Raw genomic sequence first — 72,089 nt, forward strand, 5'->3', positions numbered from 1 at the left:
TACAAGGTTATTCATCATTTTTCCAAACTTAATAACTAAGGAATCCTATAATTGGTGGGTTATAAGGAGAGTTTGGGGATTTAGACATCAAATATTTAAAGATAAATATCTAAAGAAAAATATCTAAAGATGTCGGTCGCACATATCGGGAAGCTTCAGGAGAACACTGCGGCACTGTGCAAAATTGCTGCGAAATCCTCCGGGTGAATGCTATCGGCGGATCCTGATATGTTTGTCCGGAGAAGTTGAAACGCCCTCCTCTCCCATCCGGCTCTTGAATTCTGGATGTAAGACATCCGGATGGAATGATGACAGTAGCAGATTTCCGGATGTGATACATCCGGGTGTAAAGTGGCGGTAGCCGGATGGAATGGCGCGGCAGTCGGATGGAATGTGCAGGATCCCATACTCCTTGTATTCTGGATTTGCTTAAGGATTCCAAAGAACTTTTCTTAATCTCAGATTGTTTTGGTGATCAATAAGCTATCAAAACACCAAAACTTAACACAATTTGATTAGAATCGATTGCAAGGGTCCTTAATATGTTAATTGGGTTAAAAGGTGATAACTACTACTCAAAAGTGTTTAAAAGAGTTAATTACAAGTTATGAAATAGTACTTTGTGAGTAGTAATCAGCAGTTGGACGAGTGGACTGTCAAGAAGATTCCCCAAGCAGGTAACATGCAAGCCGACGCCTTAGCAGGCATAGCCGCCTCACTTCCCATAAGTGAATCTATATTGTTGCCAATATGTATCCATACCGCTCCATCCATCATAGAGTCGCCCGTCTGCCGCACTATCAAGGAAAACTAGGAATGGACAAACTCCATAAAAACATATCTCCGGACAAGTGCTCTGCCTGAAGACTCCAAGCATGCACATAAGACCCGGGTGCAAGTTGCTCATTTCACTTTGATTAGAGATTACCTCTATAGACGGTCTTTCGGAGACCCATACCTCAGGTGCTTAGACCAGTCGGAAGCCCAATATGTGCTGACAAAACTGCACAAAGGTGTTTGTGGCAACTACTCGGAAGGCTGATATCTAGTGCATCACGCACACTCACAAGGATATTATTGACCAACTATGAAGCAAGATGCAGAAGCGTATGTCAAGAAGTGTGACAAGTGCCAAAGGTATGAGCCTATACCGCATATGCCCTTTGAAACACTCAACTCGGTAATAAGCCCCTAGCCGTTCGTACAGTGGGGGATGGATATTGTGGGACCCTTACCTACTGCAGCTGCACAAAAGAAATTCCTACTTGTTGCCACTGATTACTTCAACAAATGGGTAAAGGCCGAAGCTTATGCTAACATCAAGAATAAAGACGTCACAAAGTTCGTTTGAAAGAACATCGTGTGCCGATTTGGAATCCCCCAAATGATCATAGCTGACAACGACCATCAGTTTGACAGTGTTGCCTTCAGAACTATCAGTTCGGAGCTTAAAATCAAGAATTTATACTCCACACCTCGGTACCCCCAAAGCAACAGACAAACAGAAGCAACCAACAAAACTCTGCTATCCGCATTGAAGAAAAGGCTGGAACAAGCCAAGGGAAGATGGGTGGAAGAATTGCCCGACGTCTTGTGGGCCTATCGGACAACACCTGGGCGACTAACAGGAAGCACCCTTTTCGCTCTTGCATACGAAATGGACGTAGTCATCCCCACAGAAGTAGGCATGCCCACGGCCCGGACCACCGTACAGGGGTAGATAAATGAAGATATGGAACTTGCAAAGCACTAGTCCCATCTATCCAAATGATTGCTTATCAGCAAAGGGTAGTTGCATACTACAACCGAAAGGTACGACCCCGCACCTTCAAAGTTGAGACACTTGTCCTCAGGAAAGTCTTTGAAAACACGGCTGAAAAATGAGCTGGAAACTCTGAGAAAATTGGGAAGGTCCTTACATTGTGTCAAAGGCAAGTGAGAATGGAGCCTACCATCTGCAGAAACTAGACGAAACCCCTTTACTCCACCCATGGAATGTAGTTCACTTAAAGCAATATTATCAATGAAAGCAAAAAGGAAAAGTAAAGCAACGTTATATTCATAGCTTAAACATATTAAAAATTGTCTTTACAAATACTCAGTCGAACCACTTCACGACAAAAATTACATCAAGAAGAAAAATTACATAAAGAGGGCACTATCTCATTGAGGAGGACCGCGCGAGTATCTCATCCTCGTCATTAGAAGAAAGAGAGGGAATATCATGCATGATACCATTTTCCTTCATACAACAGCGATAGCCGAAGAAATACATTTTGTCCACCTGCTTTTGGTACTTCACTTCCAGTTCCTTCTTTTGAGCACAAATCTGGCTTCTAGTTCCATTTTCTGAGCGACGAAACCTGCTTGTAATTCCTCTATGTCTTTTTTTTTTAGTCGCGAGCCTATCTCGAAGCTATTCTGTATCCTTCTTCGATGAGAAGTCTCCTGCTCCGCCTTCTTAAGCTTGGCCTTCGCGACCTCTCCCTCATTCTTCAGCTTGTTTGCCTCAACCTGGAACACCTCCTTCTTTTCCCCAGCCTTTTTCAAAGCCTCGACTCCTTCCGTAGCAGCTTTCTGAGTAGCAGCGAGATCGGTCTCTGATCGCTCCAGCCTTGAGCGAAATCCTCGCTGCCACCCAGGCGGTAGGAAATGAAAGACTGCATGGCTTTAACAACCTTTAGTCGCACAAAAAGGAGGGTGCGCTGTCGCACCATGTTGCGGATACTAGCCACCAACTGCAACAGAAACAAAATTAGCATTAATTAAGTGGAGTGTGCATCAATCCGGAAAAGGAAGCAAAGTATGAGAAAGTACCACTTATGCAATTTTCGACATAGTACAATCCTGAAGTTGCTAAATATGGGCGATTGTGGACTTAAGCGTGCTGAAGGAAAGTTTGGCTGAGACAAAGGAAGGGGGGTCACCACCAAGGTTCACAAATATCCGCTTGGTGAGAGGGAAGAAGTCGGACATCTTAGTAGAGGGCGACTCAGCATCTGTAAAGCATGGGATATGCTTTAACATCTCCATCATTTCATCCCAACTATGAAGAGAAGCGGGTGCAAGAGAGTCCTTCTAATCCAAGACTTCTTCATCAGGAGCAGTGCCATCAGAGGGCCCCTGGGGCCGGGCCAACCTCTTCCTCAGCAGCGGGCACACTGCTTGGCCCCATAACATCCAGTTGGGGCACTGGTGTTGTAGGAGCCTCTCTCTCGGTTTCCTCCCGAACTTTTTCTGGACAAGCCTTCTTAGTAGGAGGAGGAACCATGTCAATGGCTTCATAGAGGTGTTTGTGATGCCTCTCTTTGAAGCCAGCTCTCAAGTCAGCTGACATGTCTACTTCTTCTTCTTCTGGCTCATTTATTACTCCAAGTGCTATAGGCTCTGGCTCAAGCTCGGAAGGGCAGGTTCCTGGATTGCTAGGATCAAGCCTCAAGGAGCTAAAGACACCTTCAGAGGCGTGGGCAGAGTTGTCCGACGCAGAAGGAGAAGAAGTAGATGGAGAGGTAAGAGCCGGAGTGGGGGGCTTTGGTCACTTTTACAAGGGTCATCTTCTTTTTCTTTTCTGCTAAAGGACGAGCCGTAGATGATTGCACGCGACCCTTCTCACCAGGCGCCCTCCGTAGGGTCCCCTCTTGCCTTCTCTCTTCTCGTTGCTCGAGATGCTCTTGATGAGCCTTTGCGTCCGCCTTGCATGCCTCTTCGTAAAGGGGGAGGTCTCACAAAACAAAATGCTCCCTGGGCACCACAACCTTAGGCAACTGTCTAGGGAGGATATTAAGGACGTATGGTCGAGTTTCCCGGACAACCGCTAGAAGATTCCGGGCAGAAATGAGCGTCTGATAATTCATTTCGCTTGTAGTGATCTTGAACAGCTTGTTCAAACGGACGAACGAAGCTTTCTCTACCCACTCAACCAAATGACACATCTTATTTGTACCTACACCAACCAAAACGAAGAGTGTTAGCAACCTAGTGGAACTAACCCAGTGCTAAAATATTAACAGGGAGGAGGTGTTCAGAGTCATCCCTACCCGGAATCTTCAACAAATGGTTAGGATAAAAGTCCCTTTGTAGGTGCTCTATCAAACCTGCCCATGCTCCCCTGACTAGCGCATGCCCCTTGGCTTCCCCTTTGTTCGAATTAGGGAGGCCTATCACTAGCTTGAAGGATGGGATATGGGCAAGCATGTTGAAGATGTCCTTCTTGCCCTTCTTGATGGTACAGATGAAAAGGACCTCCAATAGGGAAAGGTCTAGGTGGAAGAGCATATTCAGGATACTGCACCCCATCAGCACCCGAACAATATTGGGATCAATAAAGGTTGGGGGGATTTGGGTGTAGTGAAGGAATTGCTTGAAAAGGGACAGATGGGGAAAGCGAAGCTCCGCGTTGAATTGCTCCTTGGTGGAGTACATAGCGTTGTGTCCGGTTTTTTCCATATGCATTGGATCCCCCTCTACCAGTTGAATGGAGATACGATTCGTAAAACAGAAGTGGTCGCGAAACTCCCGCTCATTGAGAAGCTTAGTGGGCTTCTCCAGATAAGGGAGTACAGAACTCGGGGCTGTCCAGCCACTTTTCCCACTTTGCCCAGCTGCGTTGGACGAGGTAGTACCCCTCTTTGCAAGCATCTTGAAGCGTCGGGCCGAGTCAAACGTGCATGGCACAATGCCGACAGTTAAGAAGTAGTCACCCGACCCTACTGCCTCAAGAACAACACCCCCAAGAAATCTTATTGGGTAATACGCCCGACTTAGCGACATCCCAAATCAGGAACTCCAGTTCCATTGGCCAGTTCCTAACCCTAGCAAGGGATTGACCCTCTACGACTTACAAGCACACCAAAGGAAAACGCACATCTAGTAGACTTGGTAGAGCCTCAAAACGCGAAAACTAAAATATACCCTAATAAGGCCCATTAGGACGCGACCTTGGCGGGATATATTACCCCAGAATCACCCTATGCCCTTCTCTGCAAAATCTAGAAAAGTCATCCCCTGACTCACCGAATCTCTTAAGCGTCGCCACAAACCCCCAACCATAGACAAACATCTCAATCAATGGAAAATAAGAAGTAGAAGACGTGGAAGAGAAAGAAGAAGCGAACCTGGTGAATGCTTACAAGATGGGGATGAACCGAGCTACAATCGCCTGAGTTAACAAGTTAAGGAATCTTTGGGGAAGGCGTTGCCAATTGAATGCCAAAACTGCTGTTTCTGGATGGTCGGAATGATTTAGGGAGAAGCAAAAGGCGAAATGAAGAAAAAGTACCGTCAATGGGGATTGGATTCTTATTTATAGGATAGAATCCCTAAGAACCCCAAACGATAAGGCACCCAACTGCACTACTTTTGAAACGACATGCCGCCTGGTGGTAATTTCAAGGTCGGTGTCTCATCATAAATATCCCGCTCAGGCGCCACATGTCGCACAATCCCCAAAAATTTTTTGAATGAATCATTTTAACACACATTTTCTGATCAGACAGATCAAACGGGTTAAAAAAAGGTATTGTAGGACCCTCCTCCTGAGCTGACACATGGCGGCCTGCCTTACCCTCACTAGCAAACCTTCTGTAGACATATGGCAACCTTCGCCTTTATCCGGACAGGATCCATTGGCCAGTAACATACATGTTGGATCCATTCTATCCGGATCCAATGATCAATGGCCAGATGCCCATGCTTTTATGAAGCCACAGGACATGCTTCAAACAACGTCTCTAACCATACTCCACATTCCATCATTCGCCTTCCATTAAAGGCGTGCTAGCTGGGACATCTTCATGTCTTTTCAGGCCACTTGACACATTTTGCACTGTGCCGTCTGCGGAATGAAGTGACAGATGCGCCGCTCGATCGCCCCATTAGCAATCACCATCCATCACCCAAAAGAGTAATGATTGCGTTGCCACCCTATGAGTAGCCATGATGACTGTGGAAGTAAATGGACCCCACTAGCTTAGATGTGACAACAAAAACTCCAGACAATATAAAACCCTTGAGGGAACTCAATGAAGAGAGGAGGTAAGACAAACTTCAGATTGACTCCCAAAAGGAAAGATCAAAGAGAATTGTCAAACTAACAAGAGCTTTGGAGAGTGTGTTTGGACAACCTATCCAGACATCTTTTACAGTAACAAGGAAGGAAGCATCATTCTCAGTTGATTGAGCACCAACGTCAAGGAGACACAGATATCCCGGTGGGTCGCGACTTCAACAGCTAGAACAATAATTTGATTTGAGGCATACCTAATAATAATGACTTGTTCGGATTTTTTTAGGGAACTTAGCCAAAGACTATTGAAGACCAGTATTTTTCTTGTCTTCAGTCTCTTCTAGCCACAAATGTTTCTTACCATGGGCCCCAAATTAAACCAAGTTTCACATGCTTAATTTTCAACAACATACAACCACTAACCCATTGAATGACAGTGTTGCCATTGAATGCCTTCGATGTGGTAGTTGAAAGTAGCCTCATAAAAAGAAGAAATCAATCTCCATGTTTCAAAACTATGATGGGGACACTTAACCAATAAGTCCTTAAACCTCTCCCACCATTTTTTTTTCCTTATTAGGAGAAATTAGATATATTTGTCATCAAAAGTAATTTCTCCTAAGAGTCAGTGCTCCTTGTTGTCAAGCTATATACCCATTCTTTACCCATTTCTTTTAAAGAAAAAGAAAATAATCTCTTCTTTAAATTCTCCAAGTTAACATTAGGCTCTCAGAAAGTGGAGAAAACCTCCTCAAGTTCAATCTAATGATCATAAACCCTATAAAGTATGACAACAAAATGAATTGTTTTAAGTTTGCTAGCTGAGCATTGTAACGGAAGACAATCTATGAAAGGGGACTCACACTTGGTGATTGAAAAAATAGTCTCTTATATGTCCTAAATGGCTGGTTATTAGACTGATAGCCATCTTGCATCACACTTCCTTGAATGCTCCTCTATTATTAAGATAGAGGAACATCTTAATTGTTGCCCTTTATATCAAGTTCTGTGGCTATAAGCTAAAATATGTTTAATTAAATAAAAAATTGACACATAATTGGTTATTTTGTGCGACATCTCAAATCAGAGAGAATAAAAATATTCTGATATTATATTTGTATGAGATCATCTTAATCTTATAGACATGTTTTAAAGTTATGAGAACTCTTTAAGTATAGATGGACAATATTTACATGGTTCAAAGTAGGTCATTACATTATATCTGTAATCCCCCTTTTTGATTCCTTAACTCAATCCAGGTGTACCATAGAAAGCTTAAAAGTTATTTAGCAATTTTATAAAATATATTGATGAAAGAAGATCAGTAATCATATTATTTAGGCATCAAATCATATATTAAAATAACGGCTTAACCCTTTTCACCCTCATACATAACTTTGACTCAAATAATTTTGAAATTAAACATAACATGGCCACCTACCTAACTCATAAAATTTCACAAAAATATGATGTAAAGAGTAGTTCACATATTCTCACATTTTCATAATAACATTTTTTTTTCTTTTCAATGTAAAGAAATTGCAGAAATTTGTTTTACTTGGAACTACTACACTATTGCAATCTCATGGTAGCACTTTGAAGTTTAGATAAGATTAAAAAAATTAAATACAATTTGGTATTGATAGGCTTTAACTTATAGGAATTAGACAAATTTTGTAGAAAAGTTGTCCAAATTTTAAAAAATTCGTATGTGGGAAAGTTCGACTTGACATGTGTCTCTTCATACATGTGAATTGCATTGGCAAGGAAGCTGAGAAGCTCAATCACGCCAGCAGGGTCTTTCTGTTAAATACTTAAGGATTGATATTGATAACCCATTGTCATTTCAAAGCCCATTTTCTCGTATTGGTGTTGGTAACTTGGAAACTTCTGTCTTCCAGCGAGCCCTCGGGACCTACAAAACAAACAAGGACTACCCGGAGTAGCTTCCGGGTTGCTCCCTCCGATGCCTAAAAGGGTTATTATTGCACTGCCTTTTATGACCATATTTGTCACTTTTTTTTTTTTCCCTTTTTTGTTATTTCTCAGTATAATTCGATACTAAACAAATTCAAAACAAATTCATTAAATCGACTTCTTTGTTTTGAAAATAGTGAGCTTGCATGTACTTATGTAAAAATAATTATAAAATACTAACTTTCTAAAAATAATTCAAATTTTATATACTTAACAATCAAAGATATTATCTAAGATGATCAAATATTATACATATATCATAAAAATAAGTATCTAATTAAATAATATATATATCATAAAGATGTAGTATCTAAATAATCAAAGATTACTTTTAATCAAAAAGTGTATGATATACTAATTATTTTTAAATAATTACTTGAAATTTGTATTTTATAAACTTGGATTTCGATTTTGTACTTTTTTTCAAATGAATGTTAAAAATCATTTTTTTTTTCCTTTTCCCTTTTGTCGGTATGATGCTGCATAGTGGAAAATGAAACCTTCTAGCTAGATATTGATTAATGACCACATAAATAAATTAAAAAAAAACCTTATCTATTGGCTTAGACATTGATTAATGATCACATAAAAAAACTTATCTATTGGCCTAGATATTGATTAATGACCGCATAAAAAAACTTATTTGCAAGCTAGCCAGTCAATCACCTCAAAATTCAATATATTATTTATTGAGAAAGAGCTATTGAGAATGGAAAAAGGGTATTTTTATTTTCTTGGGAAATATCATATGCTACTTAGAAAAAAAGTGAGAAATTGTAACCCTTTCTACTAAACAAATTCATTAAATCGACTTCTTTTTTTTTTGGAAATAGTGAGCTTGCATGCACTTATGTAAAAATAATTATAAAATATTAACTCTCTAAAAATAATTCAAATTTTATATACTTAACAATCAAAGATATTATCTAAGATGATGAAATATTATACATATATCATAAAAAATAAGTACCTAATTAAATAATACATATATCATAAAAATGTAGTATCTAAATAATCAAAGACTACTTTTAATCAAAAAGTGTATGACATACTAATTATTTTTAAATAATTACTTAAAATTTGTATTTTATAAACTTGGATTTCGATTTTGTGCTTTTTTTCAAATGAATGTTAAAAATCATATATTTTTTTTCCTTTTTCCTTTTGTAACTACGATGCTGCATAGTGGAAAATGAAACCTTCTAGCTAGATATTGATTAATGACCACATAAATAAATTAAAAAAAAACCTTATCTATTGGCTTAGACATTGATTAATGATCACATAAAAAAACTTATCTATTGGCCTAGATATTGATTAATGACCGCATAAAAAAACTTATTTGCAAGCTAGCCAGTCAATCACCTCAAAATTCAATATATTATTTATTGAGAAAGAGCTATTGAGAATGGAAAAATGGTATTTTTATTTTCTTGGGAAATGTCATATATTACTTAGAAAAAAAGTGAGAAATTGTAACCCTTTATACTAAACAAATTCATTAAATCGACTTCTTTTTTTTGGAAATAGTGAGCTTGCATGTACTTATGTAAAAATAATTATAAAATATTAACTCTCTAAAAATAATTCAAATTTTATATACTTAATAATCAAATATATTATCTAAGATGATGAAATATTATACATATATCATAAAAAATAAGTACCTAATTAAATAATACATATATCATAAAAATGTAGTATCTAAATAATCAAAGACTACTTTTAATCAAAAAGTGTATGACATATTAATTATTTTTAAATAATTACTTGAAATTTGTATTTTATAAACTTGGATTTCGATTTTGTACTTTTTTTCAAATGAATGTTAAAAATCATTTTTTTTTTCCTTTTCCCTTTTGTGAGTATGATGCTGCATAGTGGAAAATGAAACCTTCTAGCTAGATATTGATTAATGACCACATAAATAAATTAAAAAAAAAAACCTTATCTATTGGCTTAGACATTGATTGATGATCACATAAAAAACTTATCTATTGGCCTAGATATTGATCAATGACCGCATAAAAAAACTTATCTGCAAGCTAGCCAGTCAATCACCTCAAAATTCAATAAATAAATAAATAAAATCAAATGCTTCATATATTATTTATTGAGAAAGAGCTATTGAGAATGGAAAAAGGGTATTTTTATTTTCTTGGGAAATATCATATATTACTTAGAAAAAAAGTGAGAAATTGTAACCCTTTATTTATAATTTTATATTTTAAGTTTGTTACAAATTTAATTTTTATCACTTCCATTCTTACCATTATTAGCCCCCAAACGGATCCAAATTGCTTTTCAAACAATATACAACCATTGAATGACTTTTTGCATGGTAGAGTAATTTTAAAAAATTTGTTCTATTGAGAATAATTCTACCATAAATTAGGATTTCAAATATCTTCTACCGGAAGTCAAAACATATCTTTGTATCGATTTTCCTCTAGGTAGCAAGTGATTCAAACAACCTAATATTTATTTATTTTTTTTAAATAAATTTAATATGAAAAAGTGAATTGATCTTTTGAATAGACAAATTTAATATAAAAATAAGATAATAGATATAAACATGGTATTATTATATTTATTTTTCAAATAATTATTTTTTAATAATATTCATTCATTCATTCAACTTTTGTAACTATCCTATCTTTTCAATAACATCGGCATTTTTTTTCTTCTTTAAATACCTTCTTTTTTACGGGATCCTTTATCATTTCAAAGCTCATTTTCTCGTAAGGATATGCTTTTTTTTTTCTCTCTCTTGTTCTCATGAATTCAATACTATATAAGAAAACTCAAAATAAATTCATTAAATTTGTTTTTTTAGTAAATATGATGAGCATTGTGCAATTGAATCCTACTAGCTAGACAATGATAACATCACAAACTCACCAGCTAGCCAATCAACTCAAAATTCAAAAAACAATAAATAAATAATAAAATCAAGCTCTTCATATAATATTATTTATTCAAAAAATAGCTATTGAGTTTAGAGAAAGGTATTTTACAATTAGAAACATGACATGAATTGAAAAAATACCTATTCAATAGGTATAATTGATAAAATTGGAGATTATATTTGCTTTTTTGCAAATATAGATCAAAATCATTATTACTATTATTATTTTAAACAAAGCAATTTAAAACTGAGAAATTATAACTTTATACTTATAATTTTATCAACTAAAATTGTTAGGAGTTGAATTTTCGACAGCTAGGACAATAATTTGATTCGAGGCATACCTAATAATAATGACTTGTCCGGATTTTTTGAGGGAACTTAGCCAGAGACTATTGAAGACCAGTGTTTTTCTTGTCTTCAGTCTCTTCTAACCACAAATGTTTCTTACCATGGGCCCCAAATTAAACCAAGTTTCACTTGCTTAATTTTCAACAACATACAACCATTGACCCACTGAATGACAGTGTTGCCAATGAATGCCTTCGATGTGGTAGTTGGCCAGCGCTCAGCTATGGTGCTGGCATGTCCCATGACCTTTAATTCTTAGCCACCATTTCCAAAAGCTCAAATGCTTTCTCAGATTCTTTGTTCTTAAAAATTTCCCAGAAATGTACTCAAATTGAAAGTAGCCTCATAAAAAGAAATCAGTCTCCATGTTTCAAAACTATGATGGGGACACTTAAACCAATAAGTCCTTAAACTTCTCCCACCATTTCTTTTTCCTTATTGGGAGAAATTAGATATTTGTCATCAAAAGAAATTTCTCCGGGAACAAATGCCATTAGTATTTTTGAAGACATAATAATTGTTTAATTAATTTTTTAAAATAATTTTTGGTTTTTATATAAAAGAACTTAGTTTCCTAGTCATATCAAAATTCTTCTATTATTAGGATATTATTGGACAATAAAAGATCAATCGTAAGTTTTATCTTCCCGTGAAAAAGTCTTAATCAATGTTTGGCGGCTGGTCGAATGTTGAGAATTATTAAGGGAATAAGATACACTTTTCGTATTTCTAAGAGAACAGAAAACATATTTTAAATATTTAATTTTTAATAAACTTGGTTTAAATATGATAGGTGATCTTGAATTAATTGTATCCATGCTACTGGGAATCTCGGATTGATATTCAATCATTGTAATGAACCATTTTCCATCCTACAAATACCTAAGGTTGCAAGCCATCTGATTCATATATTGAGTGCTCGAGTGAGTTACACATGGCCTTAATTCTCGCTACCAGCAACAGGTCTTCTCCAGCCCCAGTTGCTAATCCAGAGACTAATCGCCGAACTGCAAATTATCAGCCTAGCATTTGGGGCAATACCTTCATCGTGAGCCACACTCCTGAGGATGAGGTGATTTTCTGATCATGTATGTAGTTTTCATAACAAGACCTAAAGATTTTCTCACTTTTTGTTCTTGCAATTTATTGATACAGATAACTCTGGCCCATAAAGAGCAGCAGTTGGAAGATCTAAAGGAGGAAGTTAGAAGAGAGCTGATGGCTTCAGCTAGTAACCCTTCAAAACAGCTGAAGTTTATCGATGCAGTTCAACGGCTTGGGGTGGCATACCACTTTGAAAAGGAGATAGAAGAAGCATTACAAAATACCTATGATAACTATCATTGCATTGATGACATAAATGATGATCTCTATGATGTTGTGCTTCGATTTCGACTACTAAGACAACAAGGCTTCAATATTTCATGTGGTAAGCCTCAGGAATATCATGTATTATAAGGTGCTTGAATATCATCTAGCAAAGCTCACATATAACATTCTATGTTTTGGTGATGATTACAGATATATTCAACAGGTACACAGATGAAAAGGGAAGGTTCAAGGAGTCTTTGATCAATGATGCATATGGCCTACTAGGCTTGTATGAAGCTGCACATCTCAGGGTGTGGGAAGAAGACATACTAGATGAAGCACTTGCTTTCACCACCACTCACCTCAAGTCTATGGTAGAACATTTAGAATACCCTCTTGCAGCACAAGTAACTCATGCCCTATACAGGCCCTTGAGGAAAGGCTTGGAGAGGCTAGAGGCAAGGCCTTTCATGTCTATCTACCAGGATGAAGCGTCACATAGTAAAGCTTTACTGAAGCTTGCAAAGTTAGACTTCAACCAACTGCAGTCACTGTATAAAAAAGAGCTAAGCAATATCCTGGGGTTAGTTTTCAAATCATGTATGAACTTATGTTAAAGCTGTTTACGGTATGTGAATTAATGTATTTTCTCAGGTGGTGGAAAGACCTAGATTTTTCTTCAAAGCTACCTTTTGTAAGAGATAGATTGGTGGAAGGGTACTTTTGGATAGCAATAGCTTGTTTTGAGCCCCAGTATTCATATGCTAGAAGAATACAGACCAAATTACATGCTCTGATGACAACTACGGATGACATATTTGATGCATATGGAACACTTGAAGAACTGGAGTTCTTTACGGAGGCAATTGGGAGGTTTGATCTATGCAAGATTAAAATTACCCACAACTAATTCATTGATTTCATACTTGAACTTTAAAAGGGAACTTGGTACTTGATTTTTAGGTGGGATATTGACAGCACACATCAGCTTCCTGAATACATGAAGCCATGCTATCAGGCAGTCTTAGATGCCTACAAAGAAATCGAGGACATGGAAAACACAGAAAGATCACACTCTGTGCACCAAGCAAAAGATGCAGTAGGATTCTCTGAACTCCATTGTGTTTATGATATCCTATATAGTATTGTAAATAAAATGCCATATATAACACTTGCATGATATATTTACTTGGCTGAATTTTTATCCTAGATGAAAAACTTGGTCCAAGCTTACTTGGTTGAAGCCAAATGGTTCCATGGAAAATACATACCAACAATAGAAGAGTACATGCGTGTTGCATTGGTTAGTATTGGTGCCCCCGTGTTAACATTCATCTCTTTTATTGGCATGGGAGAGATTGCAACCAAGGAAGTCTTTGATTGGCTGCAACAAAACCCTAAGATTGTTAGAGCTTCCTCCAAAGTCATTAGGCTCATGGATGACATGGCTACGCACAAGGTACAATGAAACAACACTTCCTACTGATACTTGAATATCAATCACATAAAGAGAAAGGGATCTTAAAGAAAATCTATTATATATATATACCAATTTCTTTTTAACATCTTATATTACTATGTATGCAGTTTGAGCAAGAGAGAGGGCATATTGCATCAAGTATCGAATGTTACATGAAGCAACATGGTGTCTCCGAGCAACAAGCATATGAGGAGTTTCACAAGCAACTCGAGAATGCATGGAAGGATATAAATGAAGAGTGCCTCAAACCTACTGCAGTTCCAATGCTTCTCCTTAGTCGTCTTCTCAATTTTGCTCGAGCAGCAGATGTGATGTACAAGGGGCAGAAAGATGAATTTACACATCTTGGAGAAGTGATGAAAAATAATATTTCAATGCTGCTCATAGACCCTGTGCCAATATGAGAGTGGAGATATGTTACACAAATAAAGATGGTATATTCTAGCTTCTGTTTCATTTTCCAAAGTATATGTATGGGGATAAACCCTTCGTGGTTTTTTCAATTGCTGCTTGGTGGCTTTGGTCTATTAAGGTTTGTTTGCCTCGTTTGATATTGCTTTTTATTATGTAACGTGAATTTGTTGTATCGATCTCTGTTGTTTTATTTGATCTTCACATGATGAATGCATAAAATGTCCCATATTTAAATATTATGGTTTGACAGGTTATGATAAGGGCAGTTGGATTGGGGGACCACGACTATGGCTAGGTCAATTCATTGGGAATATGAGAGCTAGGTAATGATGTAATTGTTTTTGTGGTGCATTGCACATTTTTTTTCATTTTCCTGTGACCTAAAACTATAATTTCTAAACCAAGTGATTGAGAAGCTCAATGGTAGGCATCAATCTCTTTTCAGGGACACATCTTGTCCACCAACCCCAAACTCCAAAACTCTTCCTGCTCAAACAGAGTGCCATGCCATCCTAGATCCAATTATCATTCCAAAATTTGCCAAGCTGAATGTCAGAACTTACACATCTGAACTAGATGAATGAAACTTCCAGACTGCCTAATGTGACATCCTAAAACTATGTTGAGCTGAATATTGAAGTTCAAAATCGGCAACGTTGACAACCTTCCAGAATTGAGTACACATAAGTAAGGTTCACAGTTCACCTTCAAGACCTCCTGTATAAATCGAGGCTTTGCCGTTGTATCAAGGTACCTATTAGAACAAAAGTTTTAAGTTAATATAAATCAAGTCAATTGGGCTGATACCTTAACATTAAAATTAATGAGCTAAAACAATAAAATGTGTTTTTTAAAAAAACTGTAAAATCCGTTTTTAAATCAATTGTAAATACAGTTGGAAAATCGATATTTATTTATTTATTTATTTATAACTTTTGAAAATCATTTTTTAAAAATAAAATCTAGAAATCATTTTGTTTTAATAAAACATTAAAAAATTTGTTAAAAAAAAATTGCAAAACCTTTTTTTTAATAAAATCGTAAACTTTAAAAAAAATTGTAAAAATCATGTCTTATTAAAAATAGTAAAAAAAAAATAATGCATTTTAGTAAATAAAATGGAAATGGATTTTCATACTTATGTAAATAAAAATGTAAAAATCTTATTTTCAATAAAAAAAAATAATTTTTTGTGTAATTAAAATTGGATCCCAATATTTATTCTTTTCTAAATAAATTTGTAATTTTTTTTAGAAAAAAATAAAATTTTAAAAATCCTTTTCTTAAAGAATTTGTAAAAGTATTCTCTTGGACATAAGATTAGATTTAGATACTTTAAAAAAAAAATTGAAAAAAAAAATCATATTTTAATAAAAATTATAAAAATAGTTTCTTTCTGCATGAAAATCAAATTGGAATGTTGGTAAATAAAATTTGTGAAAATAATTCTTTTTTTTTTATTTTATGAAAAGTACTTTGAAGCATTTTTTGTAAATAAAAAAAAATCAAAACTTTCTTTGGTATTTAAAATAGATTGGAATCATCAAAATGAATTGTCATTTTGTGCATACCATTTACTAAAATTAGAATAGTTTAGTTGACTAAGACATTTGAATCCACTAAAATTCTTATAGTCAACACTATGTATAATTCCATTTTCAATTCATTTTTCAGATCCTCAATCTGCTCCTCTTTGTAGGCACTTGTAACCTAGACCAACAAATTAAGAAAAATAACTTCCAAATAAGTATATAAACATATTTTCATTGAATTACCATGTCTTCGGGGTGTTTTTGAAGAGACACTTTTTACAATTTTCAAATATTTGATATTCACTTAGAAGAATTGAATTTAAATTAAAGGTGTTTCTTTAAGAAACACCTTCTATAATTCCAAAAAATTGGATTTATACTGAAAATATCTCTTGAAAATACGCTTTCCATAATTCAACAAAATCCAATATATGCTAAAGGTGTCCCTTCAAGACATACCTTACACAATTTCACAAATTTTAATTTATATCATAAATGTCTCTTGAATTTGATTTTATATTAATTTTTTTTTTGGATTTATACTAAAGGTGATAAAATTCAATATATATTAAAGGTGTTTCTTCAAAAAACACTTTTCACAATTTCACAAGTTTTAATTTATAGTACAAATGTCTCTTGGATTTGATTTTATATTAAAAGAGACACATTCTACAATTTTTTTTTAAATGGATTTATAATAAAGGTATCCTTTAAAAAAACATTTTCCACACTTCCACAAATTTTAATATATATTAAAGGTGTCTTGAATTTTAATTTTATTTTTAATTTTCTCCTTCAACAATTTCACAAATTTTAATTTATACTACAAGTGTTTCTTAAATTTGATTTTATATAGAAGACATTTTTTGAAGAAATACCTTTAGTATATATTGAATTTTGCGAAATTGTAGAAGGTGCCTCTTTAAGAGACACCTTTAATAAAAATCCTTTTTTTTTTTTTTCGAATTGTAGAAAGTGTTTACCTTCAATATAAAATCAAAATTAAGAGATACTTGTAGTATAAATTAAAATTTGTGAAACTGTGGAAGGTGTAAAGACACCTTTAGTATATATTGGATTTTTTTTTTAGAATTGTGAAAGATATTTTCTATATAAAATCAAATCCAGAAGACACTTGTAGTATAAAATTTATTGAAGAGACACACCTTTAGTATGTATTGAATTTTGTGAAATTGTATTTTTAAGAGACACTTTTAGTATATATTGGATTTTGTGAAATCGTGAAAATTGTCTTTTTAAAAAACACCTTTTACTATAAATTCAAATTTCAAGACACTTTTATTTTAAATTCAATTCTTTTACATGTATACCTAAGATTTAAGATGTCTCTCGAAAAAACATCTTCAATATAAAATCAAATTCAAGAGGTATAGAAATAGGTTGAGTCAAAAAAGTTAAAATATAATTTTTTTTTCCACCTTTATCCTATGTGTCCAAAAGTGTCATAAAATTGGAATTATTTTCTGATTTACAGTATTTTAGAAAATAATTTTTAAAAATTCCATACATTTATAGAAAATCCTTGGAAAATTGAAGGTTCTTGCTATTGAGTAGTCATTCTTCCCACCTAAGTTCATGAGAGTTTGGGTAAGCCTCTCAAGTGTCATATGACATGTCCAAAGATGTGTGCATATATTTCTAATTATTCATAATTGAAAAATTAAATTCAAACTAAGCTAAGTAAAAGAAGAAAAAAATTATTCTACCTTTTTTGGATAAGTATTGGAAGCTTGGGATGATCGGGGAAGCTTTGAACATCAGATTTCTGAAAAGCCATATTCCTCTTCATTCTCTGATATTGTAGACGAAGGCATCCCCTAATATTCCTTGAGATCTTCTAAGATTCCATCCATGGCTTTTCTCTTAAAGCCAATTTCCAAGCTAGCTGATTATTTAACTTCTCAGAATTAATCCACTGTTGTGTGTTGACTCATCCGCATCATCTCATCCTATTGAGCTGACGTTTCCACAACTCTTGTCGGTTCACGGATTACTTTAGTTGGTCCCTCATATATCACATGACAACTGAATGGAGCTGTCAAACAAATTTATTGCAAAAAATCAAACGTAGTTTTTTAGAAAAAAAAATCAAGAAGTATATCAGTCTAATACAGTGATATTGTAGGTTATTGTATGTTCCTGCAATTCTAAAGTACGTACTTTGTTGTATGTTATATTCACTATTTGTCATAGACCATAGTTGATTTCAACAATGTTTTTAGACAAAGTTTCGACATCGAACCTGAAATTTTCTGAAGCATATAATAAAACAGCACTAAGAAAGAAGAGGGAAAAAAAAAAAAAAATATTCATACCCTCGGTGATATAACATTAAGGATGTCTAACACAAAGGAGTAGTACTAGTAATAATAATAAGAATAATCCATGAAATCATTTTGCCTCAGCAAAGTAAGCTTGACTTGATTCTTCAAGTGAAGAACATTCATCCAAGTTATATCCATGCATCGAAGTGTATTTTAGACTTTTCAAGTATATGGTTCCTAGAACATCGAACCCCAATAAAATTTCTACCCTTAAATTGTTCGACTTATTTTACTTTAAATAATATCAGCAAATAAAATGTTGAAAGAGAAGAAGAGAAAAAACATAAGTAACTAAATCAAATGATATTTATGGTTTAGAAAAATTATTTATTTTCATTTATTATTGTAAATTGCTCGTATTATTTAAAATAAGTAATTAAGTTATATTAAATCATTATATAGATTTATTAAATATCTTTTAAGTCAAACTTATAATAGAAAGAAACTCACTTATTTACTGATTTAATGACTTTAATATTTAAGAGAATTAGAGGATATACCAAATCTTAGTAATAACATGTCTAACTTGATTTGAGGTGATTATTCTAAAAATTTGATTGAAGCTAAATTATTGAAGTTAGATGGTCCATCATGTTCACAATAGCTATATATGGTGAAATAAGGGGTCCAAATTCATAAATTGGCCTAACACTGGCATGAAAGATAATGATATGGACCATGAATACTTTCAAAGGAAAGGACCTTTGATGATGAAAAGAAATTAAAAGCTCACGTACGAAATACATTATTTCTTCTAGCTAATGCGTGTATAATGTGATCATTGACGAAGACTTGCTATTCCATGAAGGTATTAATAGTCCCCCCAAATTCAATATTAGTTATAGGCTCGTAGAAACTTGGTTGAGGTTACCGCAGGGATGAAGTTATTGTTTGGAAAATTGGGGTTTTTTTAACTCATCCTGTAAATTTAAAAAATAATTCTTTAAAAATGATAGTTGAAAAAATATTGATAGATTTACGTAGTATGTAAAAAGTTTTTTTGAAGAGACTTTCTATAATTTTCAAATATTTTATATTCACTTAGAAGAATTGAATTTAAATTAAAAGTGTTTCTTTAAGAGACACCTACAATTCAAAAAAATTGGATTTATAATGAAAGTATCTCTTGAAAAGACTTTTTCACAATTTTACAAAAAAATTGGATTTATAATGAAAGTATCTCTTGAAAAGACTTTTTCATAATTTTACAAAATCTGATATATGCTAAAGGTGTCCCTTCAAGAGATACCTTCCACAAGTTAACAAATTTTAATTTATATTACAAATGTCTCTTGAATTTTATTTTATATTGAAAAAAAAATAGATTTATACTAAAGGTATCTCTTCAAGAAACACTTTTCACAACAAGTTTTAATCTATATTACAAGTGTTTCTTGGATTTGATTTTATATTAAAAAAGACACTTTCTATAATTCTAAAAAAAAATTGGATTTATACTAAATGTATCTCTTAAAAAAAACATTTTCCACAATTCTACAAATTCCAATATATACTAAAGGTGTCTTGAATTTTATTTTTATTTTTAATTTTTACCTTCAACAATTTCAAAAATTTTAATTTATACTATAAGCGTTTCTTAAATTTAATAAATTTAATTTTATATAAAAGATGCATTTTGAAGAAATACCTTTAATATATATTGGATTTTGTGAAATCGTAGAAGGTGCCTCTTTAAGAGACATCTTTAATATAAATCCAATTTTTTTTTTTTTTTTGAATTTTAGAAAGTGTTTGCCTTCAATATAAAATCAAAATTAAGGGACACTTGTAATATAAATTAAAATTTGTAAAATTGTGAAAGGTGTAGAGACACCTTTAGTATATATTGGATTTTTTTTTTTTTTGGAATTGTGAAAGATGTCTTCTATATAAAATCAAATTCAAGAGACACTTGTAGTATAAATTAAAATTTCTGAAATTGTGGAAGGTGTCTCTTCAAGAGACACCGTTAGTATGTATTGATTTTTTTAAAATTGTGAAAATTGTCTTTTCAAGAGACACCTTTAGTATATATTAGATTTTGTGAAATTGTGTAAATAGTGTTTTCAAAAGACACCTTTTACTATAAATCCAATTTTCTAAAATTATAGAGAATGTCTTTTGAAAAAACATTTTTAGTTTAAATTCAATTTTTTAAGTATATATCGCAAATTTAAAATTTGTGAAAAATATTTCTTGAAGAAACACCTTTAACATAAAATCAAATTCAAGATATATAAAAATAGGTTGAGTCAAAAAAGTTAAAATATAATATATATTTTTTCCACATTTCTCCTATGTGTCTAAAGTATCGTAAAATTGGAATTATTTTCTGATTTATAGTATTTTAGAAAATAATTTTTAAAAATTCCATACATTTATAAAAAATCCTTGGAAAATTGAAGGTTCTCACTATTAAGTAGTCATTCTTCCAACCTAAGTTCATGAGAGTTTGGGTAATTCTCTCAAGTGTCATATGACATGTCCAAAGATGTGTGCATATATTTCTAATTATTCATAATTGAAAAATTAAATTCAAACTAAGCTAAGTAAAAGAAGAAAAAAATTATTCTACCTTTTTTTTGAAAAGTATAGGAAGCTTGGGATGATTGGGCAAGCTTTGAACATCAGATTTCTGAAAAGTTCAAGTGAAGAACATTCATCCAAGTTAGATCCATGTATGTATGAGACTCAAAGTGCATCCCAACCATCCACAATTAACCTTCCCAAGTCCAATTCTTTCAACCACCAAAAATACATTAATATGATTAGCACATTGTGAACCTTTCAGGAAAAATCTATATGCTCCAAGATTACTCTCTACATCAATTATAATTTTTCTTATCATAGACAAGGATAATAAATTCATATCCATCGGCCTTAAATTCCATGAAACTTTTGAAAAATTTAACATTTTCCTTTTTTAAATGAAAATAAAAAAAACTATAAAAATGATGTATTGTGTAAGAGATTTTTTTTTTTTGAATTAAAAATAAAAGATTATTTTAAATTATATGTATGAATATTATTGCCAATTTATTTATTTATTTATTTTGTTATCATTCCCGTTTTTACTTTAACATTGAAATAAAAACAAATAATAATTCAAACTTTACAAACCTTACATTGCTTTCTGTATCCAAATACAATAATTGAAATTATCAAATTTATTCTTATTTAAGAAGAAATAGGAATGGAAAAAAAAATTTCATTCCCATTCCTTATTTTCAAATGCCAAACATGTTCTTATTCCAATCTTATTACAATGACGTTAATACATATTATTCCCTTTCTATTGGGGACAATATGGAAGAAGCTGGAATTAACTTTCATTTATTTGCTCATACCGGCACATAGTCAATGAATAAGGATGCAATATCCTTCCATGGATTCGCAATTTGCTTGTTAAACTCATCATAAGCCTGTTGTTCTAAGACACTATATTACTTCACATAGCATTCAATGGATGAGGCAACATGCCCTCTATCTTCTTTAGAATTCTTAGCATACCTTTCCTATCTTCCCAAGGCCGTACTTGTTTTTTTTTCTCACTTAAATTTGGAGCACCTTGCTTTCTTCTCACATAAGCAGTGCACTTTATTTATTTAGGCTTCATAATATTTTTCTTTGATTTGAGAAGTACACAAAAATTAAAAAGGAAATTTAGGATTAGAATTAGGGTGTAGATTTTTTTTTTCTCCTATTTAAGGTTTGCATGATTTAGGAGGAGCATAGAGATTTAAAATTAGATTTTCTTTTTGTCCATTTAAGGTTTCATTTGGGAACTGCATAAAGATTTGAAAGAAATTTTAGTATTTAGAATTTTTTCCATTTAGGATTTGATTTGGAAATTTAGGTTTTAATTTGGGAAATAGATGAAGAAGATTAAAAAAAGAAGAAGATGATATTTTATTTTTTATTTAATATCTTGATTTTAATTATCTAAAATGATTTAATTATTCTAATTAATGATATTTTGAGGTTAATTGTGATTAGTATATTAATTAAAATTAACTAAAATTAATTAGTTTGATGATAATTAGTAGTAGATATTTTGTAGAAAGTTTAATTAGAATTAATTAAATCTTTACATTAAGAAAAAATTAGTTAAAAATAATTAGATAATGAGGAAGATGTACCAGGATAGATTTTATAGATATATAAGAAATACTAGAGAAATATCAGTGAATATTTTTACACAAATATCAGTAAGACGAAAATTATTCAAAATTGATGGGAATGTTTGGAAAACTCCAAAAAATGTAAAATAAGCAAGAATACACATGTTAAAGTTATTTTGTAAGTGTAATTGGCATGAATATGGTTAAGGAGAAAAATATCGATAAACAGAGATATATCAGTAGATTCGATACTTGGATATTAAGAATAGAAAATATGAATTTTGGAATTGTACACTTAGAAAGTTAGAATTGAGTTAAGAAATATGTGATTTTATTAAATGAAAACAATTTATACATAAACATAATACATATGACATTGCAATAATCCTTAATACCAAAATGAATATCAATGTGGTTCCATCATATTGTTAGATGAAGGGTGCCTATCTTGTTGAAGACAATATTCATACTAGGACATGGAGTTTTGATAGTATTGATTGTAAGTACGAACATGCCATGCATAAATTTCTTGAGTCCTACCCACAACCTCTCTATGGATGGGAAATCTAGGGTTTTCCCATGTGTTCGTTTGAAATCCTTATTGTTGCATCTGATATGGAAAGTAGTACGACATTTGTGTGGAAATAGGATAGTTATACCTTTCGTACTCTTTATTAATGGAACTTGAAAGATTTGGAAGAGGCTGACCATAACTCATTACAAAAAGGGCATAAATGTTGGCTTCATTTGACGAGTCACTGAATTGAGTCTCTATACTCATTAACTTAAAATTGGCCGACAATGAGTCCTCATTGTATGGTGTCATCCTTCGTTATCTTCCTCTATATGGCTTTCCAATGGCTCCAACACCCGGACCAACTCTTCTAGAGTTGTGGTCTTCATCTTGAGTATAATGTGTGAAATCATCTTCACAAGTAAATGTCAATGGTTGTCCACTTTGTTGTTGTTGTCTAACATCCCCTCCATCATTTCCAAGGTCGCTACCATCATTGGTCCCCTCTCATCTTGAACCATCATAACTGAAAGCAAAAGTACCAACAACATTAGGTCTGCTACTATGTTCAACACTCGTGGAGTCAAAAGAAGGTCAATAAGTGATTGTCAGCTAAGAAGTTCCTTGTTGAAATGAATCTCTCGTGTCTTGGTTGAAACTATTAGTATGAACTTCTTTAGATAACACTCATTCAACATCAACACCTGTTTCTCGAACATGTGTGACAATTCGTGAGTCTGGATTTCCATCTTCATCATCTAAACGAAGAGGTCTAACTCATTGAAATAATTGGTTATCTTTTTCTTGACCTACCTCGGTTGAAATGTCAAGTAAATCGATGTAATCTTTCTCCACAACTTTGTCATTCTCTACCTCCATATCACGGATCTTTAGTTTCATGTTATAATAACATAAAACTAATTGTTAGAGCCTTGGGTAAGAAAGCCAATTTCTTTGCTTTGTATGAATTAAAGCAAACATGCTTCAACTTCTCTCATAAGCTGAAAATGACACAGTTTGTGATAAAACCTTGATGGCCAACCTTCTTAATGTAGGAGTCTAGTTTCCATACATGAACCATTATTCAACTACAACCAAATAAATGATATCAATATTTATATTGGAAATCTACAATAATATGCTAATGAAATGTATTTTAATTCACAAATAATACTCATTGAAAACCATTTCTGACCTCGAAGGAATCGCTGCTCGATCACCGAATCCTCTCTTTGGATCTCGAAATAGTATAAGCTACATATTAAATAATTGAAAGTAAAAAATTGAGTAAATGAAATTCAATTATTTAATTTATATTATAACTCTAATAATTTATCTCATTTCCAAATTGACTAAGACCTTCTACTGTAGGATCTAATTTCACAAAGATTTCATGAACAATTTGAAGTAGATGAAGATTAGTACCAACTCCACGTTTATATTGAAACCTTGGATTAAGAAATAATGCTACAATAGTAAAGTAAAAATGTAGAATTAGAATGTTACGAAAGAAACATATTAAATACCGATAACTTTTAAAGATGGATAATACTTAGTTACCTATTGCATGAAGAGGATGTTTAAGAGTTCTATCCCAACAATCTGCAATTATTTCTAACACCCATTCTCTAACATTAAACCGAATGAGGTTTTCTTTCATAAATCGAATCAATTTATACATAAATGGCATTGTAGGAACAACTTCTAAATCGACAATGTGAAGAATCGTGTATAGTGCTTTATAAATTGACACTAGCTTTCCCATTCTCTCCCAGTATGCAAGGTCAAACATAAGTTTTTCAACCTCTTTGTCGACTTAACTTGTGTTGTGCTCTTTCATCATTGATAAACACGTTCTTCAAGTCCACATTTTTTTTCAAAAGACTCTCAAGGGCAATATAATTGGTTGAAAATCTTATTGTTCTAGGGCGAACCATGTCTCCATCACACCTTCTACATCTACGCAAACAACCAACTATGGTTATAGATGAAGTTGGTTATCTTTTGAGCCTTTGTAATCACATTTGCAATACTCGACCTTTTATTGATGTCTTCAAACATTAAGTCAATGCAATATGCTGCACATGGAGTCCAATATAAATTATATTTCTTCATTAACAGCTTCCTACTTTCACAAATGCCGAACCATTATTCGTAACTATTTGTACCACATTTTGTTTGCCAACTTCCTTGATCACATCCTTCAACAAACCATATATGTATTTGTTGTCTTTTATATAATTTGATGCATCGACAAATTTGAGAAAGATTGTCCTACCTTTCGAATATACCATGAAATTAATTATGCTTAATTTTGTGGGCCTAGTCCATCCATCACACATAATTGTGCATCCATAAGTCTTCCACTTTTCTCTTTGAATATTAACATAAGCTTCCATATCTTTGTACTCCATATCCAAGTACTTGTGTATTTGGCATCAGCAAAATAAGCTCGAACTTGATTCTTCATCTAAAGAACATTCATCCAAGTTATATCTATGTATATATGAGACCATATAAAATATCACCAATGAAAAAGGTGGGGATCCAGAGTTAAGATGTCCTACTACTTCTTTGGCATGGTGAACCCCATATTGGTTTCCTTCTTTCTCCATCTCTTCCTCGATTTCTTTGTACACATCTAAGAGTGCCGCATAGCAGAGTTTCATGTATTCTGGAAGCTGATCTATGTTGTTAATATCCCACTTGAAAATAAAATAATGACCCTTGATTTACGTATATATAAATACATCTATTATACACAATCAAGGTTGGTAATGTGCAAGGAGCAAACCTCTCAATGGCTTCTATGAAGAGCTTGAGTTCTTCAGGTGTTCCATATGCATCATGGATATCATCTAGAATGGATGTCATGGCAATTACTTTGGTTAGAATTCATCTACCCCGTAAGTATTGAGGCTCACAATACACCCCAAGTATCCAAAAGTAGCATTCAACCAATCTGTCTCATGCAAAAGGTAACTTTGTAGCAAAGTCTAATTCTTTCCACCACCTAAAAGACATTAATATGATCTAAAAACCAACCTTGCAAGATTGCTTAGCTCTTCCTTGTGCAGTGGCTGCACTAGATTGAAATCTAATTTTGCTAGCTCCAGTAAAGTTTTATCATGGAAAGCTTCATCTTGGTAGACAGATATATACCATCTTGCCTCTAGCCTCTCCAAACCTTTTCTAATGGGTTGGTTCAGGGCATGAGCAACTTGTTCTGCAAGATGATATCCTAAACTTTCTACCATGGCCTCGAGATGAGTGGTGGTGAAAGCAAGTGCTTTTTCAAGTATTGATAGACAAACACCCATGTTAGTAGCTAATTCTTCTCCTCCCTAACAGATGCTGTTATGCTGAGTCTTCTCTAACAGATGCTGTTATGCCGAGTTAGAAAGTGGTTAGATTAGTTAGATGGTTAGATTAGTTAGATGCTGTAATATATATATATATATATAGCTATTGATATACTGTACAATCATGTTGTGAATAGAATAAACTCCTTATTCTTGCTAAATCCGTGCCTGAGCACTTTCATGGTATCAGAGCCATAGGCTCCTGAATTTTTTTTTCTGATTTCTCTCCCAGCAAGACAATTAAGAAATCTCCAGCAACATTTTCTGCTGCAACTTTCTTTTGATCTTTGCTTACTCACTTCAAGAACATACTGTACCTACTCCGATGGCTTCATCAACACAGACCACGCTGGAGATTGTCTCTTCTCAGGTAATCCCTACCCTGAACATGAGCATGCTGAATCATCCTCTTCCTATCAAACTAGATAGAGATAATCATATCCTTTGGCATACACAAATGGAAAATGTGATATATGCCAATGGATTTGAGGACCATATTGAAGGTCTGAGACCATGTCCTCCAAAAACAATATCCACCGGTGAAGTGAACCCAGATTTTCTGGTTTGGAGGAGATATGACCGTATGATCCTGAGTTGGATCTACTCCTCTCTCACCCCAGATGTTATGGGTCAAATTGTTGGGCTACAAACATCCCATGAAGCATGGACAGCCCTCCAACGAAGCTTTTCTGCTTCCACCAAAGCAAGAACAATGCAGTTGAGACTTGCTTTTCAAACAAACAAAAAAGGCTCTCTCACCATGATGGAATACATCCAAAAACTCAAACACATCTCTGATAGTCTGGCAGCTATTGGAGAACCAGTGCCAGAAAAGGATCAAATCCTTCAATTACTGAGTGGATTAGGGGCTGAATACAACCCCATCATAGCTTCTCTCACTACTAGAGATGATGACATTCAGCTTCATGCAGTACATAGCATCCTTTTGACTCATGAACAGAGGCTGCCTCTTCAAACCACGCCTACTGAAGAAGACCTCCTCATTGCCAACTTTGCAACTCATAATAGACCACGAAGGTCACAGTCCAAAAAACCCTCTCAAGGGAAACCACCTCAGTCGTTCATGCCAACCATACGACCTGACACTCTTCTGGATTCACGGCAGCAATATCCTCAAGGATATCGCCCTAACCGATTCAACAATAATCGATCCCGGACAAATAACCGACCGCAGTGTCAGTTATGTGGCAAGTTTGGGCACATGGTCCTCTCTTGTTATCACAGATTTGATGTGAATTATCAAGGGCCACGTGCACCAGCCTCATCAACCTCTCAAATTGGTCCCATTCCTCTTGCTCAAGCTATGATGGCAGCACCTTCCCCAACATTAATGGACTCTTGGTTTTTGGATTCAAGCGCCACCCACCATCTCTCCCACACGGCTGCTAATATCCACAATGGTACTCCCTACAATGGTACTGACTCTGTGATGGTTGACAATGGTAAGTCTCTACCCATAACCCAAGTTGGTCATTCCTTTCTCCACACTTCTGCCAAACCCTTTGTCTTACACAATGTGCTCTATGTTCCACAACTCACTTCAAATCTCATCAGTGTGTCAAAATTTTGTACTGACAATAATACCATTATGGAATTTCATCCTTCTTCATTTTTTGTCAAGGATAAGGACACCAAAGTGACTCTCCTCCAAGGCCAACTTGAACGTGGACTCTACAAGTTTCCTACCTCATCTATCAGTTCACCTACTGCCAGTCTTAAACATCAAGTATTTCTCACAAAAACTCAACCCACTACTATGCTGTGGCATCAACAATTTGGCCACCCTTCTGCTGTAATTCTTCAGAAAATTTTTCATACATGTAATATTTCACATAACTCAAATAAAACAGTTGATGTTTACAATGCTTGTTGTTGTGCCAAAAGTCACAAAGTTCCTTTTTCTTTGTCCATTTCCCGGGCCTCCTCTCCTCTTGAACTCATCCATGCAGACTTGTGGGGACCAGCACCTGTTCCTTCTTCCACAGGTGCCCGGTATTTTCTGTTGCTCATGGATGATTACTCTAGGTTTGTATGGTTCTATTTGCTCCTCACTAAGGATCAGGTTTACTCCACTTTTTTCCAATTTAAAACTCTTGTTGAAAACCAATTTCTGACTATTGGATGCCTTTATAAAAAACACAGGTGAAATCTGGGCCATCGAATCGTCAAAAATTCAAATCTGACCGTTGGATGCAGTAGGAAGAAATTTCAAAAAATTGCCCAAAAAATCGTCGATTTATTGTCGATTGTGGACCCGCATTTTTCATGTGCGCCCCCACTCGATCGGTGAGACTTGCTTTTTATTGGTGAAAAATTGATTTTTGGAAAAAAAGTTGGAGTCACCACTTATTTTATTTTTATTTTAAAGGGAAAATAAAACAAGAAATAAAACCCTAAGAAATGACTCCATAAATTTTAGAAAAGCGTATCTTTGAAAAACCCGAGTCTAAATCCGAGGATCAGGTTACCTATTGGGAAGGTACCTTTAAAAGGTAGCACCCCTCTAAGCCCTATAAAGGTCTCTACTGACAAAGTTAAGGGAAGTGTGGCAATTAATCAGCTAATTATAGATACCTAAATAGGCTAGATGATTTTAAAAAGTGGCATGCCAAACACGATCAAATTGCAATAAAGGAGAGTTAGGGTGCGTACCTGAACTGCTCTTCAAGCGCTATCATAAAACATAAAAGTCAGTGTAGAAATGTAGCACACAACATTTGTTTTTAGAGAAGATGCTGAGACTTGAGTAGACATGTTAATTCCTTGGAACAATGATAGAACAGTATTATACCTTGAATGATGAATTGGTAAGTATGAGAGAAATAGCTTGGCAAGCTCCATATTATTTATAGGGCAGCACTGGCATTCATTGGTTGTATTTAGTTGAAAAGTATGTGGAATTTGGTTTAGTTTTGGGGCCCATGATTTGAAAGGGTTGTGCACGGAAGAGACTGATGGCAAGAAAAATATTAGCCTTCTAGAGTCTCTTTGGTTAAATTAACTCAACATATCCAAACAAGTCATTAATATTAGGTGGCAGCTGGGATCTAGTAGATGAAAATTAAGTGATTCTTTTTCATCCAATAGTGTCATGAAGCACATGTTTTGATTTTTATTTTGGTTTTAAAGGAAACTATTATAATGCAATTTATACAACTCGGTTAATAATAAATAAGAGCAAAAAAATTAAAAGGTTACTATTTTTAAAGCTATGAAAATTCTTGTAAGAAAAAAAAAAATACATAGTTATATTATTTATTTATCTTTTTTTTTTTAATATTTCGTATTTAAGAAAAAAGCCAATATCTTTTTATTAATTTTCATTATTTTAATCATAATTTATAGTGTCTTTAATCTTTTATTTTTATTTCAAAAAAAAAAAAAAAAAACTCTTACAGAATACATCATTTAAATTAATTTTTTTATTTTCATTTAAAAAAGAAAATATTTGAGAGGTTTTTTTTTTTTGCTAAATAATAAAAACCTATTTAGGCTTTTCTTTTAAAAATAAAATTGTTTTTAAAAATTAATACCACTGCCAGTTATTGTTCTCGAAATAATTTTTTAAAACAAAGTAGTAAGTATAATAATTTAAAAAAATAGTATAAGTAATTATAAATTTTAAATTATTATTATTTATTTTTAACAAAATAAATCAATTATGCTTTTATAAGATGTTAATATCCATATTTTTATAATATTTATTAAAAATAAAATTTATGATTATATTATGATATTCCTATTCATATTTTATTAAAAAATATTTATTTTTATAATTTATTTATAATTTTAACTTGTAATAATGAAGTAAAATAACTCCTTCTAGAGATGAATTATAATCCCACTTATAAGTAGGATTTCATTTCTTTTGAAATTATTTTTGATTTTATTCTTATCATACTTAAATCATCCAAATATAAAAATGAATGAGAAAATGAATAAAATATCTATTTCCACTCTTCATTTCTATGTACCAAACATGGTCGTGATTTGGCTTCATGCCAAACATGGCCTAATTACTTTGGCTTCGTACCAAACATGGCCTAATTGCTTTAATTTGGCTGCTAGATTTTCAAACTTTTAGAGTGTTCTGTTTTGAATAAAATGCTTCCTTTGTTGAGAATAAGGACAAACAGTTTGAATAAAAGTGGAATGGCAAGCCCCCTTCTTCGTAACTGTCTCATTCAAAGAAAGATAATCATGCAAATCTAAAGCCGTAAGCTTATATAACTCGTAACCAAGCATAACTGCTTCCCAACATATGCCTTGACAACCGAAAGCCACATGCATATTTTAGGAGTAAAATTTCAATCCACAATCAATCATTTATCAACTTATCTCAATTTAAGACTTTTATATATAGTTAATTTAATTATATATTTAATCATAATTAAACTCAAAATATCATTAATTATAATAATTAAATAATTTTAGATAATAAAAATTAAGATATTAAATAAAAATTAAAATATCATCTTCTTTATTTATTTACTTTTTTTTCAATTTTTTTTTGTATTCTTCTTCATTTATTTGCCAAAAAGTTAAAAAGCAAAAAATAGTTTTTTAGTGTTTTTATAAAAATAATATCAATCATAAGTTTTATCTTCACGTGAAAAAGTCTTAATCACTGTTTGGTGGCTGGTTGAATATTGAGAATTATTGAGGGAATAAGATACACTTTTCGTATTTCTAAGAGAACAAAAAACATATTTTAAATATTTAATTTTTAATAAACGTGGTTTAAATATGATAGGTGATCTTGAATTAATTGTATCCATGCTACTGGGAATCTGGGATTGATATTCAATAATTGTAATGAACCATTTCCCATCCTATAAATACCGAACATTGCAAGCTATCTGATTCATATATTGAGTGCTCGAGTGAGTTACACATGGTCTTAATTCTCGCTACCAGCAATGGGTCTTCTTCAGCCCCAGTTGCTAATCCAGGGACTAATCGCCGAACTGCAAATTATCAGCCTAGCATTTGGGGCAATAGCTTCATCGTGAGCAACACACCTGAGGATGAGGTAATTTTCTGATCATGTATGTAGTTTGCATAACAAGACCTAAAGATTTTCTCACTTTTTGTTCTTGCAATTTATTGATACAGATAACTCTGGCCCATAAAGAGCAGCAGTTGGAAGATCTAAAGGAGGTAGTTATAAGAGAGCTGATAGCTGCAGCTAGTCACCCTTTAGAACAGCTGAAGTTTATCGATGCAGTTCAACGGCTTGGGGTGGCATACCACTTTGAAAAGGAGATAGAAGAAGCATTACAAAATACCTATGATAACTATCATTGCATTGATGACATAAATGATGATCTCTATGATGTTGCACTTCGATTTCGACTAAGACAACAAGGCTTCAATATTTCATGTGGTAAGCCTCATGAATTATAAGGTGCTTGAATATCATCTAGCAAAGCTCACATATAACATTGTTTTGGTGATGATTACAGATATATTCCACAGGTACACAGGTTCATCGCTTATCATTTAAGTCTTATTTTCAAGTGGTGATGTTTGTGTAGATATATTCAACAAGTTTACGGATGAACGAGGTAGATTCAAGGAAGCTTTGATCAGCGATGTAAGAGGCATGCTAGGCTTGTATGAAGCTGCACATCTGAGGGTTCATGGAGAGGACATACTTGCAAAAGCACTTGCTTTCACCACCACTCATCTCAAGGCCATGGTAGAAAGTTTAGGATATCATCTTGCAGAACAAGTTGCTCATGCCCTGAACCGGCCCATTAGAAAAGGTTTGGAGAGGCTAGAGGCAAGATGGTATATATCTGTCTACCAAGATGAAGCTTTCCATGATAAAACTTTACTAGAGCTAGGAAAATTAGATTTCAATCTAGTGCAGTCACTGCACAAGGAAGAGCTAAGCAATCTTGCAAGGTTGGTGTTTAGATCACCCCACATGTACTTGGCCATTCTTATCACTTTCCTGTATGCTGATCATATTAATGTCTTTTAGGTGGTGGAAAGAATTAGACTTTGCTACAAAGTTACCTTTTGCACGAGACAGATTGGTTGAAGGCTACTTTTGGATGCATGGGGTGTATTTTGAGCCCCAATACTTACGGGGTAGACGAATTCTAACCAAAGTAATTGCCATGACATCCATTCTAGATGATATCCATGATGCATATGGCACACCTGAAGAACTCAAGCTCTTCATAGAAGCCATTGAGAGGTTTGCTCCTTGCACATTACCAACCTTGATTGTGTATAATAGATGTATTTATATATACGTAAATCAAGGGTCATTATTTTATTTTCAGATGGGATATTAACAGCATAAATCAGCTTCCAGAATACATGAAACTCTGCTATGTGGCACTCTTAGATGTGTACAAAGAAATCGAGGAAGAGATGGAGAAAGAAGGAAACCAATATCGGGTTCACTATGCCAAAGAAGTAGTAGGACATCTTTTACTCTGGATCCCCACCTTTTTCATTGATGATATTTTATATGGTCTCATATATACATAGATATAACTTGGATGAATGTTCTTTAGATGAAGAATCAAGTTCGAGCTTACTTTGCCGAGGCCAAATGGTTACATGAAGAACACGTACCAGCATTTGAAGAGTACATGCGTGTTGCACTAGCAAGCTCTGGATACTGCCTGCTTGCAACCACGTCCTTTGTGGGAATGGGAGAAATAGCAACAAAGGAGGCCTTTGATTGGGTGACCAGCGATCCTAAGATTATGTCATCTTCAAATTTCATTACGAGGCTCATGGATGACATCAAATCACATAAGGTATGAAGAATATATGATTCAAATGGGGAGAATATAACACACTGGTTTTTTCTCAACTTTTGTATTATACATGCAGTTTGAGCAAAAGAGAGGGCATGTGGCCTCAGCTGTTGAATGTTACATGAAGCAATATGGTGTCTCTGAGGAACAAGTATACAGTGAATTTCGAAAGCAAATTGAGAATGCATGGCTGGATATTAACCAGGAATGCCTCAAACCTACTGCTGTTTCAATGCCTCTCCTTGCTCGTCTTCTCAATCTTACACGAACCATGGATGTCATTTACAAAGAGCAAGATTCGTACACACATGTTGGGAAAGTGATGAGGGATAACATTGCGTCTGTCTTCATCAACGCTGTAATATAACCAAATGTAGTAGTTGATTACCATCCCGTGTATTGCCTTGTGGAAGCAGTAATATCTAATAAATCACTATAATAAGGTGAAGGAGTAGAAATATGAAATAAATCATTGTAATACGGCAAGGGGACACATTATATGAAGCACCTAGTTTCTCTGGGTTCATAGTGTTTTACTTTGGAATATTACCTGAATATTTAAATAAGAATATGTATTACTTAAATCACCTAATATATATCTATATATATATATATATATAATAAACTTTATTATATTATATTCTTTAATACATATTTATTATTGTCATTCAATATGAGGAGTATTGATACTGAGTCTTAAAATACATATGTAGAATATATGCCTACAACAAATCTGGATCTCCTTGTTAATGTGTAATGGTGTTTTGGAGTACTACAATACTCACCAAATATTTTCTTTTCACTTTATAATGGACACTAACTAGTGTGTTTAAAGTTAATTAAATATTTAACTCTATAGAGAATTATTAATGTTATTGTTGTTGCTAGCGTTATTATTATTTAATTCATTATTATGAAAATTATTATTATTATTACTATTTAATTATTATTATTAGCTATTAATTTTAGTTTTTTCCTTTTCATCTTTTCTTTCTTGTTTATTATATACTTCATAAAATTATAAGTTATGATCTTTTATTAGGTTGAAATTGGAAGTTCAAGTTCGTTTAAGTATGACACAATTTACTTAGGTCCACTAATTGTGTAAAAAATTAGATGCATTTATAGGATAATTAAATAATTCAACTAACTTATCATTTTACTAATTAAGGGTTTTTCTTTTTTGCCTTTTTACATGTAAGAATAGAGAAATTTCTAGTTCAATGTCGAAACTTTGGAATTGCATGAATATGAAAGTGAAATTGATAACTTTTTTTTTCCCTAAAATCCTATTCATGTTTTATTAAAAATTATTTATTTTTAAAATTTATTTATAATTAACAAAATTATTTTTATTTTTTTATAAGACTTGAATTAAATTTATTTTATATTATATAAATTGAATTTATAATTTCTTTTTTACAAAATCAAAATAAAAAATTATTTTTAAAACAACTTATCCAAAATAAGTTTTTGATTTTTAACTTTTAAATCATAATCCCACTTATAATTGGGATTTTATTTTTTATGAAATTATTCTTGATTTTATTCTTACTACACTTAAATCATTCAAATATGAAAATGAATAAGAAAATGGATAAAATATCTATTCTCACTCTTCATTTTTGCGTACCAAATATAGTCATGTTTTGGCTTCGTGCCAAACATGGCCTAATTGCTTTGGCTTCATACCAAACATGGCCTAATTGCTTTAATTTGGCTGCTAGTTTCTCATGGCTTCGTACCAAAATAATTTTTGGTTTTTATATAAAAGAACTTAGTTTCCTAGTCATATCAAAATTATTTTATTATTAGGATATTATTGGACAATAAAAGATCAATCATAAGTTTGATCTTCGCGTGAGAAAGTCTTAATCACTGTTTGGCGGCTGGTTGAATATTGAGAATTATTAAGGGAATAAGATACACTTCGTATTTCTAAGAGAACAAAAACCATATTTTAAATATTTAATTTTTAAGAATCTTGGTTTAAATATGATAGGTGACCTTGAATTAATAGTATCCATGCTTCTGGGAATCTGGGATTGATATTCAATAATTGTAATGAACCATTTCCCGTCCTATAAATACCGAAGATTGCAAGCCATCTGATTCATATATTGAGTGCTCGAGTGAGTTACACATGGCCTTAATTCTCGCTACCAGCAACGGGTCTTCTCCAGCCCCAGTTGCTAATCCAGAGACTAATCGCCGAACTGCAAATTATCAGCCTAGCATTTGGGGCAATACCTTCATCGTGAGCCACACTCCTGAGGATGAGGTGATTTTCTGATCATGTATGTAGTTTGCATAACAAGACCTAAAGATTTTCTCACTTTTTGTTCTTGCAATTTATTGATACAGATAACTCTGGCCCATAAAGAGCAGCAGTTGGAAGATCTAAAAGGGGAAGTTAGAAGAGAGCTGATGGCTGCAGCTAGTAACCCTTCAAAACAGCTGACATAAATGATGATCTCTATGATGCAGTTCAACGGCTTGGGGTGGCATACCACTTTGAAAAGGAGATAGAAGAAGCATTACAAAATACCTATGATAACTATCATTGCATTGATGACATAAATGATGATCTCTATGATGTTGCACTTCGATTTCGACTACTAAGACAACAAGGCTTCAATGTTTCATGTGGTAAGCCTCATGAATATCATGTATTATAAGGTGCTTGAATATCATCTAGCAAAGCTCACATATAAAATTCTATGTTTTGGTGATGATTACAGATATATTCAACAGGTACACAGATGAAAAGGGAAGGTTCAAGGAGTCTTTGATCAATGATGCATATGGCCTACTAGGCTTGTATGAAGCTGCACATCTCAGGGTGTGGGAAGAAGATATACTAGATGAAGCACTTGCTTTCACCACCACTTACCTCAAGTCTATGGTAGAACATTTAGAATACTCTCTTGCAGCACAAGTAACTCATGCCCTATACCGGCCCATTAGGAAAGGTTTGGAGAGACTAGAGGCAAGGCCTTTCATGTCTATCTACCAGGATGAAGCTTCACATAGTAAAGCTTGACTGAAGCTTGCAAAGTTACACTTCAACCTACTGCAGTCACTGCATAAGAGAGAGCTGAGCAATATCTCGAGGTTAGTTCTCAGATCATTCTTGCACTTAAATTTAAATTAACAGTTTACCAGGCCTTTTATGTGGATTAATGTATTTTCTCAGGTGGTGGAAAGACCTAGATTTCTCTTCAAAGCTACCTTTTTCCAGAGATAAGAGTGGTGGAAACATACTTTTGGACATCAACATGTTCTAAGCCCCAGAATTCATATGCTAGAAGAATATAGACCAAAGTAGTTGCTCTGGTAACAACTATGGGTGATATAATTGATGCATATGGAACATTTGAAGAACTGGAGCTCTTTACAGAGGCAATCGGGAGGTTTGATATATGCTAGATTCAAATTACCCACAACCAATGAATTGATTTCATATTTGTACTTTAAAAGGAAACTTGGTACTTGATTTTCAGGTGGGATATTAACAGCATACATCAGCTTCCTGAATACATGAAGCCATGCTATCAGGCAGTCCTAGATGTCTACAAAGAAATTGAGGAGATGGAAAACACAGAAAGATCATACTGTGTCCACCATACAAAAGATGCAGTAGGATTCGCTGAACTCTATTGTGTTTATGATATCCTATATTGTACTGTAAATAAAATGCTATATATAACACTTGCATGATATATTTACTTGGCTGAATTTTTATCCTAAATTAAAAGCTTGGTCTAAGCTAAATTGGTCCAAGCCAAATGGTATCGCAATGGTAACTATTGCTGGCCCCGTGTTAACAATCCTGTCTTTTATTGGCATGAGAGAGACTGCAACCAAGGAAGTCTTTGATTGGCTGCTACAAAACCCTAAGATTGTTAGAGCTACCTACATAATCATTAGGCTCATGGATGACATGGCTTCCCACAAGGTACAATGAAACAACACTTCCTACTGATACTTGGATATCAATCCCATAAAGATAAAGAAAATCTATTATATATCAATTTCTTTTTAACACCTTATATTACTATTTCTGCAGTTTGAGCAAGAGAGAGAGCATATTGCATCAAACATCGAATATTACATGAAGCAACATGGTGTGTCGGAGCAGCAAGCATATGATGAGTTTCACAAGCAAATCGAGAATGCATGGAAGGATATAAATGAAGAGTGCCTCAGACCTACTGCAGTTCCAATGCTTCTCCTTAGTCGTCTTCTCAATTTTGCTCGATCAGGAGATGTGATGTACAAGAGCCACAAAGATATATTCACACATCCTGGAGAAGTGACGAAAAATAATATTTCAATGCTGCTCATAGACCCTGTGCCAATATGAGAGTGGAGATATATGTGACACAAATAAAGATAGTATACTCTAGCTTCTGTTTCATGTTCTACAGTATACTATGTTTGGAACAAACGCTTTCTGGTTTCTTCAATTCCTGCTTGGTGGCTTTGGTCTATTGATGTCTGTCTGGTCTATTAAAATTTCCCATATTTCAATATTATGACGACAATATTATAAATAAATGGTAGGGTTTGCGTAATATCAGTAAGGTTCACAGTTCACCTTCATGACCTCCTATATTACATCAAGTTACCTATTAGACCAAAAGACTAGGTCAATATAAATCATGTCAATTGGGCTGATACCTTAACATCAAAATTAATGAGCGTATGGAGAGAGAGAGAGAGAGAGAGAGAGAGAGAGAGAGAGAGAGAGAGAGAGAGAGAGATTTGAACTTCTTTTTTTTTTATAAAGTGTTTTTCTAAATAAAACTATAAAATCCATTTTTAAATAAATTTTAAATACAATTGGAAATTCATTATTTTTTGTAAAAAAATAAAACTATAATTTTTTTTAACTTGTGAAAAGCATTTTTTAAAATAAAATCTAAAAAGCAATTTGTTTTAAATAAAACATTGAAACCATTTTTTATTTTTATAAAAAAAAATTGCAAAATATTTTTTAAAATAAAATTGTAAACTTTTTTTCTGTAAATAAAATTGTAAACTTTTTATTTTATTTTATAAATGACATTTTAAAAATCATGTCTTAATAAAAAATAATAATAAATTTTTTCTAGTATTAATAAAATGACATTGGACTTTCATACTAATTAAATAAAATTGTAAAAGTCTTATTTTGAATAAAAACTAAAAAAAAAAAATCATTTTTTTTCTGTAAATAAAATTGGATCTGAATATATTTCTTTTTTGTAATAAATTTGTACAAATCTTTTTTAAAGTAATTTGTAAATATTTTTTAAATAAAATTGTAAATAAATTTTTAAAAATCCTTTTCTTAAATAATTTGTAAAAAGATTCTCTTGCACATAAGATTAGATTTGGACACTTTCTTTTAAAATAAAATTATAAAAATCATGTTGTAGCAAAAATTATAAAAGTATTCTCTTCTGCATAAAAATAAAAAAGGAATGTTAAGGTAAATAGAATTTGTGTAAATTATATTTTTTTAAAGAAAAAGTAAATAAAAACCATTTCTTTATAAATAGAATAATTTGAAGCATTTTTTTCTTAAAAAAAAATGAAATCAAAACTTTCTTTTGTACTTAAAATCGATTGAAATCATCAAATTGGAATAACTTTTTTAATCCTTTGAATTTAGAAATAATTAAACCCATGTTTTTAATTAGTTTCATAAATCAACTTATGCAAATTCTCTTATCATTTGTTTTTTACATTTTTGTAACATAACAAACACCATGACTTGTTTTATAATTGTGTTTTTCTTTTCTTGAGTATCCATAATCAATTATTTAATCGTCATAATTCATTTCATTTGCTTAGTAAAGACTATAGGTACATAAGCTTAGAAAGTTGTTTTGTATGACTTATCGCCGTATTTTCTCAATAGGTAATTTGACTTTTAACTCAATCTTGGTTTATGAACTTGTCTTTTTTCTTCTTTTTTTTTCAAATAAGGAGTTATATAAGGTTTTTCTCTTCTTTTTTTCTTATTTTGTTTTCCTTTTTTTTAAAATATTTTTCATTTAAATTAAAATAATTATCTATATATCTTATTTTTTTTAATAAAAATTAATTTTATTATTTCAAGTAATCATTAGAATCCAACTCAAACTCCATCAACTATTTTGAATACAAATAAAAAATTATTTATGAATAGCAAAAACCAAAATATTTAACTTTTTTTTAATATTAAAAATAATTTTTTTGCACAACCTCAACAAGGCTTTCACCCTATTAATATTTAATACTTAACAAAAATAAAATGACAAAAAACAAATAATTTAATATTTAATTCTATTAAGTTAAATTAATTTTCATTTAGATTTAAATAAAAAAATAAACACCACCTTAATTTAATTTATTATTAAAAATATAAAGCTTTCTTATTATAATTCTTTTGATAGACAACATAAAGTTGTAAATGAAATTATTAATACTTTTAAATAAAAAATAATTCTACCTATATTATTATTTCTTTAATTTACATCTTTGAATACTTCCGAATTACTTGGAATGATATTTTAATATTAAATGTACTTTCAAGATTTATGAATTATTATCAAATATCATTATATATATATATATAGATATATATTATTAATGCATTATTATTTTGTTTCTAAAATATAACCATCTCAATACTTCAATATCTTAATCCTTGCTTGGAAAATAATGAATTGATTGAATTGATTCTCTACAATTTTTTATTTTTAACTTAAAACTTAAGTCTGCATAGTATAATGAACTTGAACTTCAAATTGCAACCTTATATAAGATCATAACTTTTATTTTTATAAGGTATATAATAAAATTTTAACATGTTTGATATAATAATAATAATAATAATAATAATAATAATAATAATAATAATTAGCTTATAATAATATTAAAATCCGTTTGATAATGATTTTAAAAAGTGTTTTTAAACTTTTTAACACTTTAAAATTTGTATAGTTTAAGTGTTAGAAAGGTTAAAAATGTTTTCTAAAATCACTGTCAAACATTCTCTTAAACACCTATTCTTATCAATCATATACTTGTCATAACAAATTCATGTAGAAATTAGTTGGGTGCAATGGAATAAAGTTGAGGTCAGATTGTGGTACCGATCGATGCAAATATTATTTCTAAAATTGTAAGATTTTTTAGTTTGTTGTAAGGTAATTACAAATGGGATGTATTAATACAAAACACCCCTTAATAATGCTGAACAAGTTTAGGATTGTATTGGCTTTTGCAGTGTTCTATTCTCAAGTGCATTGATGGTGTTTTGTAGTGGCATTGAAAGTTTATGACAAGTAGAAAGTTGAATATTGCCATCACTGCCAAAATTATTGACAAAATTGCTTCCGTTGATTATTTTCAACAAGCCAAAATTATTCCCTCTGATTACTTCATGGAAAACCACTGTTGAATTGCTTGAATTTCGTTTCTTTTAATCACCGCCAGCAAGATCATTGTCAGCATTGCTAGAATTCTTTTCTTTTTTATTGACCAATCTTCCCTAGTTGTTCGATCAATGTAATATGTAGAATTCCTTCTTAAGCAGCCTTCCTTAGACAACCAATTGATGTTGACCAACTCCAAGGGCTATTTGATATACTTGTATATATTACCATAACTGAAATAAATCAACCAAGGAATCCTTTCGAGTTTTTCTATTATTCGTGAATCATTCTTCAATTACATTTTTCTACAAATTTTTTCATGGTATCAAAGCAGAAAGATATGAAGCCAAAAATATCAATCCAAGCTTTCCATCAATATCCAAGCCTTGTTTGTATCAAGGTGTCAAACTTTAATTACATCCTTTGGAAATCACAGATTCTATCTCTAATAACGAGTCTAGGTATAGAACACCACGTAGGAGATGCAGAGAAGCCAAATCAACAAATCGAAGAAGAAGATGGTAGGTAAACTATCAGTCCCAAATATACAAGTTGGATAAAAAATGATGGCTTGTTGATGTCTTGGCTCATACAAAAGATGATTAAGGAGGTACTCGGCATGACAGTCAAAGGACACACTACACGATGGGACAGGCACTCAGTTGAAGAACAGCTTCGGCCTGAAACAAAAGAGAAAGAAGGGGTTCTCTAAAGGATAGTCACTATCAATTAAGAAAAGGTTTGTTGTTAAAACATGACGAATACATTCACAAGTTCAAGTTTATTTGTGATAACATTTGTTATAAATTAGTTTGTTCTTGAAATTGATAAACTCTTCCAACTAACTAAAGCCCTTACACCTAGATATTATAATTTGAAAAACTACTATGCTTTCCAAGCTTCCATACCCAACTTTAAACCAATTTATATCATCCTTACAAAACCATGAACAAATGATTGCTACTGCAAAGGAAGAAGAGAAAATTGAACCACACCGTAATCAAGCCTTCCTTAGTCAAAGAGCTCATGGAAGGAATGAACGAGGAGATATCAAAATTCTCAGGTGGATGTTCTTTTATTTTCAGGTGGGATATCAAAAGCATCAATCAACTGCCAGAATACATGGAAGTGACCTATCAGGCACTCTCAGATGTCTACAAAGAAATTGGGGAAGAGATGGATAAAGAAGGAAAAACATATTGCTTCTACTATGTAAAAGAAGTGGTAAGAGCCTTTTTTATTTGATGGTGTTCTGTAGTGGGTCAGACATTCGACTAAATAGGTCAACTCAAACATAAGCCCAAGCATAACCTAAGTATTAAACATGCAATACATCATATGACTTGTTTAACTCATCTAATAATCAAGTGTTAATCTCTCAACCTAATATGCTTAACTCAATTTAACTTATTTATCAAAATCAAAATTGAAATAAGTCAAATATAGGTTAAATAGATTAAAGTGATAATAAGACAAATCAACATAATTATTAAAAACTTCAATTAAGGTCAAATTCATGCAAATTGATAAAAAAAAACAACATATTTATTCAATATATTACATTGGTCAATACAAATTTAACTCAAACAGGCTTATACTCAACCCAATCTCTTGACAAAATGTGTTGGGCTCGAGTTACATAGGCGAATCACATAAAATTAAAAATTAAAGCATATCTACAAGTATGTAACATTGACAAATGTTTGTCGGTTGAAAATTCAGGTTGGCTCTTTGACAAAGTACAATGGTTCCATAGAGGAATTACATACAAGTTGCACGAGTAAGCTCAGCTCTTCCCTTAGCCACAACCCTCTCTTTCATTGAAATAGGAGAAATGATAACAAAAGAGGCCTTTGATTGGGTTTACAAAGACCCTTTTACGGCAGCATCATGTTTAATTGCCAGGCTCATGAACGATATGACTACACATAAGGTATATGTGTAGAATATATTACATATAAGTTCATTCGTGATAATTCGTATGGTAGTTTTTTCTTCATCTTTTGCATTACTATATATATGTGTGCAGTTTGAACAAGAGAGAGGGCATGTTGCCTCAACCATTGAATGCTATGTCAAGCAATATAGTGTCTCAAAGCAACAGGCTTATGATGAGTTTAACAAGCAAATTGTGAATGCATGGAATGAAATTAACCAAGGGTTCCTCGTACCTACTTCCATGCCGATCCTGATCCTTATCAGAGTTCTCAATCTTACACGAGTGGTAGACATCATTTATAAGGAAAATGATGAATACACTCATGTTGGGAAAGTGATGAAAGATAATATTGCATCCTTACTCATTGACCTTGTGCTTGTATGAGAAAACGAAAGCTAATTCCAACTTCTTCCATATATCGTTGTGGAGAGATGCGCGAAGCAATGGAGGAAGATTGTAAAAAAAAAATCACCAATTCTTTCAAAATATCGATGTAGACCCTCAATTTTGTCCCTTTAGCACATGTCTTTAAGTTCATTTTCAGCGCTCCACAGTAGTTCCTTGGTGGCCTATTACTACTCGTACAACTTACCTTTTTCTGAGACACCTCGGAGATTTTGGTTGAGGGATTATCTGACCACTTATTGTGACTCTTGGTAGCCCTAATTTATACTTAGCCTTTTTCGTTCATTTTTAGGATAGCTTTTAGGTACACTTAGCCCATTAGGCACCGCTCTAGGCCCATTTAGACACACTTGGCCCAGTAAGCACTTTTAGACTCACTTTTTGTATGACTTGTGATTCGTCCCTAGCAGCGGCAGTGGCAATGACACCATTTGATTCGGGGTTCGATCCCCGGCAACGGCGCCATTTGATTCGTGCTCAATTGGTGTCTGAGCTGATTCGTGTCCAGCTGGTGCTCTTTGATTGAGGGAGTAATCAACAAAATTTATAACCTATTACACCATATACTAGGGTAGCAAAGACAAAGCTACTATAGCATAGTGGCTCTAGGATCGTTCACTGGGATGGGTTTTCACTTTGCAAATGATATTAATTCAAAGCTGAATTGGTGTCTTTTCATTTCAAGGTTAGCTTTAAAAGAAAACATAAAGATGTTTGAATGAAAAAGGTTTAGATTTAAACTAACCAAAAATAGTAACTGATTTTACTTACAAAGAAAAGTGTTTCTTGGAGTTCAGATCACTAGGCTCGTTCCTCATACAAAATGGGAGTTCCGGTCACTTGTTTCTTTTCCTCGCATTAGAGAATTAACATATAGTTCCTTCTCCAACCGGTGTTGTACAGATGCTTCCCATTAATGGGTTCAAACACTAAATCCCTCTCACTGATGCACCTTGCAATGACTCATACCTCTCACCTAGCACTTGCCATTCAAGGTGATCTTTAACCTTGGATTACCCATCAAAAGCTCACAAAAGATAACTAATGGATGTCTCCTTGGAGTCCAAAAGCTTACCAAGTGTTGGCTATTCTAGAAAATCCTACCTTCAAGTCACCTCCCAAAGGCTCGCAAGGGGTAAACTAGTGCATCTCCATGGACGGAGATCACTTGCCTTACCAAGTGTTGGCCCAGGTGATTTAAAGGCATTTTAAGTTAACTAAAAACATAGAAATCACTAACGGGTTACACTTTCTCTTCATTAAAAACTAAAACAACAAAACTTCCAATTTATGCATGTGGAAACTTACCCGGCTTTCCTCACTCCAAGAGACAAAGAGCCTAGCCTCTCATCTTCTAAGGAAAAATCCTCAGAGATTGGTTGGCTAGAAAATGAAAATGAAAGAGAAGACAAGAATATATATGAAAAACAGAGCAAGTGCTCTGTTCCTTGATTCTATATATGATATATCTATATTTTACATACTTCCCCGAGCGTCTCCTGAGAGTGTTTACAAGAGAGTTTATATAGGAAGGTAATTTACCCTTCCTTGGATACTTCCTAGCTAAGGAATTACATGAGTGGCTGAATACAAGGAGAAAATGGAAATTTAGACAAAAATATCTGAAGAAAAATATCCAAAAGAGTCGGTGGCAAATATCGGGAAGCACTAAGGACCATTTCGCAGGAGAAAATGGTGTCTGCGAGATTTCGCAGACACTTATGAAGGGCTGCCAAATTACTTCGCAACAAAAAGCTATTCTCACAGGGCTGCGAAGTTGGCTTCCACCTTGAAGTTCTCAGCTTCCAGCTTGCGGCATATATCGGGCAACTTCAGGAGGAAATCCACAACACTGTACAAAAAGGCTGCGAAATTCTCGCAACAAAAGGCTGATTCCGCAACACTTTAGAGTGATTGACTTGCAGTGGCTGTAACTTCTTCGTTTCAACTCCGAATCGCGCACCGTTTGAAGCATTGGATTCTTGACTTCCTGAGCTTTGAAATGGTATATAGAATGTAGAAAATGGACTTCAGAAAGTGCTCCAAAATTGCAAAATAAGACTGCAGCTGGCTTTCCTCTGTTTTCTTCACTCTGTTTTTCCTCTCTCCAGTGCTCTTTCCTTGCATACTTTGAACGACTTTGGCAAAGGGCTATGGAGCTCCAAAGCTTGGTTCTTCATGAATTTGAGCTCTTCATAGCTTTGCCATGGTTTCTAAATAACTCTCCTCAATCTTGGATTGTTTTGGTGATCAAATTACTAACAAAAACACCAAAACTTACACAATTTGATTAGAATTGATTGCAAGGGTCCTTAACATGTTAATTGGGTTAAAAGGCAATAACTACTACTCAAAAGTGTTTAAAAGAGTTAATTACAAGCTATGAAATAGCACTTTTTGAGTAGTAATCAACTTGCATGGCCCGCATAGGATTGACTATTTTATTCAATTATTTTGTTTTACTTTATTTATTTTTATTTTATTTTAATCTTTGATAGGTTGCAAGATTGCTAACTCTTTTTATTTTTTATTCTCTCTATTTTCATTTTTTTTATTGTTTGATAAGAGAATAGGGGCTGCTATTCAACTCTCACTAAGGTATGTGCACTCAAAAAGGTAAGAGAAATATTTTGTGAGGAAAAAGGAATTAATGTGGCTGCATACATATGGAAAGAGAAGATCCTGCATGAGAAGAGAGGAACATTCTGATTTTTGAAAAAAGGAAGGGAAATAGAAGAAAGGAAAGTGGTTTCTCTTGATCAAATTGAGTTTGAGAGGCTAATATATATATATATATATATGTGAGAAAAGAAAAAGAATGAGAAAAAGCACGCATGAGAGGATCGTCTGGAAGAGAGGCATAGAAAATAGGGACTTGGAACACGTATAGAGAGGGAGAAGATTGGTGGACAGAAAAAGGATTGGGGAGCAGATTTCTCCGTCGGGAAAAGGTGCAGCAGCCTGGAACCAAGCAATTGGAGGGAAGAACGTGCAAGTATGTTTCCAGATTTTTGCTATATCACCATTTAGTTTCAATCTTTCTTGACTTCTTAGTTTTCTGAAGATTCATTCTTGTCGTTTGGTGTGGATGCAAGGGCCACAATTTGATTAGTTGAGACTGGTTTGCTTGCATGTTTATGCTATTTTAATATTCCTTTTAATGTCTTTGGTTCCATGTGAAAGCAATCTGAATATAGGTTTACCTTTGAATTTGATGTTATGGGTCTTGCCCCCATTTATATCCCAATCTGGCTTCAAAATACCCACCGACTATCTTCTTTTCCCCTGTTTTCTTTTCTTTTCTTTCTTGGTCTTTTTATGTGTTTCTGTATCTACGTTTCTTCCCTTTCTTTACCTTGGTATTCTCAGATATGGAGACCATGAGCATTCTGAGAAAGGTGGGAACCTGATAAGGCTGTGTAAAACGGGTTTTCTTGGGGTTAAACATGTGGGATCCTCCCCAAAAATTGCCACGTGGCTCCCTCTCTCTTGGCCGCGCAGACCGCCCCCCTTTCGACGTGTGGCATAGCTCATTCCACCCGGATGGGAATCACAGCTCATTCCACCCTCATTCCACCCGAACGGGAATCACAGTTCATTCCACCCTCATTCCACCCGGATGGGAATCACAGCTCATTCCACCCGAACGGGAATCCCAGCTCATTCCACCCTCATTCCACCCGGATGGGAATCACAGCTCATTCCACCCGGACGGAATCATCGCTCATTCCACCCGAACGGGATCATCGCTAATTCCATCCGGGTAGCAATTCTATCCGGCCAACGTTTACCTTATCCGGATGTCTCACAGCAGCAATTCTATCCGGCCGACATCCCACTTTCTCCGGATGTCTCACAGCCGCAATTCTGTCCGGCTGACGCCACTTTTCTTCAGATATCTCACAGCCACAATTCTATCCGGCCGACGTTCCACATTCTCCGGATATTTCACACCCAGCGCCCGCCGCCAAATGAGAGAGGAGGACGATTCAACTTTCCCGGGCAGACATGTCCGGATCCTTCGATAACGCTTATCCGGATAGCATCTGTGGCCAACGATTCACACTCCACCCGGATAGCTTGGCTCGTCAGATACTCACGATTCGCCAGATCCATTTCCACCCACAATCAAAAAGCAAACTCCGACAATACTGCTGAACCAAGTCTCGGTGGTGGGAAATAACTCAAAATGCAGGAAATACAACAATGCAGAAAATTGGAAATTCTGAACCTTCAATCCAGTATTTGACTTTTTGTTGAGGGGAATCCAATTGAGCTTACGAATCAAGATGTCTTTTAAGTTGAAGCATTTGACAGTTGAACACTCTTGCAGTGAATTGGTCCCTTCTATCCAGAATTTCTCGGCTTCACTTCATGGCAACCTTGCTATACACACCTTCTCCTCTATTTGCTTCTTTGATTGGGAACTTATTGTTTTAAATTGAATTTTTGAACCATTGTTCAACTAAACATTCCTAGCTTTGAAAAATTCATCTTAGATCCTTTCTAGGTATAAAATCCATATTCTAACATACTCTTGCTGTCATTTTCCTTCCGGCATGCATTTTCACTATTTTATTTGATTTTCAATCGATTTTCTTGATTTTTCTCAATTTTCTCAAGCATGAACAAACTCCATAATTCCAAGTCATGGAATTTATGGAATCAACTCATGAGAAATTAATTAGGGCTTTGGTGGGGGCCCGACATTCATGATACCTTCTTCAATATTGAATATTTTGAATTTGATGATCCTGACCTTGTTAAAATTATTTGCAAAGTCTTCTATTGACATACAAAATCATGATTGAATTTTTCCCACCATTTGATGTTGAATTCTCTAGAGAGAGATAATGGAAAAGGATGAGGTTGTTCTTGCTTCTTGATAATATTCCATGAGAGAATCCATGGAATTCTTAATCTCAAACAGAACATCAAGAGTCTTGGTTGAGTGATAGATAGAGATGAAGTCTTGCTCTTGTAGAAGTTGAATTTTTCTTGAATTTCAGAAGGAAATATGGAGTCTAGTAGACCAAAGAAAGTCCACCATTTTTGAAACCAAGTAAGAAATTTGGTATTACAATTTCTTGAGAATTTGATGAATCAGGAATGTTGGTAGCTTTGCAAATAAAACATATTGTACCAAGCATCCATATAATTTATGTAATTGTCGCTCATGGGATGGAAATGTTGACTAAACGCCTTGCAAGTGAAGGGCTTTTGATTCCAATTAGCAATGGTCATGACTCTGAAAATTTGACATTTGGAAAAAGCAATCCTCTGAGGATTATTTTTATCAGTGTTATGAGTAATTTCAACTAAATCCGTGTCCACCAGGATGAACTCATAAAATTGCCTAGTTTTCAAAGGATCATTGGAATTCAAGGTGACTCATTGAGGAAATATATAAGGAAGAATTTTAGGAATCTTCTCATAATTGAACTCTGGCTCAATAAAAGCAATTTCTAAGGTTTTGGGCTTTTTGACATATTGACTATATGAAAAAAATAAAAATAAAGGAAAAGGTAATAATGAAATAGTGTTAGGGCTGGATTGACTCTAAATAGAAAAAATTTTAGGGGTTGATTTAGAAGCTTGAATACAACTTTTTGAAGGTTGAAGATGAGGAAAATCTGGACCTAGAACTTGAAAGGAATTTGATGTTTGTAATGGAAAAGTAGGATGAATATATGAAAATTTTGAAATCATTGCATAAGAAGCTTTGGTTTTCTTGGATGATGAAGGAAGTTGAGGCCTAAAGGGAGCACCTATTAGGATGGAGGAGAATCCTTACCCTGCAAAAACTCCCGAGTAAGGAAGTCATGAAGGGAATTCAACTCTCCTTTGATAAATTCAATTTCAAAATCAAAATTTGAAAGTAAAGCTTGTCATCTTGCAAAAATTTGTTTTGAAACTAAATTTTTAACATCTTTTTCTAAAATATCTTTTGCAACTTTACAATCAATTTTCAAAACAAATTTTTTATTTATCAAATCACTTTGAAATTTTGAAATACACAAAACTATAGATAAAACTTCTTTTTTGACAATTGAATAATTTATTTGAGCATCCAACCAGATCCCTAAATGATATCTAACTATATGCACTTGATTGTTATATTCTTGTTTTAATATGCCTCCATAACCTAAATTAGATGCATCTGATTCTACAATGAGCAATGCATTTGGATGAGGGATACTGATGCATGGTAAACGTTTGACTCTTTATTTAATTTCTTTGACCAAATTAGTATGATGTTCAGTCCTGTTTAAAGAAAAAGAAAGAAAGAAAGTTGTGTTTAAAATAGTATTAAATAAATTAAAATTTAAAAGTAAAAATTAATAGTTTTATCTTAAATAAAAAAATATTAAAATAAAAAAAGTTAGATAAATGGGCTAGAAATTTCATACACGCAATAATTAATTTTTTCTAAAGAACTCCAAGCATAAAAACAGAAATAATTACTTTCTAATTCTTTCTAATTTATTGTAGAAATTTAATCATAAAAACACAGATATTTGAATCTGAAAAATATTTTTTATTGAAAATATACCTTGATTACAGAGAGTTGTTGATACAAGCTTGTTGACAGCAGAGGGATGACTCAAAGTGATGAATACAAAGGACTACATTTTTTAAAGAGAAAATTACAAAAGTAGGAGAGAGGATTTTTTGGAACACTCTTGAATTCTTGAGCTCTCAGTTTTTTCGAGCTCTCACAAGCTCTGCATTGTGAGGAAGTTGGTGAGTGCACTAGTATATGTTATGTACGCGAGACAAGACCTATAGTGAATTATGATGTAAGTTTATCAATTATCATGATTTACCAAGTTACTATACTGTATGGACTCTCAACTTTGAAATAATATTGAGTTTGTTTTAAAGTCAACAACAGGCTTTGACCTATGGGTGAGATCCTATGGTGGTCATATATTCCTATTGATTAAGTCATTGTTGATGGAGGCTAGTGACAATAGGGATTCTCAATAGAGATACTTGATATCTTATAGAATTGAGATAGTGTGTCCCCTTAGGTGATCCAAAGAACATGTGATCTAGAAAACTATGGTCATAGCATTTCCTTTTGTGAGAATTTAACATCTGCTTCTTGGAGCTAGAATATGTTAATTGATCACATACTAAGTAAGATTTGTAACTCAATGATTGGAGATGTAATCTTGATAGGTAGTAGTATCTTGTCAGATTATGGACAACAATTCATGGGAAGTCTACATGTAATAGATAGTAGGTCATGAACCTGAGTTTCGTCTCATTGTTATTTACATAAGGTATTGGAGTGCAATTGATTCTCTTTAACGTAGTGTTAAATCAATTTTAAAATTAGATTCTAAGGAAGCCAATAATCCTCCGGGTTCAAGTAGTCCCTGCTTTAAACTCATATTCCATGATAACATGATTTTATGAGAATTGGATTGACTCTAAGTTCACTATTGTGCTTAAATGCGTCTTGGTAATCACGCAAGATTGCAAAAGGGATAGTGAACAAGGTTTTTAGAATTGACTAATTGATTAATTAGATTACCTTTTGTAGTTAATTAATCAATTAAAACTCAATTTATATTAGACTAAGTGATCTAAGCCTTGATGAGCTGAAGTCACTTAAACCCAATAGGAGAATCTTAAAAATACCCCTTTAAAGGTTAGGATTTCCAAGACTTTTGATAATCATCTTCCACTTCTAAAGAGATAGAGAGAGTCAAGGTAGTCACCCTTCCAAAGCCCACACTTTTGAGTGCTAAAATTGTGGTTTGAGTCATCCAGCGGAAGATCTTAGGTGGACATGACATTCAGACTCTTTAGGCTTCCCCTTCATGATAGAAAACTGATCTTCGAACATCCAGATCCAAGTATGACTACTATCTTCTTTAGTTTATTATTCTAAATGGTTTTTATTATTGTTGTTTCCGTTAGAATAGTTTTTAGAGAAGCTTAGGGTAGATCTTCATGCACCTATATGATTTAGGATTTAAGAACAGAGAAATCTAGGATTCCTTACAACCTTGATATATCTTCTTGATTATCCCTCTCAAAATCTTGTACTTAAAATAAAACAATTAATTCCAAACCCTATTTTATAATCATCACAATTGAGATTAATAAAATCTTAGTTTAATAGTGTTTTTTCCTACTTTTTATAATCATAACCTAATCTCAAATTAACTTCTTTTAATTACACCCTAATTTCTATATTAATTTTAATATGTAAAAGATTATTTTTTCTTATCTCTTATTTTCAATTGATTTTATTCACCAATGTTAATCTATTCAAAACATATATAAAATAAAATAAAGGCCTACTTGGTTGGTGTTTCTGATAACTGTTTTTTGTTTTTGAGAACAAAAAAATACAAAAAACACATTTGGGAAGTGGGTGTTCTCTTGGTTCCTTCAAATCTCCATTTTCGGATAACAATAAAAAGTTGTTTCCCTTGTTTTTCCTACTATTCAGAGAACAAAAATAAATAAATATATAAAAACATCTCTCCATGTTTTCCCAGTGATTTTTCCTCCAATACATCTTCAACCTCCAACACGCTTACAACGAGTCTGTCTGCCAGCACAATACCAAGGTGCGATTCGCTCTGTTTTTCTATCAAATCCCTCTCATCAGCAGAAATCCCAAGTGCAATTCACAACCCTCTCTTCACTCTCATTTGATTTATCATGAAATTTCTGTAGGGCTTTTAGTTTATATGAAATTTTTGTGTCATATCATAGATCGAATAAATAGGTCAACTCAAATATAATACTGATAACAATTGAGTTAAAAATATTCTCAAAAATATCACCTAATTATTAAACATGTAACGTATAACCTATTTAATAATTACGTGTTATTTAATAATAAAATTGAATTAGATTTTATATGGTTTATATTATTAATCTCCCAACCTAACAGGCTTGTGACTGAATTTTAATTAAAGTATATCCAAAATCAAGCTTTATAGGAATCGAATATTGATTAAATAAGCTAGAATTATTAAATTAGGTCAATTTAAATCAGATTAGTATCATTCAAATTGATAAAAAAATAATTTATTTATTAAATGGGTTATATAGCTAGATTGATATGAACTTAACCTAAACTTGCTTGTACTCAACCCAAACCCAAGAAAATTAAATGTGTTGGGTTCAATTTCTGTTTAGGTATCATATTAAGTTTTACCTTCCCACAAGTTTATACTAAAAATTAAAGTATAAGTAGAAGTATGTAATATGGAGGAATGTTTTGTCAGATGAAAATTCAGATTGTCGCTTACTTTGATGAAGCACAATGGTTCCATGAAGGAAATGTACCTACCATAGACAAATACATGCAAGTTGCAAGAGTAAGCTCATCGTTCCCCCTGACCACAGTCATCTTTTTCATTGGCATGGACGAGATCATAACAAAAGAGGCCTTCGAATGGGTTTACAATGACCCTTTTTACAATAGCTTCATGTTTAATTGCTAGACTCATGAATGACATGACTTCACATAAGGTATGCATGTAGAATATATTACATATAAGTTCATTTGTGACAATTTGTATGGTAGTTTTTTTCCTCATCTTTTGCGTTACTATATGTGTATGCAGTTTGAACAAGAGAGGGGGCATGTTGCCTCAGCAATTGAATGCTACGTGAAGCAATATAGTGTCTCAAAGCAACAGGCTTATGACGAGTTTAACAAGCAAATTGCAAATGCATGGAAGGATATTAACCAAGGGTTCCTCAGACCTACTTCCATGCCAGTCCCAATCCTTACCGGAGTTCTCAATCTTACACGAGTGGTAGACATCATTTACAAGGAAAATGATGAATACACTCATGTTGGGAAAGTGATGAAAGATAATATTGCATCCTTGCTCATTGACCCTGTGCCAGTATGAGCAAATGAAAGTTAATTCCAGCTTCTTCCATATGTCAGCAATGGAAATTAAGGGAATAATATGCATTGATGGCATTGTAATAAGATTGGAATAAATGCTTTGGCGGCTAGTTTCTCACAGTTTTAGAGTGTTCTGCTTTAAATAAAATGCTTCATTCATTGAGAATAAGGACAAACAGTTTGAATGAAAGTGGATTGGCAAGGCCCTCTTCTCTATAACGGTCTCATCCAAAGAAAGACAATCTTGAAAATCTAATGCCGTAAGCTTATGGAACTCGTAACCCAAGCATAACTGATTCCCAGCATATTCTTTGACAAGCTAAAGCCACAAACATATTTTAGGAGTAAAATTTCAATCGACAATCACTCATTGAAGCAACTTATCTCAATTAAAGAAGGGTATCTGATAACTACATTTTAATTCTTCAGGATTCTGAAATTATACCAACACTCCCTTGATCAACCATTACATAACTTGACCATCAATCAAGCATTGACTATCCTTAAGGATTGATTGTTAGTTGATTAATGATATCATTGTTAAAGAATCGAAGAAAATGCCTAAAGTATCTTTTATTTATCTTAGTATATATTATCTCATTATCTAATTATTCTTAAGTTTTTTTTTTAATATAAAGATTTAATTAATTCTAATTAAGCTTTCTACAAAATAATCTACAAATTATTACCAACTAAATTTAATAAAAATTTCTAAAATACCATTGATCCTAATTTAAGATTTTTATATATAATTAATTTTAATTAATATACTAATCGCAATTAACCTCAAAATATCATTAATTAGAATAATTAAATAATTTTAGATAATTAAAATTAAGATATTAAATAAAAATTAAAATATCATCTTCTTCTTTTTTTAATCTTCTTAATCTATTTCCCAAATTAAAACCTAAATTTCCAAATCAAATCCTAAATGGAAAAAATTCTAAATACTAACATTTCTTTCAAAATCTTTATGCAGTGCCCAAATGAAACCTTAAATGGACAAAAAGAAAATCTAATTTTAAATCTTTATGCTCCTTCTAAATCATGCAAACCTTAAATAGGAGAAAAAAAAATCTACACCCTAATTCTAATCCTAAATTTCCTTTTTAATTTTTGTGTACTTCTCAAATCGAAGAAAAAAAATCCCAAATAAAAATTAAAAGTCTTTATTTAATCATGGTCCCACAAGCCAAGGGTGCACCAAGTCCCTAAGGTAAAAAGATGTGTCAAGTAACAAAGGTGCACCACTTTAACAAGAAGAAAAGAAGATAGGAAGCAATGAAGTTTTAGAAAGTACGTCATTAAGTGAAGAAAGATAGGCCACCTTGAGAATTAAATAAAAATGCACCAATTGAAGAAAAAAAAAAATAAAGTGCACTGCTTATGTGAGAAGAAAGGAAGGTGCTCCAAATTTAAGTGAGAAAAAAAAATATGTGCGGCCTTGGGAAGATAGGAAAGGTATGCTAGGAATTCTAAAGAAGAGAGAGGGCATGTTGCCTCATCCATTGAATGCTATGTGAAGTAATATAGTGTCTTAGAACAACAGGCTTATGATGATGAGTTTAACAAGCAAATTGCGAATCCATGGAAGGATATTAACCAAGGGTTTCTTATACCTACTTCCATGTCGGTCCCAATCCTTACCGGAGTTCTCAATCTTACACAAGTGGTAGACATCAATTAGAAGGAAAAGGATGAATACACTCGTGTTGGGAAAGTGATGAAGGATAATATTGCATCCGTATTCATCGACTCTGTGCCGGTATAAGTAAATAAATGAAAGTTAATTCCAACTTCTTCCATATTGTCTGCAATAGAAAGGGAATAATATGTATTAATGTCATTGTAATGAGATTGGAATAAGAACATGTTTGGCATATGAAAATAAGGAATGGGAACGAATTAAATAAATAAATTTAAGTTAAATAATAGTTTTTAAATCATTTCTTTGTCTTATTTTTAATAACATTTTCCATTGAAAATAAAATAAAATAATATTTTATTTGTTTTAGTCATTTTAAATGTTAAACCATTAGAAACATAGTTTATACACTCGCGTGGACATAATTTATACATATGTATGAAATTTATACCATTATAAAAAAGTGTTACACTAATTGTATAAGGTAAAAACACTAACTATACAAGGTTGCCATTTGTGGAGGATTTTAGTCAATTTTGAACAACTATTTTTTTTTTCCTATCATCCAATAACTTCACACTCTTCTATTTCAAATTCCTTCATTTCATGCACTTTATTTAACTTACATATGATAATTCAAATACTTATCCCAATAATGATGTTTGGGGAAAAAAATTTGTTTTTATGTCTTACACCATTTTCTAAACAAAATCATTGGAAATATGATTCACACATCCTATATGGACACATAATGTATGCATGTGGATGAAATTTGCATCATTGTACAAGGGTGTTATACTAACTATATAATGAAAATGTACTAATTATGTCATGCCCCAAAACCTACTCCATGGGCATGACGATCATTTCACACCTTAAGCCCGAAGGCTTAAAGTGGAAACAATACAAACATTTATCTTGTAATTAGAAATTATCAATTACCAAATTCATATTCAGAGTAGTAAAATAAATAAATTTTATAATCCCCAATTCTCAACTTAAAAAAAAATAAAAAAAATTAACACATCAACCAAAGTGTTATTATCCAAATAACTCCAAAATCAAATAATTCAAACATGAATAAAATTTTAACTTCTAAACAATGTCCATAATAAAGTTTAAATCAAAATCCTAACAAAGAAAAAATTCCCTAGCCTAGCCATCACTCCTCGCTCGGACTAAGAATACTTGAAAAATTATCAACAAATGGGCATGAACTCGAAGCCCAATAAGGATCATTAAAACAGTTTCATGGATCAAATAATTTTAATCATGCTTACAAATAGGAGATTTAGTGTAAAATTATTTTCATAAAAACGTTTGAGTACAAATATGCTAATGCATTTTAAAGTGTTTGACCAAACACGACTATTTTGAATAAAAATAAAAAATTAATTCTTAAGAATTTTTTATGAATAGCAAAAACCAAAATATTTAACTTTTTATTGAATATTAAAAATAATTTTTTTGCACAAGCTCAACAAGGCTTTCACCCTATTAATATTTAATACTTAACAAAAATAAAATGATAAGAAACAAATAATTTAATATTTAATTCTATTAAGTTAAATTAATTTTCATTCAGATTTAAATATAAAAAAATAAACACCACCTTAATTTAATTTATTATTAAAAATATAAAGCTTTCTTATGATAATTCTTTTGATACGTCTATTTTTGACAACATAAAGTTGTAAATGAAATTATTAATACTTTTAAATAAAAAATAATTATACCTATATTATTATTTCTTTAATTTACATCTTTGAATACTTCAGAATTACTTGGAATGATATTTTAATATTAAATTTATTTTCAAGATTTATGAATTATTATCATTATATATATTATTAATGTATTATTATTTTGTTTCAATGTTTTGTAAAATATAACCATCAATACTTCAATATCTTAATCCTTGCTTGGAAAATAATGAATTGATTGAATTGATTCTCTATAATTTTTTATTTATTATTTTTAACATAAAGCTTAACTCTGCATAGTTTAATGAACTTGAACTTCAAATTGCAACCTAATATAAGAGCATAACTTTTATTTTTATAAGGTATATAATAAAATTTTAACATGTTTGATATAATAATAATAATAATAATAATAATAATAATAATAATTAGCTTATAATAATATTAATTGACAATGATTTTAGTAAGTGTTTTCAAACTTTTTAACACTTTAAAATTTGTATAATTTAAATGTTAAAAATATTAAAAATATTTTTTTAAATTATTGTCAAACATATTCTTAAACACGTATTATTATCACTCATATATGTACTCTATGTACAAGGTCATTAAGGACATTTCTGCCTATTAAAACCAATATATATATATATATATATATATATTAAAGAATAGATAAATCAGAATAAATAATGTCTAGATTCATAATAAGGTGAGTCCATAATTCTTATGAAATTTTTAGGACTTTAACTTAGGTAGGGCAGAATAGTCTAATTTGTACCATCACGAGGTTTACGTTGAAGTCGTAAAAGTTGAATAAGTTAGGAATGGACTTGTGTTAAAGAATACCAACTTGAAAATATCACAGCTCGTATAGGTTGAAGGTATGAAAGTTGAAAGAGGACATTGTTTTTAATTATATTATTACTATTTTATTTAAAGTATATAAAATAATAATAATTTAAAACTCTAACCCGTCTCTTTTTTTCTTTTTTCTTTTTAATTATATTCCACAAATAAGTTTATCCTTTTATTTAATTGTCAGAGTATCTATGAATTATAATAAAAAATATTTTATTATAGACTTTTTGTTTGATAACAATAGAAATCCGTGTGAGAACCATAAGAAGGTTGTCATGAGGTGGGTTTGGTAAAAGTTTGATATATTGATATGTGGATTTCATATCCTTCAATATTTATATTTAACATTATATGGATGTTTAGTAAACCAACTTAATATCGTCCTAATTCATTATAAAAAATATACATAATATTTATAGGTAAGCTTGACTTATACAACTGAAGAACATTCATCCAAGTTATATCCATGTATGTATGAGACTCGAAGTGCATCCCAACCATCCAGAATTAACCTTCCCAAAGTCTAATTCTTTCAACCACCTAAACTACATTATTTTAAAAATTCATGTAGAAATTAGCTGGGTGCAATGGAAAATTCATGAAGTGAACAAATTAAATAGCTTTAATGGGTCGAGAAGTCATATAGACTAAATATGACCTAGTTATTAAACATGTTATATATATAACTTAACATGATTATAACACAAACATGAGTATGTCTAACCCAAATCTATTGAAATGTGTCTATTTTTGTGCCTACTACATGTTCAACATTATTCAAAATGTTCATGGATTTTTTAGGGTATACAATAGTAAGGTACACGTATCTGTCAACCAAAAACTGAACTACAACTTCAAGCATTGAAATTACTTGGCATTTGGCCCGAAACAGCCAACCCAAAATGTGTTAGTGAATGGAACGTGCATGAGGGGCGTTTATTTGTAAGATCACGTGCCCACGTAACGTAAATGAACTAGCCGGCCGTTTTTGTAGAAGTTATTTCACAATGGGGCGGGTAGACACGTGATATGCGGGGGCCACGTTTCTTGCATTTTGGAACTCAGTTGTATGTGGACGGTGGTCTGGCCCAATGGTCAAATGGTTGAATGCTGGCATCTCACAAGTGGCACTACTCCATGTGCTGAAACTAGTACCAAACAAGAACTGGGTTTTGACATTCCATTCGAGTTGAATGCCCCCAAGTGTGAAGACACTGCACAACCTTAGAACTTAGTGAGTCTTGTCTCACATCTTTAATCTTGTGGACAGCCCAAGGGCCAGAATAATATTCCAAGTTCCATTAATGATTTCCCCAGTATGGAGTTTATTATTATATACAGTTTGGTACGCATGAATTAGCAGTACTGGCATCGCATTTCAAAAGGTTGCCAATCGAAGAAGAAATTTGTGTGCTCTGCACTTTAGCTTTGTGCTACTTTATAGGCGGATTTTGACTAGCTATACAACAAAACATTCTATGTGTTAAACAACTTATAAATAATATTATACTTACTGATCATGACCTCTCACCACCATTTCACTCTGGTGTCGTAAAAAACATGGGCAATGGAACAGTGTTTCCGAAGTGGGAAGTCATTGTTGGGTCACTTGTCTGGGGCTTGTTCTCTTTTTCTCCTCCATTCTTATTATAAAATTGCATCCCAATTAGGCAATATATGGAGAAAAAGTATCCTTTTTTCTTTAGTAAACGAAGCCTTGCGGCGCATGATCGGGACGTGTTATTGTGTTTTATGCCTAAATGCTACGTGGGCTCGAGTCCATGCAAGGTTTAGTCACTATCAGCGGTGGTTGCTGAGTCACAACTGTGTAGGGACCCCTCCCCTTGGGAAACACGTGGCACGCAACTCATGATGACGCGTGGCACGTGTTATCAGCCGGACCATCATCATCCGGATTCCCCTAAGGATATGCATGGTGCAGTTATCCTATCCGGACAGCCTCAAGGAAAGGCAAACGACGTTTCAGCTTCTCCTATCCAAGGAAGAGCAAATGACGCTGGCAGAGCGTAGACATCCGGATAGTCTCCACAACACATCCGGATAATCAGCATGAGCCATCCGGATATAAATCGTCTGGATGGTCAATTAAAGTAAAGTGAGTCTTACACGCAATCACAACAAGCAGCCATGGCCCACATCTTGTCACCTGCAGAGTGAGAAGACAAGATGAAGTGATAGCAAGTCACTTCCCACGATCATTCTACATGATCACCTATCACGATCTCTGACAGTCGCGTCACCTACCATGGTTCCTGACAGCCGCTCGTAGGGTGATGATGTCTCTGCTGCTACTTAATGTCATCATGACAACATAAAACATCTCCTCACCATTAATGAGAGGAACAGTACCCTTAAAGCTATATATATAAGTCTTCACGCGAAGAAGAACTGGGGCTCTCTCTCTGGGTAACCTCCTGATACCTAGTAAAAAGCCAACTGCCTCATATATCTTCCTCTCTTACCATGGCTAACAAAACCATCGGAGGGTGCGTCCGGACACCCTGTCCGGATGCCTTTTGCAGGTACGACCGCTGAATCAAGAACCCTTTGTGTGTTGAGAATCGCGTGTCCATCCATCTAGCAGCAACGTGGACCACCGGATACGCGAGGTGACAACATTGGCGCCGTCTGTGGGAAACTTTACTTTTTATTTTGATTCAGTCACTAGCAAAGATGGCCACACCTTCCCAAAGTCGATCATCTGGTAGAGGGGAGGAAGATAATCTCGAATGGCGTCAGGCCATCGAAAAAAGACAGTTGGCGAGCGAAAAACAACTAAGAGCTCTCCTCTAGGAGACGGAGAGGTTAAGGGAAGAAAACGATGTGTTACGCATTCAAGCCTCAACGTCAGGTCCTCGTCGTCGTCAGCGTTCAAGAGGCCAGGTGGCAAACTTAAGGCCAGAGCCAGAATCAATATATCCTGGGTCAACAGGAGCTGTCCCAGGAGCATACAACGCAAGGCCCCATGAGCCACGTACACCTATGCCTCGAGCTCCCCGTGAGGAAAGCTCAGATTCCACTCATTTTTCAGTAAAAAGACAACGTGATAGAAAATCACAGTTGTCAAGTTCTATGAGCGCAAGACTAGGCCCACAAGAGCCTGGGAGATCAAGGCCACCAGTAGCCACAACCCGGGCACCACGCCCCGATCCTATGATCGCTCCCATGGTGCAGAACGTACCTCCGCATCGTGACCCCATGGTCACCCCAGCGATGCGGAACGTTCACTCACACCTAGCGGAACGACCAGATGGGAGAAACCTCCCAAACGAGCCACCCATTGGCTCCATCAGTAAAAGGCTGGATGACATGCTCTCCACGCCCTTTTGCTCTCATATCACCTATTACGAGCCCCCAAGGGGATTCTTCGTACCAAAGTTTTCCACATACGATGGGACCAACGATCCCTTCGATCACATCATGCACTATCGACAGCTTATGACGCTCGATATTGGCAACGATGCATTGCTATGCAAAGTATTCCCCGCCAGCCTTCAAGGGCAGGCCCTCTCATGGTTTCATCGCCTACCTCCTAACTCTGTTGACAATTTCAGGGACCTCTCTGAAGCTTTCGTGGGACAGTACTTGTGCTCTGCTCGACACAAGCAGAATATCAGCACCCTCCAGAACATAAAAATGAGAGACAACGAATCCTTGAGGGAATTTGTGAAACGATTTGGCCAAGCCGTACTTCAAATAGAGGCTTGCAGCATGGATGCTGTCCTACAGATCTTCAAGAGAAGCATCTGTCCAGGCACTCCATTTTTCGAATCGCTGGCCAAAAAGCCTCCTACAACGATGGACGATTTGTTCAGACGTGCTAACAAATATTCAATGCTCGAAGATGACGTACGTGCAGCCACTCAGCAAGTTTTGGTTGCCGGACAAACTTCTAGAGATGACGCGGACAGACATGCCAAACCTCCGAACCGGCCAAAACCAGTTGACCGGAGGCAGGACGGGCCGAGTCGTCTGGATAGGCCGCCCATCACACCCCTATCCGTGTCATACGAAAAACTTCTCCCAATGATCCAAGGGTTGTCCGACTTCAGGTGGCCTAGACCCCTCGAAACGAACCCATCCATGAGAGACCGCAACAAGAAATGCGCCTTCCACAAAGACCATGGTCATACAACAGAGACATGTCGGTCCCTCCAGTATCTAGTTGAAAGGCTCATCAAAGCAGGACATTTAAAACAGTACCTCCGCTCAGATATTAGAGGAAGGGACGCATCTCAACATCATAACTCTGGGGCCCCGAGGGCCCCAGTCGCCCCCAAGGCTGTCATAAACTATATCAACGGGGGCCCATCTGACGAGGAATACGATTCCAGGCGGAAAAGGCAGAAATTGCTGCGAGCCGCGTCAATACGCGAACACATTAATTCCATCCGGTCGGGTCTCACTGGAGAGGGCCCTCGCCCCATAGATGGGACAATCATTTTCCCTCCAGTAGATCCCACCCGGACGCTACAGCCACATCGCGACGCCCTCATCCTCTCCCTAGAAATAGGAGATTTCGATGTAAGACGTATCTTGGTCGACCCAGGCAGTTCAGCCGATCTAGTGCAAACATCAGTCGTTGGCCATATGGGACATAGTCTCGCGGGTCTCGAAAACCCCGGACGAATCTTATCCGGATTCAACGGGTCATCAACCACATCCTTAGGAGACATTATACTGCCGGTCCAAGCTGGCCCAGTCACTCTCAACGTGCAATTCTCGGTGGTACAAGAGTTATCACCCTTCAATGTCATCTTGGGATGCACATGGCTTCACTACATGAAAGCCATCCCTTCCACATATCATCAAATGGTGAGTTTCCTCACCAACGAAGGGCAAACTGACTTGTATGGCAGCCAGTTGGCCGCTCGACAGTGCTATCAAATAGCACGAGAAGCGGGAACTAGCCAGGAGGATGCATCTCCCCCTGAACCCAGCCATACGCATGACCAATAGCAATTATTGGGTCCGGCGGACAAGGATCCCCTGGCAGCAGATCCCTTACAAACAATCCAAATCTCAGAAGAGAATGATCACCTCATGAACATCAGTTCCCTCATGACACAAGAAGAAACTCAGAGCATACAAAATATCCTTCGAAGCAACCATGACATCTTCGCATGGACACATTCGGATATGAAGGGAGTTCATCCCTCTATTGCCTCTCACAAGCTTAACGTCTTTCCAGCAGCCAGACCCGTTCGACAGAAGATTAGACGCTTTCATCCGGATAGACAAAAAGTTATCCGAAATGAAATTGACAAATTGCTGGAAGCCGGATTCATCAGAGAAGTATCTTATCCGGATTGGTTGGCAAATGTAGTGGTGGTACCAAAGAAAGAGGGCAAATGGTGAGTCTGTGTTGATTACACCAATCTCAATAACGCATGTCCAAAAGACAGTTTTCCCTTACCACGAATAGGTCAAATTGTAGATTCCACTTCCGGGCAAGGGATGCTCTTTTTCTTGGATGCCTTCTTCGGATATCACCAGGTTCCCATGTCTCCAGATGACGAAGAAAAGACAGCATTCATAACACCACATGGCCTCTACTGCTATAAAGTCATGCCATTCGGACTCAAAAATGCTGGCGCCACTTATCAGAGATTAATGACTAAAATCTTCAAACCTCTAATAGGCCACACGGTAGAAGTGTATATTGATGACATTGTGGTTAAAAGCAAAACCCGAGAGCAGCATGATCTTCACTTACAAGAAGTTTTTCACCTCTTGCAAAGGTATGACATGAAGCTAAACCCTTCTAAATGCGCCTTTGGAGTAAGTGCTGGCAAGTTCCTAGGATTTATGGTCAGCCAGAGAGGCATAGAAGTCAGTCCGGATCAAGTCAAGGCAGTCATGGAAACACCCCCTCCCAGGAACAAGAAGGAGCTACAATGACTCACAGGCAAGCTCGTCGCATTAGGGCGCTTTATAGCCCGCTTCACTGAAGAATTGCGACCCTTCTTCTTGGCAATACGAGAAGCTGGAGCACAAGGATGGACAGACAGTTGTCAAAGTGCTTTCGAAAAAATTAAGCATTGTCTTATGCAGCCACCCATCCTAAGCAGCCCCATCCCAAAGGAGAAGTTATACATGTATCTGGCTGTCTCAGAATGGGCAATCAGCGCCGTTCTATTCCGCTGTCCTTCACCAAAGGAGCAGAAACTTGTCTACTATGTCAGCAGGGCATTGGCAGATGTAGAAACCAGGTATTCAAAAATGGAGCTAACAGCCTTAGCTCTTCGAAGTGCTGCTCAAAAGCTCCGCCCCTATTTTCAAGCCCACCCAGTGATTGTACTGACCGACCAACCCCTTCGTAGCATTCTGCACAAACCAGAATTAACTGGGCGAATGCTACAATGGGCCATCGAATTGAGCGAATTTGGAATCGAATTCCAACCCAGATTATCCAAAAAAGGCCAAGTAATGGCCGACTTTGTGCTCAAATATTCACGAAGACCCAACCAGCACCACGAATCAAGTGAACAGGAGTGGTGGACTCTACGAGTTGACGGAGCCTCACGCTCATCAGGCTCTGGAGTTGGGCTCTTACTACAGTCCCCAACTGGGGAACATCTGGAGCAAGCCATCTGGCTGGGATTCTCCGCGTCTAACAATGAAGCAGAATACGAGGCCATCCTGTCCGGATTGGACCTCGCCCTTGCTCTATCCGTCTCCAAACTCCGGATCTACAACGACTCGCAACTAGTGGTAAGGCATGTCCAGAAAGAATATGAGGCTAAGGATGCATGCATGGCGCGATACTTGGCCAATGTAAGAAGCACCTTACAGCAATTCACCGAGTGGACAATCGAAAAAATTAAGCGAGTTGACAACGGGCACGCTGACGCCTTGGCCGGTATAGCTGCTTCCCTCCCCATCAGAGAAGCCATTCTATTGCCTATCCATGTACAAGTCAATCCCTCTGTCGCAGAAAGTTCCACTTGCAACACCATTGAGGCAAACCAAGCGGATGATCAAGAATGGACGCATGATATTGCAGAATATCTCCGGACAGGCACTTTACCCGAAGATCCTAAACAAGCGCACAAAATCCGGGTGCAAGCTGCCCGTTTCACCCTGATTGGGGGGCACCTGTACAAGCGATCCTTCACAGGGCCTTATCTTCGCTGTCTTGGGCATTCAGAGGCCCAATATGTGCTAGCTGAATTACATGAAGGAATATGCGGAAATCATACGGGAGGACGATCCCTGGCACATACAGCTCATTCACAAGGATACTATTGGCTCACAATGAAGAAAGACGCGGTAGCATATGTCCAAAAATGTGATAAATGTCAAAGATACGCTCCCATTCCACATATGCCATCGGCAACATTGAAATCGGTCTCAGGCCCATGGCCTTTCGCGCAGTGGGGCATGGACATAGTGGGACCCCTCCCAGCAGCACCTGCCCAGAAGAAATTCCTCCTTGTCGCCACTGATTACTTCAGTAAATGGGTAGAAGCTGAAGCATATGCAAGCATCAAAGATAAAGATGTCACCAAATTCGTATGGAAGAACATTGTTTGCCGCTTTGGAATTCCCCAAATCATCATAGCTGACAATGGTCCACAATTTGACAGCATTGCATTCAGGAATTTCTGTTCGGAACTGAATATCCGGAATTCATACTCCACGCCGCGTTATCCTCAAAGCAATGGGCAAGCGGAAGCCACAAACAAAACTCTAATCAATGCCTTAAAGAAAAGGCTTGAGCAAGCCAAAGGGAAGTGGGTGGAGGAGCTACCCGGCGTCCTGTGGGCCTATCGAACCACACCCGGACGACCAACAGGAAACACTCCTTTCGCCCTCACATATGGAATGGATGCAGTCATTCCCATTGAAATAGGTCTTCCTACTATCCGGACCGATGCAACAAAACAAGAAGATGCCAACACGGAACTAGGAAGAAATTTAGACTGGGCAGACGAAGTCAGAGAAAGCGCGGCCATCCGGATGGCAGATTATCAACAAATGGCATCAGCGCATTACAATCGAAAAGTCAGGCCCAGAAACTTCAAAAATGGTACGCTAGTACTTAGAAAAGTTTTTGAAAATACTGCTGAAGTAGGCGCAGGAAAGTTCCAAGCCAATTGGGAAGGACCCTACATAGTGTCTAAGGCAAACGAAAATGGAGCCTATCATTTACAAAAGCTAGATGGCAGTCCGTTACTCAGACCATGGAATGTGTCCAATTTAAAGCAGTACTATCAATAAAAAGTATACACAAGTGCAAATGAGAAAGAAGTATGTTTTTATTGATATGAATAAGTGTAATTACAAAGAGATCTCCGGACCACAAAAATACAGAAGGAAAAATTACAGCAGAAAAATTGCAAAAAAAGATAAACTATCAGGGAGCGGGCTTCTCATGGAGCTTCTTTTCTTCACCCGGAGGAATTGAAGGGGTATCTCGCTTGATGTCGTTCTTCTTCATGCAGCAGCGATACCCAAAGATAAACATATCATCCACTTGTTGCTGGTAATCCGCTGCAAGTTCCTCTCTTTCCACAGCAAACTCCTGTTCAAGGTCTTCTTTTTGCACATCCAGGCGCAGCTGCAAGTCTTCCTTTTGTTTCTTTTCATTCGAAACTTCTGTCCGGAGTTGACTCACTTCATCCCTCAGCCGGGCTGCCTCACCTTCCGCCTCATGTAGGCGGCCCACAGTCGATTCTTCTCGACTCTTCGCCTCAGCCAACTCCACTCGGAGGGCTTCATTTTCCTCTCGCATGGTGGATAGACTAGCCTCAGCCTCCTCCATTCTCAGACGCAGCTGATTTTCAATCTCTCGGCGTCGAGAGGAGAAGGTCTTCATATAGTCTGCAGTCTGCAGCAGGTGAGTAAAAAGATCGTGTTGTTGAGCCATGTCGCGGAGGCTCCTCACCAGCTGACACGCAAACAAGAAAAGCAAAGACATAAATCATACTACAACAAACACATCAGCGCAACAAAGAATCAAAAAGCAAAAGCACAAGACAACGGTATACCGTTTCTATCATATCAAACATCTTAGTAGAGGGCTTGATGGCAGTCCAGCCGGGTGTAACCTGTTTTAGCTTAGCTTCCAACTCCGCGTAGCTGAAAAGGCTAGCAGGAGCTGCATCGTCAGCAGGTTCCTCCTCAGATGAGGAAACAGAAGGTGACTCTTGTCCCGGATTCGGGACCCCCACATCTTCGTCCGGACGCATCTGTCCGGATGCATCTTCAGCCGGAATTATTGCCGGGGCGGCTGAAGTCTCAGTTGCCATCTCCACCTCGCCTCCATCCGGATGAGCGTCATGGGCAGAAGCGCAGCTAACTTCAATCTCTTGCTGCCGCTCTTGAAGCCGCCCAAGGAGTCCGGACCATAGATTGCGCGTCGAACGCGGCTTCTTTGAAGGAGGCCCTTTCACCGGGATTATGGCCAAGCGATCCGGGTCGTCGGAAGGCTAACTTTGGCTTTCTACCACCGCTTCCTCCAACGGGGTCGTTTCAGCTGCATCAGCATCCGGATTAAGGTTGCCCGGACGGTTGATAGATGCAGCTTCCTCAGCCACGTTAGCCAGACGCGCAACCGCGGCTAAGGAAGTGCCAGAATGGTTCAACCCCGAGATGCGTCCGGGGCTGCTTGAGATAGAGTGCGGAGCAGCGTTTACTGGCTCCTCTATCATTACTTCCCCCTCATAGGTAATTTGCGGAGGAGGAAACTCCTTGGGAGGAGTGGGTTCCTTCACATCCTTCCCATTCTTCTTCACCAGCTTCCTCCTTTTTGCTGGAGTTTTCTTTGGAGGAGAGTCCGGACCCCGCTTCTGTCCGGGAGCCTTCCGGATAGTGCCTTCATTTTTTCTCTGATCTCGATCCTCCAGGAGCTTTCGCCGTCTTTCAGCATCAGCCTCTTTAGCTTCCTGATAGAGGGGGAGCTCCTTCACAGTATAATGCTCCCCAGGCACTACCTCATCCTTTGGCAGTTTCCTGGGGAGAATATTGATAACATATTCCTGGGACTCCCGGACGACCGCCATCAAATTCCGCGCGGAAAGCAATGTCTTGCAGGCCCTCTTCTTGGGATTTATCTCAAATAATTTGCAGACACAGGCGAAGGACGCCTTTTCCACCCAATCCACAAGGTGGCCCCTCAATTCCAGACCTGCATTAACAGCAACAAAAGGTGAGAATTCCGTCCGGAAAAATCAGCAAAAAATCAGCAAAGTAAAATCCGGACAAAGAATCGCAAAACAAGAATACCCGAAATTTTTAAGGTATAATTTGGAGAAAAGGGCCTCGACGCATGCTCCGATAGCCCCGCCCATCCACCCCGGACCGCCACCAGCCCCTTCGCCCCTCCCTTTATCGAATCTGGCATCTCTGTCACCATTTGAAGGGAGGGCAGGTGCGTGGACACACTGAAGATATCATTTTTTGCCTTCTTCAGGGAATAGAAAAAGAGCACTTCCAGTAGCGTAAGGTCGAGGTTGTACAGCATGTTGATGATGCTGCATCCCATCAACACCCGGACAAGGTTGGGATGAATGAAGATGGATGGAATCTGAGAGAAGTGGAGGAATTCCTTGAACAACGCCGGCAGAGGGAACCGGAGCCCCGCGTTGAATTGTTCCTTTGTGAAGAGGATAACGTTTTCTTCACCTTTCTCAGTAGGCATAGCTGCCTCCTCGTTCACCAAGTCTATAGATACGCCATTTGGGATGCAGAACCGCTCCCGGAATTCCTTCACATCTAATTTGTCTATCGCCTTTTCGCCAGCCTCGCTAACCCGGGCAGATGAAACAGTCTTTTTTGGAGCCATTTCTTACCACAAAGCCAAACCAAAATCTACATACAAAAGCAATACAACGGTTCAAACCAAGCAGTCAGAAAATACACAAACCCTAACCCAAAGCAGTCAGAAAAACCCCTAAAAAACACCCCCCCAACACCAACAAAGTACCAACATTCAACAACAATTGCAAGCGACTTGTCCAAAACAATGCCCAAGCAAGCCAGAAACCAAGTTTAAAGAACCAGCAAACGCAACCAAAGGAATGACAGTAGCAAAGAGGTACGTACCAAATAAAGCTCTGAAGAAGAAGAACGGTTACTGACTCGGTACAAAATCACCAGCAGCAAACAAACGAAGTCGCAATACAAAAACACTGGTACAAAAGAGCTTTCGAAGTTTTTTCTCAGAGAAGCAAAGGGCGTAGAAAAAAGCAAGAAGAAGAAAGGCTCTCAAGAGAATGCAGTAGGAAAAAATGCAAAAAGAGGTACAGTGCCCTATTTATAGCAGGACAACCATGTTATCATTGAAACGACATATTGCCTAGGGATACACAGGGTCGGTGGCTCGTCATAAATGCCTTTTTTAGCTTCCGCACCCCCACTCGCCACGTGGCCCAGTCAGACGAAGGGACCTCTTCAATTTTCAAAAGCCAGTTATTTTTAACCCGCCCATTTTTTGGGCAAAATAGGCAAGTTAAAAAGGGGGGCAATGTAGGGACCCCTCCCATTGGGAAACACGTGGCACGCAGCTCATGATGACGCGTGGCACGTGTTATTAGCCGGACCATCATCATCCGGATTCTCCTAAGGATATGCATGGTGCAGTTATCCTATCCAGACCGCCTCAAGGAAAGGCAAACGACGTTTCAGCTTCTCCTATCCAAGGAAGAGCAAACGACGCTGGCAGAGCGTAGACATCCGGATAGTCTCCACAACACATCCGGATAATCAGCATGAGCCATCCGGATATAAATCGTCTGGATGGTCAATTAAAGTAAAGCGAGTCTTACACGCAATCACAACAAGCAGCCATGGCCCACATCTTGTCACCTGCAGAGTGAGAAGACAAGATGAAGTGATAGCAAGTCACTTCCCACGATCATTCTACATGATCACCTATCACGATCTCTGACAATCGCGTCACCTACCATGGTTCTTGACAGCCGCTCGTAGGGTGATGATGTCTCTACTGCTACTTAATGTCATCATGACAACATAAAACATCTCCTCACCATTAATGAGAGGAACAGTACCCTTAAAGCTATATATATAAGTCTTCACGCGAAGAAGAATTGGGGCTCTCTCTCTGGGTAACCTCCTGATACCTAGTAAAAAGCCAACTGCCTCATATATCTTCCTCTCTTACCATGGCTAACAAAACCATCGGAGGGTGCGTCCAGACACCCTGTCCGGATGCCTTTTGCAGGTACGACCGCTGAATCAAGAACCCTTTGTGTGTTGAGAATCGCGTGTCCATCCATCTAGCAGGAACGTGGACCACCGGATACGCGAGGTGACAACAAACAGCACAGCCAAATTCTAAGTATTCTTGTATACATGCATGCATCCACACATTTTTCTGCAAAAAACATTAATTCCATTGATGTTGTGAACATCGTTTCATGTATTTAAATGTTTGTTCAGTATCCTATACTTGATCTGGGATGATAGGAGACAGCCCAAGTGAATACATTGTACATAGTCAGGTGCATGAATTCATGGCAATTGGTGATCAGTATTAAAGGTAATCTTAGGTGTCAACCAAGATTACCTCCGGTAGAATGTCAATCTCTCCTTGTAATTACAATTTATCTTACTTAGTCTTGCTATTTTATCTTATTTAGCTTAGCTAATTTTGTACATATACGGTGGTAATGTTTATTACCAATATGACAGAATAATATACTTATTCATTAAATTTAACAATGAGAGAGGAGGGAGAGACAGAGAGAGCTAATTTTGTACATATACCAATATGATAGAATAATATACTTATTCATTAAATTTAACAATCACAGAGAAGGAGAGAGAGAGATTATTTTAAGATTATTTTGACAAAATGTGTTGGGCTCGAGTTAAATAGGCGAATCATATCAAATTAAAAATTAAAGCATATGTACAAGTATGTAACATTGACAAATGTTTGTTGGTTGAAAATTCAGGTTGGCTCTTTGACAAAGTACAATGGTTCCATAGAGGAATACATGCAAGTTGCACGAGTAGGCTCAGCTCTTCCCTTAGCCACAACCCTCTCTTTCATTGGAATAGGATAAATGATAACAAAAGAGGCCTTTGATTGGGTTTACAATGACCCTTTTACAATAGCTTCATGTTTAATTGCCAGGCCCATGAACGATATGATGACACATAAGGAATATGTGTAGAATATATTGCATATAAGTTCATTCGTGATGATTTTATGGTAGGTTTTTCCTCATCTTTTGCATTACTATATATATGTGTGCAGTTTGAACAAGAGAGAGGGCATGTTGCCTTAGCCATTGAATGCTATATCAAGCAATATAGTGTCTTAAGCAACAGGCTTATGACGAGTTTAACAAGCAAATTGTGAATGCATGGAAGGAAATTAACCAAGTTTTCCTCATACCTACTTCCATGTCGATCCCAATCCTTATCAAAGTTCTCAATCTTACACGAGTGGTAGACATCATTTATAAGGAAAACAATGAATACACTCATGTTGGGAAAGTGATGAAAGATAATATTGCATCCTTGCTCATTGACCCTATGCCAGTATGAACAAATGAAAGCTAATGCCAGCTTCTTCCATATTGTCAGAAATGGAAAGGGGATAATATGTATTGATGTCATAGTTTTAGGAGTGTTCTACTTTGAATAAAATGCTTTCTTTGTCGAGAATAAGGACAAACACTTTGAATAAAAGTGTGTTAATAAGGCATTATTTTCTATTAAGGATTTTTGGTTTTTTCGATGAAATATGTCAATATATCAAATATTGGTGGTTCCCGACACGATATTGGGTACCGATTATTGATTGGTGGGAATTTTGGCAAAATTTTGGTAATATCGTCGAATATTAGCAATATGTCGGTTTGGAAATGAAAAAATCAACCATGGAGAGATGCACGGAGCAATGGAGGAAGACTGTAAAAAAATCACCAATTTTTTTCAAAATATCGACGATAAATCAACGATTTTTTGGGCAATTTTTTGAAATTTCCTCCTACTGCATCCAACAGTCATATTTGAATTTTTGACAATCCGATGGCCTAGATTTCACCCGTGTTTTTTATAAAGGCATCCAACAATCATATTTGTGATCCAATAGTGGAAAATCAATCATGACTTGATCCAATGGCTAAGAAATGTTTCCAACGGTTATATGAAGATCTAATGGCCAAATTTTGATCCAATGGTTAAAATTAATTTATAACTGCTATTTGACCATCCAATGGCTAGTTTGGCCAAAAAAAATCCTATAAATACCCACAATTCATTCCATTTCATACATAAATTTTTGATCTTGTTCTATTGCTCCAAATTTTTATTTTTTTTTATTTCTATAAATAAAATTAAATCTTGAAAATTTGGTGGTGAAGGGGATCAACTCAAAGTCAAGGCTAATTAAGGTATGTTTTACCTTTCATAAAATTTATTTTTATTATGCATAATTCAATTTTATTTGTTATATATAGTTTAATTGATATTATCTAATTTTAAAATTTGTCCCATTAACATTAAATTTCATATGGAAATTGATTTGACATATATGCATATTTGGTTTTATTTTTTAATAAATTTAAATTTAAATTTAATTCATATGGAAATTTAATTGTAATATTTATCTATTTCATATCACATAATATATATGCATAATTCAATTTTAATTTCAATTTTATTAGTAATGATTCTTATTAATTTCATTAATAATATTAATATTAAATTAACTTAGATATTTATCTTTAATAACTTAGTACTTAACTCATATAGAAATTTAATTATAATGCAAATCCTTTTGATATCACATCACATATATTAGTTTCGTATGAGAATTTAAAATACATGTTTAGAAAATGGTTAGTGGAAGTGGAAGCGGTATCATGGGTTGAGATCCTAGTTGGAAATATTGTACACTTATGGAAGGGAACAAAAATGGAACAATATGCAATTACTATAGGTTGAAAATAAAGAGTGGTAAGATTACTCATTTTAAATTTCACCTGTCGCATACAAACCCTCATTCAAATACAAAAAAGTGTCCTAATGTGCCTCCAGAAGTGAAACAAGAAATAAGTCGACTTCTAAAGGAAAAAAAATAAGGCAAAAGTGAAGAAAGCCACAAATATAGA

General features: G+C 35.0%; 3 protein-coding genes and 1 pseudogene across 3 annotated transcripts; all 4 read left to right on the forward strand.

Annotated features, from left to right (window-relative positions):
- The first annotated feature begins 12,174 nt into the window (after positions 1-12,174).
- Positions 12,175-14,435, forward strand: LOC100261963 (valencene synthase-like). The gene is given in 7 exon segments (NM_001281043.1): positions 12,175-12,312; positions 12,396-12,669; positions 12,762-13,134; positions 13,206-13,424; positions 13,515-13,650; positions 13,762-14,010; positions 14,139-14,435. Coding segments are annotated over 7 exon segments (1,686 nt in total).
- Positions 14,436-31,189: 16,754 nt separating this feature from the next.
- LOC100267137 (valencene synthase) lies at positions 31,190-33,646 on the forward strand. The gene is made up of 7 exons (XM_002274409.5): positions 31,190-31,372; positions 31,456-31,726; positions 31,878-32,250; positions 32,330-32,548; positions 32,637-32,775; positions 32,874-33,122; positions 33,199-33,646. Exons 1-7 carry the CDS (start codon positions 31,235-31,237, stop codon positions 33,487-33,489), a joined length of 1,680 nt encoding a protein of 559 aa, XP_002274445.2. The 5' UTR covers positions 31,190-31,234; the 3' UTR covers positions 33,490-33,646.
- Positions 33,647-35,143: 1,497 nt separating this feature from the next.
- Positions 35,144-37,673, forward strand: LOC100244827 (valencene synthase-like; annotated as a pseudogene).
- Positions 37,674-52,120: 14,447 nt separating this feature from the next.
- Positions 52,121-52,979, forward strand: LOC104877449 (sesquiterpene synthase 2). Its single transcript, XM_059734600.1, has 2 exons — positions 52,121-52,225; positions 52,475-52,979. Exons 1-2 carry the CDS (start codon positions 52,121-52,123, stop codon positions 52,766-52,768), a joined length of 399 nt encoding a protein of 132 aa, XP_059590583.1. The 3' UTR covers positions 52,769-52,979.
- Positions 52,980-72,089: the final 19,110 nt, after the last annotated feature.

This window comes from Vitis vinifera, chromosome 18, assembly GCF_030704535.1.
Source record: "Vitis vinifera cultivar Pinot Noir 40024 chromosome 18, ASM3070453v1".
Lineage (NCBI taxonomy): Eukaryota > Viridiplantae > Streptophyta > Magnoliopsida > Vitales > Vitaceae > Vitis > Vitis vinifera.

What these genes read in the sequence shown, in the direction of transcription:
- LOC104877449 (XM_059734600.1), top strand. Translation starts at nt 52,121, where the DNA reads ATGTTTTGTCAGATGAAAATTCAGATTGTCGCTTACTTTGATGAAGCA. An exon ending in AATACATGCAAGTTGCAAGA is followed by an intron (nt 52,226 to 52,474) that starts GTAAGCTCATCG and finishes ATGTGTATGCAG; the next exon opens with TTTGAACAAGAGAGGGGGCA.
- LOC100267137 (XM_002274409.5), top strand. Translation starts at nt 31,235, where the DNA reads ATGGTCTTAATTCTCGCTACCAGCAATGGGTCTTCTTCAGCCCCAGTT. An exon ending in AGGCTTCAATATTTCATGTG is followed by an intron (nt 31,727 to 31,877) that starts GTAAGCCTCATG and finishes ATGTTTGTGTAG; the next exon opens with ATATATTCAACAAGTTTACG. An exon ending in ATGACATCAAATCACATAAG is followed by an intron (nt 33,123 to 33,198) that starts GTATGAAGAATA and finishes TTATACATGCAG; the next exon opens with TTTGAGCAAAAGAGAGGGCA.